The 69,161-nt window shown below is 53.9% G+C and overlaps 2 protein-coding genes across 5 annotated transcripts in view; both read left to right on the plus strand.

Annotated features, from left to right (window-relative positions):
• The first annotated feature begins 3,987 nt into the window (after positions 1-3,987).
• SH3BP2 (SH3 domain binding protein 2) lies at positions 3,988-38,797 on the plus strand. 2 transcript variants are annotated; one of them, XM_080797115.1, is made up of 15 exons: positions 4,024-4,104; positions 5,513-5,579; positions 18,347-18,397; positions 28,595-28,734; positions 29,588-29,690; positions 31,069-31,186; positions 31,523-31,593; positions 32,103-32,191; positions 32,405-32,473; positions 34,179-34,833; positions 36,075-36,186; positions 36,441-36,496; positions 36,815-36,896; positions 37,919-37,978; positions 38,175-38,797. In XM_080797115.1, the coding sequence occupies exons 4-15, from the start codon at positions 28,599-28,601 to the stop codon at positions 38,310-38,312; spliced, it is 1,689 nt and encodes a 562-aa protein (XP_080653241.1). In that variant the 5' UTR covers positions 4,024-4,104; positions 5,513-5,579; positions 18,347-18,397; positions 28,595-28,598; the 3' UTR covers positions 38,313-38,797. The 2 variants fall into 2 exon arrangements, with proteins under 2 accessions (XP_080653242.1, XP_080653241.1); XM_080797116.1 differs by lacking the exon at positions 5,513-5,579 and having other exon boundaries at positions 3,988-4,104.
• Positions 38,798-45,380: 6,583 nt separating this feature from the next.
• The window catches only part of ADD1 (adducin 1), an 88,838-nt gene continuing 65,057 nt past the window's right edge, over positions 45,381-69,161 (plus strand). For 2 of the 3 annotated variants that reach the window (XM_080796561.1, XM_080796562.1), the window contains exon 1: positions 45,858-46,031. The gene's annotated coding sequence lies outside the window, so the exon portion shown is untranslated. Of the gene's footprint in view, positions 45,609-45,857; positions 46,032-69,161 lie in introns of those variants that run through there. The other variant, XM_080796563.1, reaches the window with a different exon arrangement.

Here is a 69,161-nt window from a genome sequence, read left to right on the forward strand (position 1 = left end):
AGCCCGGCATCCGGCACCCCCCTCCTGGCATCACACCCTCTCCCTCGCCTGCTGGGCTGCATGGCCAGGGGCTCTGCCCTGGGTGGCTCCAAATGCCTCCCCCTGAGGGAGGAAGGCTAGGGGAATGGGGTGGGCACTTGTTGCCCACTGTTCCCAACTGAGTGGCAGGCTGCCAGAGGGTACCGGGGTGCAACCAGTGGCCTTGGCCCAGCCCAGGAGCAAGTCTCCCAAGATGTCCCAAGTCCCCTTTTCTCCCCACAGCCAGCCTGGTGAGGCAGTGCTTATTATGACCATAGGGCCGCCCCTGGGGCTGGGCTGGGTGAGGAAGATGATGCTTCCAGGGTCCTCTGTACACGGGCACCCCGGTGGCCAGTGCTGCCTACACCTGCCCCTTTCTGTTGCCCCTTGAGGCCTTTGTTCACACATCAACCACTTACTGAGCATCTACTCTGTGCCACGGAGGCACCACAGCCCTGGAGAAGCAGTGGTGAGTCAAATGAGCATGATCATGACCTTGTAAGATGACACTCCAGAGGGGGCCAACGACAATCAATGCAAATATACAGGGGTTTAGGGGAAGAGGAAGAAAAAGATACATATATATTTTTACACATAAGGGTTCAGAGGAAGACAGGAAGGAAGGGAGTATGAAGATGGTGGGCAGCTCTAAAAAGAGAGATGAGGAGAGAACTGTCTAAGAAAGTGAGAATAAGACAGAGACCAAGGGAAGTAAGGAGGTGAGCCACACAGAAATCTGGAGGAAGAATCATCTAGGAAAGAACAGCAAGTGCAAAGGCCCTGGGGTGGGAACGTGCCTGGTGTGTTGGAGGCTGAGGTTTCCACCCCAGCCTCCCTCCCCAGCATCAGGAAGACCAGTGTGGCCCCTGGCAGTGGGGGGAGGGGAGGCGGGCACTGGGGAGAGAGAAGCTCAGAGAGAAAAGAAGGGTTGTAGTGGCAGGGCCCAGGTGAGAACTCAGACCTTTGCTCTGGGAGGTTCCAGAGTGGAGAGGTAACATGAACTACCTGGCATGGTGACTGAATCCCTCTGCTGTGACACCGGATACTGTGAGGCAAGGACAGGGACAGGAGACCAGATGAGAGAGAGTGGTATGGTGAGGGTTCTAGACAGGATTCTAGGCAGACAGGTAAGCACAGAGTTAGAGGACGAGAGGCAAGAAGAACAAGGCCATCGGAAATGATCCAGCTGATGGGGCCTCTCTGCCATCTGTCACCCGGGAATGTGGCCTCTGAAACCAGCCCCTACCCCGACGTGCCCTGTTGTCATGCTCTGGCGGGTGGCATGGATGACAGGCTTTTGCTCTGGCGGGTGGCATGGATGACAGGCTTTTCTCCACTCTGTTCCCAATCTATCCCCGGGCGGAGGTCACTCACAGTTGACATGAGGGAGTCTGCTCCTTCCTGCAACCTGCAAGGGTGGGGCTTTCCCTGTGTCACTCTGGGGTTGCCTGGACCCAGCAGAAGACTGGCACTTGGTCTGCAGAACCATCAGAAAGCTCATGGGTCTGGCCATGAGGCGGTGAGCCCCCCTGTCAGGAGCTCCAGCCCGGCTGGGCCTGCGCTGAGCCTCCTTCACAGGGAGCCCTGTTCCAAGAGCAGGGTGACCATGTGGGGTGCTGATGGTAGCTGATCCAGCACTTTCCACAGCACTTCTGTGGGCTGGGAGGGGAAGAATTCCAGAATCTCTGGGGTCTAGGTGGAGCCCTGAGAGCCAGACTTAACTGTGGGTGGGTGGAGCCCTAGATGAGGGGCGGGGGTGAGGGGAGGCGCTGGGCAGGCAGGGAGAGTCTCTATCAGCCCTGGGGGCTGAAGGGCTGGGCTGCCCGGCTCCTTGCTTACTCCTATCCTCTGTCGAACTTCTGCCAACCCTCCAGCAGATGGCCCCCACCCTCATTTCACAGATAGAGAAACTGGGGCCCTGCTGGCTAATGGCTTTCCCTCCTCTGGCCACCCTTTCCCTAACCTGGCCCCTTCCTCTCCAGTGGTTCTGTCTTTGTCCTGGTCTCCTCCTGGTGGATACAGGCCTCTCCCTCATGTCTGGGTTCAGGGCCTGGCCACTTGGTTTTCTGGCCTCTCACACTCCTCCTGCACTCCTGGGTAACTTTGCTAACCCCGAGTGTGTCTCACCAGTGGGCATGTGAGCTGTTGCTGCGAGGTCTCCCCTTTCTGGGGCCCGGGACCCGTTGCCAGGCAGCTCTGTCTGGGACAGGAGGACAGTGATCTGCCTGAGCTCTGTCCGGCTATAGCTGGGCACCCCCTTTGCCTGGCTATGTCTCCTTAAGGCCTCAGGGACCTCGGCCTCAGCATGACCTAAACCCACGCCCTGGATGTCCCCATCCCTGCCTCCTTCAGAGCAGCCAGTCCATCCATTTCCGCCTGCTGGACTCTGGCCCCTCTTGCCCAGCCCAACATAGAGGGGCAGACCTTAGCCTCCCACCTGGGTGAGGCCCAGCTTCTGTGGGGCTGGCCTTCTGCTCTCCCTGTTGTGGTTTTGGAACATAGGTGAGGTTTGGTGGGGTGAGGTCTGGAGCCCATGACCAAGAGAGAATTCTTGAGGCGTCTTTGGTGCAAAATGGCGGTTTTATTAAAGCACAAGACAGGACCCATGAGCAGAAAGAGCTGCTGTCCCCGTGTCTTGAGGAGCAATGAAGGAGTTGGGGGAAAAGGGACGTTTCAAGAGAACTTCCATTGGCTAAAGCAGACTGACCTATAAAATACTTACAAGATACCGAAGGCTTTGCCCTCCTCGAGTTAAGGTTGTTTTCCCCTCTAGCAAGGAATTAACATTAAGATAGATGGGAGATCCTTGGAAGACTGTCACACATGTCCCACCCAGGAGTGGGGATGGGGAGAGGTTGCAGGGGTCAACTTCTGCATTGTCCTCAGCCAAACTTCTGCTTCCACATCATTCCCACCAGGTTCTTCCGGCCCCCAGCTAGATCCTGTCCTTCCTCTGCTCACAGCTTCCTAGGCTCTGGGGCCAGGATCCAGCCCCCATTCCTCACAGGGATGAACATTGCCTCCTGCTCCTCACGCCCTAAGCGGTGGGCCCCTTCCCCAGAAGCCTCCACTCACCTACAAGCTTGTAGGCCTTGCTCCCTCTCCCTAGAGCATCTCCACTCTATTTCCACAGCTCACCTTACCTATTTGGCCCTTATGGTTCCCGGGGTGAGGGGGTAGCTATTTCCTCTCTGAAAGGACCTTCCCCTATGACACCTGCCAAGACCCCTTCCTCCACTAAGCCCCTGCCCCTTAAACAGGATCATCTGGGTCTAAAACTGGACTGTAATACTCCCTTCCTTCCTCAGGTATGGGGAGGGGCCTTGTTGGTTGGGAGCTTCCCGGGAGGTAAAGTGAAAGGACCCTGTTTCCTGGGCCTCAGAGTGTTGCAGCCAGACCCCTGGGCCATGGGACTCTAGATCTGCTCAGAGGGCTGTGTCTCAGTTTGGAAGCAGCTGAAGGGCGAGGTTCCAGGGGTTCGGTTCCCAGCAAGCCCTCCTCTTCCAGGAAGGGTTCATTCCGTGCCCCTGTCTCTCACCTCGCGATCAGAATCAGACACATGAGTCAGGGGTGGGGTCAAGGGAAGGGAAGCACCTCTTCCTTCCTGCAGGATCAAGATCTCGGTGCTGGGGGCGGGCAGCATCAGCGGCAGTAGGGCCACCGGTATAGCGGGAGGGTCGGGCCCAAGAACAGAAACTCTACTCATTCGTTCACTCGCTTCACTCGCCTGCATTTACTGAGCACCTACTGTGTGCTGTGCACGGACGGTGTGACCACGCCCGAAGCGACCGCCTACATTCTCCACCCCGGGACCGGGATGCGGAAAGAAGGGGGGTCCTCCCACCGCAAGGTCCCAAGCCCCGCCCCGCCGCGACCCCCAGCGGCGGAGCCAGCAGATGAGAGCGTGGCCTGGAGCCTGGGGAGGCGGGGCCAGGTGGGCGGGGCGGGGCGGGGCCAGGCCGACGGGGCGGACTCGGGCTGCCGGAGCAGCCTGGCTGCGGGCCCCGCGGGCGGGAGCGCCTGGCGGCGGAACCGCGAGCCGCCGCGGGGACGGAGGGCTCGCGGGCCGGGAGCAGAGCCTCGCGGGTAAGGCCCGGGCGGGGTGCGATGGCGTCTTCCGGACTGGCTGGGGTCCCCGGGGCCAGCGTCCTCGGCGCCGCTGCTCGGGGAAGCGTGCGGGTTCCGGGAGCGCTCGGTGTACCCCGCAGGCCTAGGGGTGGAGGGCGGTTGCGTCGGGTCTGTCCCGCGTCCCTCTCGTCTTTCGGCTCCCACCCTCCACCCCCACTTCCCTAGGCTCCTGGGGCTCGCGGGCTGAAAGCCTCCCACCTCCGTGCGACCCACAGGACGGGGTCTCTGAGGGCTCAGAGGGGGGCGTTTCCCCCCACCTCCTCCTGGTAATCCAAACTTTCCTTCCCTCAGCCGCTCAACAAAGGTAGGAGGACAGCTACCTGCCTGTAGGAGCTGATTCACACTGAAGTGTGAGTGACTCATAGCCCCGCGGCCCTGGGGGAGTCTGCGAGTGTTATTTGGGGGAGCAGTGAGTGTAAAAGAGTCAGAGGGAAAGGCAGAGTGGATGGGAGAGTTTGGGATTGGGGACAGCCTACGGCATATGGGCTGGGTCCCTCCCAGCAGCCCAGCTCTTTCCTGCTGCCCTGGGCCTTGCTTCCCCTGGTGAGTGGTACTGACAGTGTATTTCCTCTGAGAGTGCTGAGGGACAGAGTCCTGCTACCGTGTGTCAGCCTGGAGCTTGCCCTCTCTGCCACCCTCTGACCATGAGTGCCTCACCTCCTCTCTGCCTTCATTTGTTCATCTGCTGAGGCTGGTGATGTCTGTGCCTGTGGCCAGATGGCCACACTGAGGAAAATGTCCCCGAAGTGGCCCTGGCCCTGGCCTGGGCTCTCTGTGGGACCGTTTGGGTGCCCGAGGGTGTGACACACATGTGACCTTGCTTAGGAAGCATGTAGCCAGTCCTTGGCACAAAGGGGGCTCCGGGGATGTTCCTTGAAGTGATGGCGATGATGATGAAATGGGTAGGACTTTTTCTCAATGCTCAGAGGTCCAAGGGGACATGGCAAATCCTGGAGTGGGAGCAGGATTCCTGGTTTGTGTCCAGCTCAGCACCAACTCTGTGTGACCCTGGATCAGTCCCCTGTCCTCTCTGGACCAGGGTCTCCAAAAGCAGAGGAGGGGGCTGGGATCCATCTCCTAGAATCCCTTGCAGCTGTGTCCTCTACCCAGGACACCCACGCAGGGGGCCCCTGGGAGCCAGGGCTCCACTCCGGGTGGGCCAGGGGGCCAGGATGATGGCTCTGGGAGGGTAAAGACTCTGCCGAATTCCCCTTCCCTACCCCACTGCCCTGTAACTTGGCTCTGGGTCCCATACTGGAGTACACCCAGGGCAGAGGGAGCAGGAGGAAGGGTGGAGAGATGGTATAGGCCAGTCCCTGTCAGCTGTCTGGGAAGAGGAGTGATGATGGGGTCCTGGCCGTTTCAGGGAGCCCCTCAGGCCTGCAGAGTCAGGGAAGAGCCCACCAAGGAGGCTGGCCTGGGACAGACAGAAGGTGAGTGGGGATGCAAACCTGCTTTGGCCCTTCTTGCTCACATGGACAGAGGGAAGTGAGGTGCTGAGTTAGGCCTTGCTATCTGTCTGCTGATATGGATGTAGGCAGGCATGCAGCCCTACAGGGTGGGGGACTGAGGAAACAGAGAGGTGCTATGGCCCAGCTTGGTCACAGAGGGGCTGGGTCCTGCGTTTGAAGTTGGCCGCCCCCACTCACCAGCTGTATGATCTTGGCTAGGACATCTCTCACTGCTAAGTCTTGGTTTCCTTATCTGTAACCTGTGGTAGTGAGCATCCACCCTTTGGGGGGGGGGTGAGGAATATCAAAGGGCCTGGTGACAGCTGGGCCACCTCCACTCGGGAGTTGGGGGGGGGCGGGTTGGCACAGAGTCCTGCGGCGAAGGGCCAGCTCTTAGTCCCTGCCCGCTAGGGTCTTGTGGCAAAGGCCTGAGTCTGTCCGGAGTGGTCAGGGTTGGGAACCGCTTGGGTGCTCCTGGCTTCTGTTCTTAAAACTCTGTGGTGAGATGTCCAGGCTCGGGGACCTAAGTTAGTTCCAGGCATAGGTGGTCCTTAAATAACCCCAGGTAGTGGGGCCTGCCTGGGCAGCCTGGCTGGGGGAGGTGGGCTGCGGGTGTCCTGGCAAAGCAGGGTTTGCAGTCAGGAGGAAGGCTGCTCTCTGAGCCACAGTGACCGCCACGGAGGCAGGGACAGACTGCGCCAGAGGCCAGCAGCGAGGAGGGTGGCAGACCAGTCTAACCAGAGTGGCCTGGTGTGTGTCGGGTAAGGTGAGGACATGGGTGGGGCAATGGGGGCAGTGGGTGAAAGGGCAGAGGGGCCAGTGAGGCAGGGGGAGGGGCTCTCAGAATGCCCAAGTCCTCCCCCAGGGTTGGTGGCCTCTGTCCAGAAGGCCTCTGGTATCTCCAGTGGCCCTGCCCGGGTATTCACTGGCTGTAGGCCCCCTACGTCCCAGGGGTGGTGGGGAAAACAGTCTGGGCTCTGTGTAGCCTTGGGAGGGCAGGCCTGGCTTTGCTGCCCCAACTCCTCCTCCGCACCCCCCGCAGGCCCATGCATGGGAGGACAGACAGGGGGTTGCCAGACAGACGGATGGAGTTGCCCTTCAGCCTCCTTCAGGAATCATCCTTCCTTCCTGATCCTCAGGTGGTGGGAGCCGCTGGCTCGGGGTCACACTGATGGCTTTGGCCTTGGGCGCCAGGCTCCACCAGCTGCCCCTGAACTCTAGGAGCCATACAAGTGCAAGGCCAGGCTCGGCTGTGCTTGAGGTGACAAAGGTCTCCCCCTTCCATCTCCCCAGGCACCAGAGATTCTGAGGTTCCTGCCCTGAGGCCTCCTGAATGGTCAGCCCATTCTGGAACCTGCTGGCGGGACTGGTGTTTCCTTCACCCCTGGTCCAGGGTCCAGTGCGGACTGACCCTTGGCCCACGTGGGCTGGGCCTGCTGGGTTCCAGTACTCTTTGCTGGCTGGTCTCCTAGAACGATGCAAGCTTGCTTGGTCGCCGGGCGCAGTGTCCTGGGGAGGTCAGTGGGGCCCGGGGAGCTGGCATGGCACCATTGTGGTATCCACACCCCTGTCCCCTGCAGCCACACTCCAATTCTGAAAAGTGCCCTCTGTTTCCTTGTGATCAGATGTTTATTGTGCGCTTACCGAGCCCAGGGTGGGGATGGCCTGCTGCCAAGCAGGCCTGTTCCAGGCCACTGGGTGGGGTGTGGGTGCCTGCCTGCTGGAGCCTGCAGAGGGAGTGAGGTCCTGCCCCAGGGTCAGTGGGTGATGCCTGACAGCCCCGGGCGGAGGTGTGTGTGTGCAGTGATGGTGTGAGCTCCCCCCGGGTGGGGGGCTGAGCTGCCTGGCAGGCTTCCGGGAGGAGGAGGGTGCTTCTCAGGGCTGGCAGAGATCAGGAAGCAGAGGGGAGCCTCCTTCCCTGTACAGAAGCAGCCTCTGATTATCTCTAGCCTTTAGTTCCCTCCTTGTGAAACCAGTGCTAACTGCTGGCATCCTTGGGAAAAGCACAGGAGATGCTGGCCAGGAGCCCTCCCTGTGGGGCCCCATGGAGGCTGTGCCCCCAAGCCCAGGGGGCCCTGTGCCAATTGGATCCTGCAGCTCCATTTTGAGGATATCCTTCCTTCGGTCTTGGCTGAAACGATGTTGTAATCCAGCATCCCTGCTCGTAGGCTCAGAGGGCCATGTGTCTTCACACCCCAGCTGCCCTTGGGGCCCCACCCACTGCCCTGAGCTCTGGGAAGAGCCAGTTAAGCCCCTAGCCCTCACGGCTAGCTGTTCCCAGCAAAGCAGGGAAAGGTCAGAGGTTGACCTTGGGGCCCCAAACGCTAGGATGAGGCCTTGCTTTGGCCCCACACTCCACTTGGGGCTCTGGCCAGGGGCCTGGACCTTTGCCACCCTTTGCTAGCTCCTGCCTCTGGAGCAGAGCTGGACGCCTTTCAGAATGGATTGCCTCCCAGCCCTCTGCCAGGTGCTCTGGGTACCAGGCCGGGGCTCAGTGTGGGCCCCTGGATTAGACAGACCCATAGGTTGGAGGGCAAGACTCACAGGCAGACAGACGCCACAGGGAGCAGCTCAGCCCTTGGCCCACCCTGCCCGCCCCCACCACGCAGTCTATTCTCTGGTCAGCATGTTTATCTCTCTGCCCCCACCATGCAGCTGGGAACTCTCGAAGGACAGGGCCACTTCTGAATGCCAGGGCCCACATAGACCAGGCCCAGAGGAGGGTGAGGGTGCACTTGGGCCCTCCCAGTGGGAAGTCCTACTTCGGAACATCCAGGAACTCCCAAAGGCCTGAAACACCGCAGGCAGGTGGCACCGGGCAGGGCCGGGCCCTTTTCGAACTTGGCTTGTTAAGACCTGCCCACATTTAACTGTCTGCTCAGTGTCTGAGACAAATGCACTCCGTCATCTTGGAAGGCCTCGACCACCCAGCATGGCGGAGTCGCTGATCAGATAATCATGCTTGTTGTGCCACAGCCTTGCTGAAAGGTTCCCGTTATAATCCCGCAGCCCAGCTAGCCAGCCTGCCCCCGCCGTTGTCCCGATGCTCCTAGTGGCCCCAGCATGGGACAGATGGGAGACTCGGGTGGAGTGTCCTTGGGGCTCCATTGGAAATGTGGCTTACCTTCCTAGAGGCATATGTTAGGGCCAAGATTGGAGCCATCCTGGGCTCCCCAGACCTGCAGGCCATTGTGGGAACCTGGTCTTTGGGCCCAGGGAGCCAGTCCCTGAGGTGGGGCCCGACAGGGTTGGATGGCTGTCCATAGGAGGGTGGTGAGGAAGGACCGGAATCCCCGAGCAGACAAGTGTGAGGAGGACAGCCATGTGTCAGAGCGGGAGGGAGGTGTGGCAGGAAACTCGGCGCCTACCTTGCCTCCTGAAGAACGTCCCTTCCTCACCCAGCTCCTTCCTTTCCTTCTAGTTGGGGCCAGAAAGGGATGAGCAGTTGGTGCTGACTCCCTGGGTTTCTGGATGGCTGGGCAGACACAGCACTGGAAGCCAGGCTCTGGTGGGCAGGTCAGCGGTCAGCTAGGTGGACAGAGGGGCTGCGTCTCCTACCCCTCAGCCTAGGATGGGACATGGCTTCCTGCTGCCATCATGGTCAGGCCTAAACCCTCCAGGAATGCAGGGTGGCCTCTTGGTGCTGGGCAGGGCACTTGGTAGTGACCTGGCTGGGAGGGGGCCTCAGGGCCCCCACCGGCAGTGTCAGACCACCAAGGCTTCCTGCTGAGCCACCCAGCTCTTCTCAGAGCTGACGATGCTGGGCCCTAGAGGCACAAGCTACAGCTGTCAGTACCCTGCCAGAAACCCTGTCCCAGGACCTTATCTGTGTCGGGGGTCCACACAGCCCTCTTCCCCTTTGCCTCCTGTCTTCTCCCAAGTCCTGCTCAGGGAGGAAATGCTCCTCTGGGAGGCCTTACTGCGACACTGCTGCCTGGTGTGGGCCAGGGCTGGGGTCCCCAGTGCCGGCTCCTTGCCACACCGAGCTAAGGAGGGTCATGCCTGGGCCTTCTGGCAGGGGTCTGTCTTTGGTCTGGTGATGGGGCGCAGGGAGAGTCCCAGGCTGGGAGCAGGCCCCCGGTGCTGCCCACTGGGGCCTCAGCTCCAGGGGTCCACAATGGAGCAAGGAATGGAGTCTGCCATCTCTGAGACCTGACCCATTCAGGGGTCCTGGGCGCCTGGTCTCAGAAGCTTTGCCCCCTGGGGCAGGGACTCTCTGAGACCAGTCTTCCCATTTTCCTGAGACTGTGACCAGAGGGTACAAAGCTGTGGTCAGTGGGAGCTTTGCCCACCGCGGGGCAGGAAGCTGCTGGGGAAGGAAGAGTGTTGAGAAAGAGACGCCCCTCCCGTGCCAAGCTTCCCCACAGCTGGGCACTGTGGGGCCGCTCTTTGGGGGCTGGGTCTTGGGAAGCCCAAGCCGCGGCCTCCAAGTTGAGCCGTGCACCCCTCAGAGACCTGCACGGAGCCCTCCGGGGTGCCTGGCCCCCTGGTCCTGGCCCTGCTGGTGGGCAACACCCACGATTGGCACGGGAGGTGCCGTGGGGGGCACCCATGGTGGGGCCTCCGTGAGGTGGGAGAGCAGGAAGGGAACAGGAGGGGTCAGGCCAAGGGGACAGGAGGGGCCAGGCCGAAGGTCCCATGCAGTATCAGTGTGCAAGCTCTAAAGGAGAGGCCTGGAGAAGGCAGAGGGAATGCAGAGGTCAGGCCCTGGGGCTTGGGAGGGTTGAGAGCAGGGCTTGGGGTCTGGAGACCCTCCCACAGACCCCCGGCCCCCTGCAGCCATGGCTATGAGGAAGCGTGGCGGGGGGGGGGTTAGACCTGCAGGAGGGCTAGGTGCACAGTAGGGATAGGGGTCCGCTGACCCCCTGCTGAGGGACCCCTGGGGCTGCGGGTGAGGCCACCCTGGTAAGCCTGGGGTAGCCCTGGGGCCTGGGGTACTGACCGCACCCCACCCCCACCCCAGTCGTCTTTGCCGGCCTTTCTGGCCCACAGTGTTGTGAGTCCATGGCTGTCTCCCTAGGGAAAGGGAGGGTGTTCCTGTAGCACTTGGCCCCCCCTGCTGTACCCCCTTCCCCCTCAGTGCAGGCTGCCCCAGCCTCGTGGCAGCTTTTCTGCCAGGAGGAGGCCTTGGGTGCTGGCACGCAACAGCCTGGTTCCTGGCTCTGTTGACGAGTGGAAGCCTCCGTGCCTGAGTGCTAGAGCAGAGTGTCCGCTCTGTCCATGACAGCGCGAGGGGCAGGGCGAGGCACGCACTTAGCCTGTGGGGATCTGGTGAAGCTTTCCAAGGCTCTTGGGCAGGAGCTAGGATGCAGAGGAGGCAGGCAGCCTGGGAGAGCTCTGGCTGTGGGCTCATACGGGTCTGGGTGCCTGGCTGGAGCCTTCCACGCCTCAGGAAGGACCTGGCCCTGGGCAGCAGCGGAGTGGGCTCCCACCAGAGGCCCTCTTTTCTAGCCCTGCTGGCTCTGAGAACCCCCAGCCTGACTGTGGGGCATCAGGGAGTGCCTTGGGGTTATCTGAGCTGGGGCTGAAGACCAGGCAGGAGTTTGTCAGGTAGAGATAGTGAGAGGAGGTCAGGGAAGGCTGCATGAGGTGTGTAGTGTGGTGGAGCACCAGCTGGGTAAGGACCTTGAACTTGACCCTGACTATAGTCACCTTTGAGAACCTGCCCTCTGCTGTGGCTGGGACAGGGACTCAGAGCCAGAAGGGGAAAGGGAGGGTGGGCCTGGGGTGCAGGATCTCACAGGACAACCGGCCTTGGAAAGGGGACAGTGTGGAGGACAGCAGGATGGCTGGGTGGAGATCCCCCTGATGGAGGCCTAGATCGCACTGGGCGGGGGAGACTGGGGACGGACCCCTTTTCCCGCCAACCTGGGGCCCCCGCCAGAACTTTTTTCTCCCTGGGCCTTTGAACAATGGGGCAGTGTGAGGACGCCTGGGAACAGTCCGGTTCCCCTGTGGGCCTGCGCTGAGGGGCGCGGACAGGAGCCAGCAGCCGTGAGTCATCTTGTCCAGCGCCCAGGCCCCGGGGTTCCCAAGGCGGAGGAGGAACATGCTGCTCTCAGTTCCTCTGCTGGGGGGTGGGGGGGGTAAGGAGGGGGCTGGCCTGATCCTCCTTCCCTCTTTTGCCCCTCTCTCTCGCCTCTTCCTGTGTCCTCTCTCCAGCTCCCTCCCTTCTGGGCCTGTCCCTGTCTCCCTGTCTCTGTCCAGGGGCCCAGGCCTGGGAGTGGCTGCAGCCTGTCTCCGCCCCCGGCCCTGTCCACGGCAGCCTGGGCCAGGGGGCTGGCCTGTCACCATGGTGCCCCCCTCTCTGGGCCTGTGCACAACCCCAGGAGATAGCCCGTGAGTGGGCAAGACCGCCCAGGTGGGACACCTCCCGAGGCCACTGAGTAAAATGTGACCAAAAGCAGAAGACAGTGCAGTAAGATAAAAAACTCAGTCAAAACTAATCAATAGTGTCAAAGACAAAAGTGATCTGAAAACAGCTTAAAAACATTAGCATTCAGGATAAAAGGGTAACAGGACGTGAATTAAAACAGAAGATCTCGCTGGGAAAGGCTGCAAAGAGCAGGAGGAGGGGACTCTCATGTGGACCCCTGAGGCTGGGTTCTGGCCTGGGGCAGGGGGAGCGAGAGGCCAGAACCCCATTGGACAGATGGTGAACTGGGGTTCCTGGTGAGGGAGGGCTCCAGGGACCCACAGTGGTCAGACCCCCAGTCAGAGGATCCAGATTGGAGGCTACACCTCCTGCCTCCCTGGGCCCTGGTGTTCTTTGCCCTGACCCCCGCTGAAGGGTAAAGGGCTGAAGAGTGCCGTGGTTTCCTCCTGTGTGGCAGGAAAGATACTAACGAGATGGGTAGTGGGACAGATGGCAGAGAAGCCGAGGCTGCTGACTGCTGCAGGGTCCCAGCTGTGTCCCTGATGGCCTAGCCCTAGATGCCTTGGCAAGTGGCTGCCATTGTGGAGGGCTGGTGCAGCTGCCTTGGCCTGGGCCGGGCACACAGCAGGGGTCTGTAGGGTGTGCCCATCATGGCTGACCTCTGGCTCATGCGAGGAGCAGTGGGGCTAGATCTCTCTGGCCACCTCCTCTACCCCCTTCCAACCCTAGCATAAGCTTCATGGCCTCCATATCCCCAGTGTTCCCTTGTCTTCTTGCCCTGGTGCTGAGATCTGGGCTAAGGTGAGACCCAATGCTGGGCCTAGTGCCTATGTTAGTGTCCCTGGAAGCCGTCTTCTTTGGTCCTCAGGGTGCCATTAGTGGCCAGCCCATTTGGGGAACGAGGTAGTGAGGCTTAAGGTGTGAAGTGACTTATACCAAGTCCTCAGTGCAGATAAATAAAGCCGGGACTGGAGCCTAGGCCTGAATGGGACCCTGGCCTGGAAGGTCTCCCCGGGGGCACATCTGAGACCTCATCCACACACAGCTGAGCTGGTGGCCCTGATAAACAGCTCTGCAGTGAGCCTGCTTTTGTTCCTTCTGTGTGAAGGTGCATGCCTCCTCCTACCTCAACCCCAGGCCCTTTGCACAAGTTGCTTCCTGTCCGTGACACCCTCCATGTGATGTCCTTGCTTGGCTCCTTCATGTGGAAGATTGCTCCCGGGATGCTCGGGCTGATGTGTCACTGTGTCTGGGTGGAATGCTTGTCACAGGAACGTGAGTCACAAGTGGCTGCCTCCCCAGCAGTTGGGAGCCCCGGATGGAGGGTGAGTCCAGCTTGGACTCTGGGGTGAAGGGTGCAGTGTTTACTGGCAGGGGTACCCTGACTGTTTCCTTCTGCCCCAGTACCAGAAGAGCTTGGGGGCTGGGGTAATGCTACGTAGAGGAGGGACCAGACCCTGTGACTGCCACCCAGCCCAGCCCAGCCCAGCCCAGTGATGGACAACAAGGGCAATCCTCTGGTCCTTCCTGCTGTGTTTTCTTAGCTCTCCAGTGGGGTTCCTTCATGGCTCTGTAGGAGACCTTTCTAACGGAGATTCTATTCCCAGAATACCTAACTGCTTTCATTGGAACCTCTGCTGGAGTGTGGACCTGTCTGTCCACACAGCCCTAGCACGGAGTGCCTGGCCTCAGCCCTGCTTGCACTTCTTAGCCCAACAGCTCTTGGGACAGCCCCATTCCCCATGGAGACTCTGAGGCCTCGGGCTCTTCTTCTTACCAGACCTCGTTCTGAGGTGAGCTCCAGACCCCTCCCGCTGTGGGAACTGGCAGTGGTGAGCAGGGCTGAGGGTGGGAGCTTGTGGCTGAGTGTCTCCTGGCTGGGCTCCCCTGGGCCTTGGACGTGAGTTGAAAACAAGCAGACTTGGAGCCCTCAAGGACAGGTCCCACAAGGACCTGCACCCCACATCTGTCCCAGCCTGTGTCCTGCAGTCTCCTGCCCAGAGCCCCGATGCTGCCTAGAGCCCCAGCTCTTTCCAGTTGCCCTCTGGGCTGGTGCATTTTCTGCCCAGGTGGGACCTATTGTCCTTCCTGAGAGGAGGCTCTGGGGCTCCTGGTCCTCTGTCCCCTTAGAGCTAGCTTGGGCAGGAAGTGCCAGGCTGTGTGGTGTGGCTCCCATGGACAGCACCAGCTGGGTGGCCACAATGAGTCTGGCTTAGCCTCTACTTCCTCACGAGGGAGAGCAGGGCACTGTTTACCCTTGAGCAGCTGGGGACCAAGAGGGCCACGGAGCTGACACATTGGTGCTGGGTGGACATTCCAGGCCCCTGTCCTGGCCCATTGGCTTGGCCTTCTGTAACAAGAGGGGACTACAGGAAGGAAAGCATCCCAGCCTTAATGACCCCCTGCCTTAGCCTCAGCAAGTGGGGTGTCTGTCCCCACGGGATGTGCGTGTGGGAGAGGTGTCCCCAGGAGGCTCGGTTCCTAAGGAGGCCAGCCTGGGGCTGGGAGCAGGAGCCAGGCCCTGTTTGGCTAGGGAGGCAGGCTAGCTTCCAGCACCAGGACCATCTTCTGGAGCCTTCTCCGCCCCGCAGCAGGGCTTCTCACTTAGTGTAGAGAGTCAGTGTGGCATGACCTGAGCACTGTGGCCCAGGAAGGCCAGAGGTAGAGCAGGCTAGGTTTGGGGAAGTCTTACTCTCTGTTCGTTCCTCATCTGGCCAGAGGTTAGCTTGTGTCTGACCTCAGAGGAGATGATCTCTCTGTTTCCGTGTCTCCTGACAGAGGTGCTCTGCAGGTCTCCTGGCCGACCACATCCCCTTGACCCCTGGGAGGGCAGCGGTGGCACTGGGCAGCCTTAACTGCCCAGCGGGTTCTCGGGGTGTGAGGGGGCATGGTCTGGCCCCATGTCTGCCTTGTCAGGGATGGGCACCAGGTTGGGAGAAGTCCCTCTGGGAGGGGTCCAGGCCCTGTTTGGTGGGCGCTGAAACCCCCATACTGGGCATCTGTCATGTAGCCAGAGGCCCCCCGGCGTGCTTGAGACAAGACGAAGGGTTTAATTCAGCAGATGAGCCCTTGAACTAGGTGCCATGGAGACTCAGGGGCCCCTAGCCAGTCAGGGTGGGTTTGCAGGTGTTCATACAGAGAGACTGCCCCCCCGCCCCGCCCTGCCTGCTTTGTGCCAGGCACCTCGAAGGAGATGAACACAGGGAGGGGCTGTCCTTGCCAGCTGCTGGAGAGAGAGTTGAAGGGAGGGGCAGTCTCCCCTGGGCGCTGGGCAGGGGTCCCAGTGTAGCCAGAGGCCTGAGAGAGAGAGAGAGTGTGTGTGTGTGTGTGTGTGTGCGCGCGTGTGTGTGTGCTCCCACCACTACAGGAGTGCGGCTGGGAATGGGGCTGGAGGTGGGCAAGGAGTCTGGATGCTCAAGGATCCAGACCCGTGGGGCGGGGTGGGGAGGTGTCACCCAACTCTGAGCAGGATGGGTGGACAGAATGCTCCCCTTTCCAGCATGACCATGCTGACGGAGTTGCCAGCAAAAGGCCAGCGACCAGAGGCGCCTGGAGTGTCCGTCCTCACCAGCCATGCCAGGTGGTCCTCGGGACAACACCGCACCAGAGCCGTCAGCCCCACTCCTCAGAGGAGGAAGCGGAGGCTCAGAGTGGGCCACAAGTTTCGGAGTCCCTTGGGACACCTGTATGGTCTCTGCCGTGGTCTCCTGCCTCCCCGGGGTTGCTGGGCAGCCCAGGAGCCCCTGGCGTAGGCAGGACTGAGGGCCTGTCTTGGGGGTAGCACTCCTGGGACAAGGCTGATGAGAGGCAGGCAGCCTCTGTGGGCAGCAGGCCGGGAACTTGGCGGGGGCGGAGGGACGGGGCCCACACATCAGCGCACTGGAGAATTTTTTCTCAAGTGATTAAAAGGTGCAAACTCGTCTGTGTTTTGATGAACTGAAGTGTGAATCCTGACCCGCCTCTGCTGGCTCTCAGTCTGAGGCAGGAGTGTGGCTTTGGCCAGAGACAATGCCGGTTAGCACTTCCCCCAGACCCAGCCTGCCTCTCACTGCACCCACCGTGCTCGCTGCCCAGCTTGGGAATGTTGGCAGGAGGCAGACACGCCTGGCCTGGGAGAGAAGGACTCCGGGGTGCTGCGGGGTCTTCTGTGGGGACACAGCTTGGGTGCCAAGTGACCCAGAGCAGAAACCCCAGCCCTGCCCCTAGCTTGGCCCAGAATCCCAGCGCCCATGTGGGCAGGCAGGCACGGGGCCTCTTTCTGTCCTTCCCTTCATTTCCTTTACCCTTGGACACAAGAGTGGCTGGGCTGCTTCCTGCCTCTACCTTGGGTAGCCCTGAGAAACTCCTGGGGCCTTCTAGACCCGAGCATACCACTGTCTTTCTGGGGACACTGGCAGGCTCCGATTGGTGACTTGCTCTGGGTTTCACAGTCGTTGGTCTTGAACACTGGCTGCTTGCCAGCCGGCGGTCATCTCCCCAAGGAGAGGTCCTGGGCACGGGTGGGCCTCGGCTGTAGCCTACTCTGGACATCGGTTCTTGTCGAGGGTCCAATTAGCTCTGGGTCACAGTTCTTCACTCTGGCTCTGAGGGACAGTCTAGGCATGTGCTAGTTAGACCATGTCAGGGTGATGGTCCTGTGGGTAGACGTGACTTTGAACCTATCGGTCCATCCATCTGTTTTTTGGGCCTGCCGTGGGCCAGGCACCAACCTGGCTCTGGGGATGCGGTGGGAGCCAGGCTGATGGGGAGGGCTGGGGACATCCGTGGGAGGACATAAGCCTATGCCACTGACGTGGAGATTTCAAAGGGTGTGCTGTTCTAGGTGGTTCTGTTTTCAAAGGATGAGGGAGCATTAGTCTGCGGGTGGAAGAGATTGCACATACTGGGAATGGGGCATGAAGGTCCAAAGGCCCGGGGCAGGAAGCAGGGCTGGACCCCAAGTACTTGGACTTGTGCCAAGGAAGGGCTGGGCAGGGGTGTGGGCCAGAGGCTGAGGCAGGAGTGGGCTTAGCAAATCTCGTGGGTGGGAGCTGGAGGTGGCATCCAATCCTGTGCTTGGGAAGGGTGGGGTTGGGGTGGGGGAGTCCGGCCTGGAGGAGGGCAACCAGCTGGAAGCCCAAGGCGAGGTGGGGGGGCAGGGGATGGGGCTCTCCCTAGACTGAGTCTCTCCCTGCAGGACACACCCAGGACTTGAGATGAAGTTGGTCCTGGAAAGGACTTCTGGGGAGGGGGTCCTGATATGTAATAGTTTCCTAGGGCTGCCCTAACAAAGTCCCACACCTGGGGGCTTCAAACAACAGACATTTACTCTCCCAGAGTCGTGGAGTCCCAAAGTCTCAGATCCAGGTGTAACCAGGACCACGCTGTCTCCCCAGGCTCTGGAGAAGAGCCCTTCCTTCCTTGCCGTTTCCATCTCCTGGTAGCTGCGGACGTCTGCATCTACATCTGTGGCGTCTCTGTCTTATGCCCCCCTCACCTCAGTCTGCCCCTCCAGCTTCATATGATCTTCTCTATCTGCTCTTCTCAGAAGGACACATGCCATTGGATTGAGGGCACTTCTGGCTAATCCAGGATGAGATCCTTAATGACATATGCAAAGGTCCCTTTTCCAAATAAGGCCACATTCATAGTTTCTGGGGGCTAAGACTTCGACACGGTTCTTCGGGGACCCCCACGTAGCCCATTACACCAGGTGACCCCAGCAGGGCCCTGCCCTCCACACCACCCACTCCCTCCACCTGGTACACCATCGTGGCTGCCTTCTCTGGAAGGCAGCTTTCAGCCCCAGGTATGGAGAGAAGGCAGAGGCCAGAGAGAGGAGTGGGTATGTGGCTGGGGGTCCTAGGGTTGGCTCTGGGCAGACTCAGGCCCTGCAGGGGGAGCTGATAGGAAGCATCTTATTTTGAGATCTTGAGGTTTTCCCCAGTATGGTCGCCAGCCACCGTTCCCTGAGCCCAGCAGGTCCTCCTTGACACCTTCAGTGCCTGAACTGCCCCTGCAGGTGGCAGGCGGGCCCCGGGGCGGGCACAGGGGCCCAGGGTGCCTACAGGAGAGCCGGGGTTAGGGTTCCCGGGGACGTGGTCCCATTCCTCGCACCTCCGTTGTCTGGGGTCAGCCTGGCCGGTGCCATCCTCCCGAACGGCCATGTCCTCGTGAACAGCGCAGGTCTGGCCCCGTCCTCCTGAACAGTCATGTCCTCGTGAGCAGTGTGGGTGCAGCGAGGACCAGCCTCGTGGCCGTGAGCACAGCACTGAGGCCGACTCCATGCCCGGCTGCGGAGGGGCTGTGGTGTTGGTCGTTGGCCTTGCCCCTGAGCAGACTGAGGACCCCAGGAACCCAGACTGAAAGCTCTCCCTCTCTCTTTCTTTTTCAGGCTGACCCTTGGCCCCTGCCTGGCCCTGTTGGCTGGCTCTCACCCACCGTGGTAAGTCCTAAGTCTGGGGAGGTGGAGGGGTCCCCAAGACAGCACTTTGAGGGGCTTGCCCTTGGGAGGGGAGGAGCTGGAATTTAGGGAGGGCGGGGTAGAAGACAGAGCCATCTGATGCGGGGACCCCAGCCCTGCCCCCGCCCCACTCGTGTTGCTGCTTGGATGCTGGTGTGGGATCAGTTCCATGGCTGTTTCTACACCCTGTAAAAGGTCATGGCGCTGCCATTAGTGGAGAGCGCTCTGTTTTCAGGAATAGAGATGATAGCGTGATTTGTTGCAAGGTCAAGTGCTGCCTCAGGAGGTAGGAGGGCAGGCGGGGAAACTGAGGCCCAGGGAAGAGGTGGAGCAGCCCAGAACTCTGACCTCAGGCTCCCATAGGGAAACTAAGGCTGGAGAAGGGGCCAACATGGGTCTGACCCCCATGGGGACGCCAGCTGCTGCCTTGACCTCAGGCCTTCTCATCCATCCCTCCTTCTGTCCAGTGAGGGCCAGTACATCCCAGGGAGAGCTGGCTGGCTCCCAGTTCTTGTCCTGGCCAGTTCTCACCCCCACGCCTGTCCCCCAGCCTCCCTGGGCCTCAGCCACCTTGTTGACCACCCTGGATGTTGCTCTGAGCCCTTGTCCTGTCTTTGACTTCCTCCCCCCAGTCCCTCCCAGCAAACTTCACCTCCTCTGTCAGAACTGCCTGCCCCCCGGAGTCATCCCCTGATCTACCTGCTGGGCCTGCCACCGTCCCTCCACCCCATAGCCCCTAGAGGCCCCCACCCCAGCCCAGAACTGCCTCCCTGCCTTGTCCTGGCTGGATCATGACCCAGGGGCTTCTCACCTGCTACTTTATCTCACCCTTCAGCACCCATTGCACAGACGGAGAAACTGAGGCTCAGAGGGGCTAAGTAGGTTGAGGCCACACGGCTGGCACAGGATAGAGGTAGCTGAGTATCCAGCCTGTCTTGCTCTGAGGTCCTCTCTCCTCCCTGGGCAGACTGCAAAGGGGAACAAGGGGAAGAAGCCCACCTCTAAGCCTCTGTCTGTCATGGCCACCAGTGGGCACTGAGGCTGACTCAGGTGTGGGAAGGCTAGGGTGGCTGTGCCCAGCCACAAAGCCTAAGTTCCCTACCCTCCAAGAGATAGCAGGCAGTCTGTGATCCCAGACTGGGCCCTGGGGGCATGACGGCCATGGCAGGGGTCTGGGTCTGTGGACAGAGTGGGAGCAGAGGCCCCCCAGCCTGGGAGCTGCCCTCCACCGGAGCCCCAGTGACAACTATGTGGGGGATGGCCAGGTGCCAACATGGTCGATCGTGCGGAGCACACCCCAGGAAACTTACTGGATGAGACAGTTAGCGACTCCCTGGGGACCCCGTGGTCTGGCCTCTCTAACCCTCAGATCCTGCTGTGGGTTTCTTCGCAGAGTGCCCCTTCCTTTGGCCTCCTGTCCTTTGTGGGATCCCAGCTCGGGAGAGGAGAGGCAGGGGATGTGGGGGCTCAGCACCAAACAGCCCAGCCTTGCCCCCCTGCTCCCTTTCTTGGCTGTGGGTCTGGGCAGTGGAGGAAGCCCGCCTTGGTGGGGCAGCGTTGGCCTGGGACAGGCCCAAGTGGGTCCTGGGGCAGGTCCTGACACTGGCTGAGCCACAGAGAGGGGTGATCACTAGAGGCATGTGAGCTCAGCTCTGCACAGAGGCTGTGCCAGGCAGGAGAGTGGAATTGGCCTGTGGAAGAGGAAGGAGGGAGGGTGAAGGGAGATGCCTGTGCCTATGCTGGGAACCTAGTTCCTCAGTCCGATGTGGGTGTCAAAGGGCAGGGAGGTGGGGGGAGTGAGCTCCCTGCATGGGGTGTGAGCACCGGCTTCTTGGTGGGGGAAAGGGCTTCTGGGGCCAAGGAGACAGAGTCTGACCCCTCTGGCTGTAAAGGGGCTTTGGGGGTTTGCTGGAGAGAAGCCGAGGTGGCCATGGGAGTGTGTATGCTGGAGGACCAGCAGGGAGCTTCCTCCCAGGGCACCCTGGGACCTGGGGCACTGGGTCTCTGACCCCATATGGGATGGGAGAAGGGTCGGCTAAACCCCAGCAGGCCAAGGTGCAGCCCTGGGTCTCAGCTGGGCCTCGGGACCTTAGAGGGTAGAAGGCAGGAAGTGCTGGCTAGCCGGGGCTGTCGGGAGGACCCGGCAACAGGAAGTGTTGCATGGGGAGGAAGCCCGGGCAGCCGCAGACCCCAGAGGTAGCCGGCGGCTGTCAGCAGGAGGGAGCTGTGGACCCGGGCAGTGCTCAGGGACATGTCCGGGCATCAGGCCTCCCCTGCCTGGGGGAGGCAGGCTACCAATCTGCCCTGTGACCTCTGAGTCCCATGGCCTCCTGGGGCCTCAGGACAACTGCCCCTAGCCCGTCCACCGACAGGAGCAGAGCCATGTGCCGGCTCACTGACTTCAGGTTAGTGGGGCGGCCCACGGACTGGGGGCTTGGGAGGTGGCCCTGGCCCCGTGTTTCCAGTACGGCCTGGGAGGCTGAGCTCTGGACTCCAGAGCTGACAGGCTCTGAGGAGAACCCTGAGAGCCGGGTGGGGCACAGTGGGAGCCCCACTGTGCCCCACCATGGGCTGCTCAGCCTGCAGCTGGCAGGGAACCGGGGGCCCGGGTTGGGGTACACCTTCCCATTGTATATGCTGGCGGGCTGGCCTAGCCTGTGGGTCCTGTGTGCGTACACATTGAGTGAGTGTGTGTGCCCGGTGGGGGTGTGTGTGTGAGTGTGTATGTGTGCGCATATGCTTGGGGGTCTGGCAGGGAGATGAAGGGCTGGGGAGGCTCTCCTCATGAGGCCCAGTTCATGCCCCTTCCCTCCGGCATGGCTGGTCACCAGCTTCCGGCCTCTGTAGGAGATTTTTGGTTTTGATTCTCTTATAGAGAAAGATTCTGGGAAGACGAAGGCAGGGAACTGAGAGGGGAGAATGGATGGGCGATGTGTATGGTGCTGTGAGCCCACCGGCCCCTAGGGCCTGCCGGGTGCCAGGCTGGGGGAGTGCCTATCCCTGGCAAGCCCCCCCCCACCTTCCAGTGTTTACTGACGGTGTAACTTTGGGTGAGTTACTCAGTCTTGCAGGCCCTCGATGTCTTCATCAGTGGTGTGGGGGTGATGCTGACGCACACATCAGGGGGTGTTGGGATGATGACATGGGCTGATCTGTGAGGAGCACCGAGCCTAGCCTACAGTGAGTGCCCGGTGCACTTCTTCCAGCCCTGCTGTTCTAGTCTATAAAGTAGGACTAAAGCACCAGGCCTGTGGGACTTAAGGACCTGGCAGGTGGGACTTGGCCCCGGCCCATGCAGGGCTGGGTGGCAGCAGTGATGTTTCTGACCTGTACTGGGGCTGCCAGCCCAGGGCTGGGGGACACCCAGCAAGGGTCTCATTAGCCTCTGGAGGCCAGGTGTGTGCGTCTGCTTATGAGGGAGTGAATGAGTGTGTACCAGTGGGAGTCCATAGATATGTGTGTGAGTACATAGTGTGCTTGAGTGTGTGTGTGGATGAGTGTATGTCTAAGAACAAGTGTGCGTGAGCACGTGTCCAAGTGTGCGTATATGTGCCTGTGTGTGTGTACATGTGTATATATGTATGTGTGTGTATACGTCTGCATGAGTGTGTGTATGTGTGTGCATATGTCTCCTTGTATGTGTGTCTGTGTATGTGTGCATGTACAGGTCTGCATTTGAGTGTGTACATGTGCGTGCATGTGTGTCTGAGTGGGTACGTGTGCACGTATCGGTCTGCGTGTGAGTGTGTACGTGTGCGTGTGTGTCTGTGTGTCTGCGTGTGTGTCTGTGTGTGCGTGCATGTGGCTGCATGCATTCGGGGACCCCCAGCCCCACTGTGCCCTGCAGTTCGGGACCGGTCTGGTCACCACTGACAGGAACCCTGACTGTGGTCACACGAAGCGCCAGCTCCCTCACCGCAGCCAGGGCTGTGTCTGCAGGTGTGAAGGAGGAGAGCCATGGGAGCTCGGCCTCCAGGTCCCCTGCTCAGCTCTCGTGCACAGGCTCATACCCGTGCACACTCACGCACACGCTGGTGCACACACTATACCCTGCATGTGGGCCGTGTGGGTCCCACGCACAGCCGTCTGAGCATACTGCCTGCAACTCTGACAGGGTGTGGAGCCTCAGGGCGCATGCGGGCCAGGTGGGGGGTGACCACACGCTCTGGGGCTTACAGTCACAATGGGGGGGGTGTGATCCACCAAGTGACAATTGGAACTTGACGAGGGCTGTCTCTGTGGGCCAGTGCAGTGTCACCCACCTGCTTGTCCCCCTCCCTGCGCCTCAGGCCTCTGAGCACCCAGACCAACCTCAGCTTGAAGAGAAGGTCCCAGGTGAGCGAGGAGCAGGGACCAGAGAGTGCCCGAGGGTCTGCAGTCCCTAGTACACACCCTGCGCACAAAGACCTTGTGCCTTCTGGAAGGTCCCACGGAGCCCAACAGCCACCACCATGCTGGCCACCTTACCGCTGACCTTCATGTCATCGGAATCCTGCCCCACAAGGCTCCTGTGAGCTGCAGGGAACAGAGCCACTCCCAGCGGCCAGCTCACTGGGCGGCCTTGGTCCCCTCCTCCATAGAGACAGATGCCCTGAGGGGTGTTGGGCCACTGTGAGGACAGGGCTCTCTGTGCCCACTGTAAATGAGAGGAAGCAGAGGCTTGCTGGAGGACAGGCCTGGTGGGATTTCAACCCAGGCCTGGAGCACTCTCCTGACAGGTCCCACCCAGGGGGGCTCATCAGACACTGCCCCCTCCCCCGGAAGCACTCTAAGGGCCCTCCACTGCTGTGTCTGTCCCTGCGGAAGAAGGGACTGACGCTTCCTGCTGATGAGCCCAGGGTATGAATGAGTGGACTTTGACCATCAGGGTGCTGGGGGACACCACGAGCCTAGAGGGAGGTGGCCAGGGAGACCAGGCTGGCCAGGAGTGTGGGTGTTTCTTGGGGACTCCCCTCAATTTTCCCAGGCACCAGTGGAGCTTCAGTCTTTGAGCTGGACTGAAAGTCCCCAAAGCTGTGTGGTCACCTTGGCCAACATGGCCCGTCATCACCCCTACCCTCAGCCACCATTTCCTTCCCTTTTCTGTTCCAGCCCAGCCTGGCACTTGGCTCTTGGTCAGGTGCCAGACCAGCTCATGCACTGGTGCAGGGCAGAGCTGGGTGGGGCGGGAGGCTTTAGGGACATCAGGATGGGTTTTCCCACAGATGGTCTGTCCTCTGGAGAGGAGCTGAGCATATTGGCATCTGTCCCTGAAATGAGGACATTCCTAGGGGAGGTGAAGTTGAGCACAACCTAATTCTGTCTCCACCCACCCTCCCCACCCAACGTCCGGCTGGCCGCCCAAGAGCCCTCATCCTGCCCACAGAGAGACTGCGGTCAGGCAAGAGTGGGGCTCTCATGGGCCTATACTTGCCTGGACCCTGAGCTAAGCAAGAGTGGGGCTCTAAATTTCCATAGCTCCTCCCCCTCCAATTTCTCCCAGGTGCAGTGCAAGGAGGAGTGGGTTCCATCCATTCACACTGCAGCTGCTGCTGCCCCAATAGACACACCAGGTCTCCTTACAGATTGGGGAGGATTCAGTATGGGGGGAGAGGGCTATATTTTGGCTTTCTGTGCCTTCCCGGCAAGTGCAGTCCCTACCACCCACTAGAGTCAACATTCTGTGCCTCCTTTGGGGTTCCCTGGGTGCCCCTCTGTGCTGGGCCTGAGCTGGTGAGGATGGGGGACAGTGACAAGCTAGTGTGGTCAGTGTTACCTGGGGTGAAGGCTGTGTTAGCCCCATGGAGGGACATAGGAACCCCTAGAGGTCAGGGAAAACCACTTGAAAGAGGGGACACTTGAGCTAACCCTCATTTCATTTTTGGATTGTTCACTGCTAGTATTGTAGAAGTATGAGTGGTTTTTGTGTATTGATCTTCCTGCTAGCTTGTTTATTAGTTCTAATCACTTTTTAGTAGGTTCCCTGGTATTTTTTCTATATGTAATCATCTAAGTTGTGAGTAGTCTTACTTCTTCCTTTCCAACCTGGAGACCTTTTATTTCTTTTACTTGCCCAATTGCCTTGGCCAGCAGCTCTGGTACAAGTTGGATAGAAGCAGCAAGAGCAGAGTTTTCCTTGTCCCTGCTCTTAGGGGAAAGATTTCAGTCTTTAACCATGAAGATGATGTTGACTGTGGGCTTTTCATAAACACCCTTTTACCATGTTGGGGAAGTTTTCTCCTATTCCTAGTTTGTTGAGTGTTGTTCCTAGCAGGAGAGATTGTCAGATTTTGTCAAATGCCTTTTCTCTGTCTGTTGAAATAATCGTATGTTTTGTCTTTTTTTTTTCCTTTTTGGTATGATGTATTATAATCATTGAATTTTAAGTGTTAACCTTGTGTTCCTGGGATAGCGTGGTGTAGAATCCTTTTTACAAGGTGCTGAATTCAATTTGCTAGTATTTTGGTGAACATATTTTTAGAGGGGGGAGGGAAAGAAGGAGAAGGGGCAGAGAGAGAGAGAGAACGCTAAGCAGGGTCCGTGTCCAGCGCAGAGCCTGACATGTGGCTCAATCTCACAACCATGAGATCATGACCTGAGCTGAAATCAAGAGTCTGACACTTAACTGACTGAGCTTCCAGGAGGCCCTTGGAGAGGATTTTGGTGTCTACAATCATAAGAGTTATTGGTCTATCGTTTTCTTGTGTTGTCTTTGGTTTTGGTATCAAGGTAATGCTGGCCTTATAGAATGAGTTCCTTCCTCTTCTGTTTTTGGAGGAGTTAACTATGAGTTGGTGTTCATTTGGACCAATTTTTGGAGGCTAAGTTAGTTTGGTTGCCCCCTAAAGGCACTGGAAGGCACTGCAGGCAGTGGAAACAGCTGTAGCCTGGAGGTGGTGCTTGGTGGTTCTGGGTCTTGGATTCAGGAGCCATGGGGTCTGGATGGCACTGGTCCATGGGAAGTGGAGGGCAGGAGGAGAGCCCGCTGGGAAAGCTCCATGGGGGCTGGATCTGGAAAGGCCAGTACACATGATGAAGCCCTGGAGATCTGGAACAGAGGTGATGGGAATGGCATGTGTGGGTTGGGGAGAACATGCTGAGTGGAGGTGATGGGGGAAAGAATGGAAGCCGGGGGGGAAACTGAGACAAGGGGTGGTGGGTTACTGCCCAGAGGTGGTGGGGAGGAGGACAAGCAGGGGGGCTGGGAGGAGCAGGAGGAGACAGTGGCCCTGAGTATGCTGCCAGGGGAGGGATTGGCAAGGGTACTGGGAGCAGAGGCACACAGGTGGGACAGAGCCTCTCCCTGCAGTGGCAGGCGGCACCCAGAGCCAGCCTGAAGTGGAGGCGGGGAAACCCGGAACAAGTGCTGCGCACAGCTGCACAGCTCCGTGGGAGCACAGAGCCCCTGCCCAAGCTGGCCCAGCTGACCCTCAGCCTGTATGCAGGAGGGAGATAGAAGAGGCAGAATGCTTGGGGGGCCGGCAAGGCCATCACCTACCTTTGGCCAGCCTGGGGGTCTCCTCGGAGAGGAGCCCACATCTACAGAACAGGTGGGAACTGCCAAGGACTGTACGTCTGTCTGGCTCCTGCAGGGAACCCCGGGGGGTGGAGACCGGTGGCGGCAGATGGGTGAAGCAACCTGCCTGAGAGGGGACGGGAGGACCCACAGACCCAGCTGGAGCTCCAGTGGCCGCCAGCCGAACCAGCTTCACCCCGGCCACAACCCGGGGAGGCCGGGCCGCTCTCGCCCCCGTTTGCGGAGGCGCAGATGGAGGCCCAGGGAAGACGAGCCCCTCTCCTGAAGGGGCTGGCCAGCCGGGGAGCCTGGCGGGCTCTGGGCCGCATCGCTCCCGGGAGCCGCTGGGGAAACAGGCGCGAGGGGAGGGAGCCGTCCGCGGTGGGGCGCGGAGCGCCGGGTCTCCACCTGCCGCACCCGCCCCGCCCGCGAGGGGAGGAGCCGGCGGCCGTGGGGCGGGGGGCGCGGGGGCTGCGGCGGCGGGGCGCGCGCCATGGCGGGCGCGGGGCGCGGGCGGCCGGGCTGGGGCGGGCGGGGGGCGGGCGCGGGGGGGACCGGCCCGGGGCAGTGTCGCTGCGCGCAGGGGCGGCGGGCCGCCGCGTGGACGCCGTGAGTACCGAGCCCGGAGCGCGAGCCCCGCTTCCTGGGGGAACAAAGGCGGGCGTGGGCCGGGCGGGGCGCTGGGGTTTCGTCCCGGGCAGCAGGCTCCGGGGGTGCCCGGGCCGAGCCTTTGTTCCGAGCCTCGGCTGTGGGCGGGGGCCGGGCTCGGGGCTGGTTGGTGCGCGCCGAGCCGGAGGGGGCAGCCCGGGCCCTGGAGAAGGTGAGCCTTTGGTGGAGGATGCTGGCTCGCCCGCTGCCCGGTGGCTTTCTTTGTGTGTGTGTGTGTTTTGGGGAATGGGGTCTGTAGTTAGTGGCAGGAGCCCCAGGGGACAGGGCCTCTGGATCTGACCCTGGCTGCAACACTGGTGGCTCAGTGGGACACGGACCACACGCCCGGTTGACACTCCGAGTCCACTGGGCCCCAGGAAGAACCAGGCACCAGCGTTAGTGGGGGCAGGCATAGGAGAAATAGTGCCTCTGGGCAGGGTTGGGGGGGTAGTCTTGAATATGAGTAGGCATTTAGATGCCTCACAGAAGAGGGGACTGTGTGGGATTGAGTCCCACATCGGGCTCCTTGTCCAGCGGGGAGCTTGGTTCTCTCTCTGCCTCGCACTCTGCCTGCTTGTGCTCGCTCTGACAAATAAATAAATAAAATCTTTAAAAGGAGGAGGAGGAGGAGGAGGAACAGTGAACCTGGGTCTTGAAGGATGAATAGGAGTTCTTCATGTGAGAAGGGGGAGTGGTCAGGCATGCCAGGCAGAGGCCAAGGTGGGAAAGAGCCTGGCATGTTTCAGGGAGAACGGCTAGGATGAGCAGGAGGCTGGATGGGGAGCAGGGGAAACAGGGAACAGGGTGGATACCAGTCAACCCACCAGAAGGTCATCATGGCCACTGCCAACAAGCATGTGCTGTATGCCAGGCTGTGTCCACTCTGTGTCCCTATTTTACAGCTCCAACAATTACGGCCTGGGGATCCCCCAGAGAGCTGAGCCAGGGTGGGAACTAGAGACTCAGGGCTACCTGCTTTCCTGCTTCCTGGTCTTAGGGCCTTAAGAAAGGGATGGACAGAAGCTGGCTAAAGGCAGGAGCAGTGCCTGGGTGGCTCAGTGGGTTAAAGCCTCTGCCTTCGGCTCAGGTCATGATCTCAGGGTCCTGTGATTGGGCCCCGCATCAGGCTCTCTGGTCAGCAGAGAGCCAGCTTCCCCTCCTTCTCTTTTTGCTTGCCTCTTTGACTGCTTGTGGTCTCTGTCAAATAAATAAATAAATAATCTTAAAAAAAAAAGGCAGGCAGGAGTGGAGAGTAGGGCATTTGGGGCCATGTCACTCATCCCTTCTCTGCTAAGGGGCAGAGATGATGGAGAGGATGCCCATGGCCTGCCCTGGCCCCTGTACCTTTTTAAAGCCATTATAGTCACCTCCCCCTGGAAGCCCCCTCCCTGGCAGGCTCCATCATAGGCTGACCTGGCACACAGACTTGGGATGGTTATGGCATTAGGCCAATGATTTCTTTTTTTTTTTTAAATTTATTTATTTACTTATTTATTTGACAGAGAGAGAGAGATCACAAGTAGGCAGAGAGTCAGGCAGAGAGAGGGGGAAGCAGGCTCCCCGCCGAGCAGAGAGCCCGAGGAGGAGGGGAGAGCCTGACGCAGGGCTTGATCCCAGGACCCTGAGATCATGACCTGAGCTGAAGGCAGAGGCTTAACCCACTGAGCCACCCAGGCGCCCTGGGCCAGTGGTTTCTTGAATTTATTCACTGCTATCCCCTAGCCTCCCTGTGGGGCTGTTAGTTCGGCAGGTGTGTGTGTGCTGAGTGAACCAACGATAGTGAAGGAACACGCCCCATTCTCAGTGTCTCGGGCTCAGGTGTGTGGCCAGATAGACCAGGTGCTGACCCAGTGGATCAGGTGGCTCTTTCTTTCCCTGGGGTCCCACCTGGAAGCTGGGGGCTTTCCGCAGGTTCCCTACCCCTTGCTGCCTCGACCCTTAAGGCTGTCTCCAGGATCTCGGTGGTGTATCCCCCCAGCCAAGCCATCTAATGTCCCCCAGTCCTGGCTGAGACATGTCTCCTCCTTTTTTTGCAGCTTCATGGCGGCCGAGGAGATGCATTGGCCCGTCCCCATGAAGGCCATTGGTGCCCAGAACTTGCTAACCATGCCTGGGGGCGTGGCTAAGGCCGGCTACCTGCACAAGAAGGGTGGGACCCAGCTGCAGTTGCTCAAATGTGAGTCCTCTGGGTGGCAGGGAGCATGATGGGAGGGTATGGGAATGGGCCTGAGCCTCAGCCCTGTGGCCCCACTGCCCTGTTGGACCTCTGTGGGCAAGCAACCTCTCTCTCTGAGCCTCTGCCCAGACATGGTAGGCCCTCCATTGTTTTCCTTCCCTGCATGGTGGCCAGTACCCCCTGGGGGACCTGAGTCAGCCTCCTTGTTCCCCAGGACTGTGGGATGACTTGGGGTGCTACTGCAAAATGGAGATAGGGTGGGCATTTAGTACATAGTGCTTCATCTGCACCAGGGGCTGGAGGCCTTTGGTGGCCTGGTGGGTATGGCCTTGTACCATCCCATGGGTGTTCAGTGAGTTGGTTGGTCACTTGGTCCAGCTGCATGAGGCCAAGGCTCTGGTCCCTAGGATAGCAGGTTGGCAGAGAGTGGGGGCCCCCAGGTCTGGGAGATGCCCAGTTGTCAGGACATTGAAGGTCAAAGAGCATCAGGGCTTTGCCTGTCACTCTGACCATGCATGAGCTCCCCATGCTATGACTTCTGGCCCTAGCTTTGTGCTTCGGTGGGCCAGCCTAGGTGGTCAGGGTCTCCCCCTGCCATGGGTGTGGCTAGGCCTGCCTTGGAGGGTGGTGTTCTGGGGCCTGTCATCCTGCCTGTGGTTTGCTTACACTGGGCCTCACAATGGGCTCCCTGCAAGGAGGCAGCAGGCTAGCCCAGCTCCTTCCCCTTCCCTTTAGTGGGGTTCAAAGGCAGGAGGACTGCCCTGAGCCACCCAGGGCCTCTGGGATAGCTGCCCTGTGGGGTCGGCCAACAGCCCCCCCAGGGTCCCCTCTGCCCTCACCATGCCACCCTCAGGGCCTCTGCGCTTTGTCATCATTCACAAGCGGTGCATCTACTACTTCAAGAGCAGCACGTCTGCCTCCCCGCAGGGCGCCTTCTCTCTGAGCGGCTACAACCGGTAAGTGCCCCGTAAGTGCCTGCTGCCTGCCATGCCCACCAGGCCCTGGCCAGGCCTGTCCCTCGGTCCTGCCAACCCCTACGGAGAATCCAGGCTGTCTTGAGACGGCTCCCACCCCACCCTTTGGATCCTGTCCAGCCTCTCCCACTTGCTCTCAGCCTCCAGGGGGCCTTCGTAGAGGACCTGGGGCCAGGCCGGTGGGGGGGCTTCCTTCGCTCTTCTCAGCAGAGCCTCCTGGGTCCCCATTCGGCTTCCACTCCCCCTCCCTGCTCACCCAGCGCCTCTTCTACCCTAGCCTCCTTCCAAGGCGCCAGGAACGTACTTCACCCTGAGCCCTGCCTCAGGCCTCCCTGGCTTCAGGGCCTCTCAGGCTAGACCCAGCTCCTTGCTTTACATGAATGGGCCGGGGGCTGGGTCCATCCCACAAGTGCCTCTGTGCGAATGGGCAGGTGGGCACTGGGCCAGAGCCTTTTAGATAGGATGAGGAATGCTGGCAAGGGAGACCTTATTAGCCCCACTTGGGCCCACCCCACAGCATCAGGGGCCTGAAGTGTGATTCCTGGGCTCTGGGTCTTAGTGTCACAGCATGGGCCCGGCTCCCTGGGGCATGAGGTCAGTGCCTCCCAGCTCCCTAGGAGGGCCCAGCCCCTCCTGTCTCTGAGCATCTAAAGGTCCCATGTCAGTCGCAGGACAGAGTGACTCAAGGTTGTGGCCACAGGCTCAGTGGGGAGGACTTGCCCAGGCGTCCAGCCCCATGCCAGGCCTCCAGGCCAGCTGGGGCACCACTAAGGAGGGGACGAGCCTAGAGCTTGTGGCTGCCAGTGGGCATCCATGGCTCAGAGCTCTGGGGTCCCCCCTGTTGCCCTTGCCCTCAGCCTGGTGGAGGGGCACACCTGCCCCAGGTGCCTAGCCCGGTGGGGCTCCCCCACGGTAGACTTTGTGATCTCGATATATCCTGGCAGGGGGAGCAGCCACAGTAAGTCACATCCCCTCTGTGTTCTCCAGGATGCCCCTGCGGGGGCAGCAGGAGTGAGAACAGGGGCTGACATGCTTGGGCCCCCAACAGGCAGGCCCGCCGAGGCAGGCAGGTGGCCTCCAAGTAGAGGGACATTGGTGGGTGGCGAAGGCGACATGTCATCGTTCTGTAGCCATGTGGGCTACTGCTTCCAGGACAAGCTCCCAGACCCCAGAGCCCTGTCCGCTCGGTGCCCGGTCCTCGCCTATGTGCTTCCCTCTGCCTGAAGCTTTTAGAACTTTGACCTGGAGGATCTGCAAGATGGGCCGTCCAGACACGGCTGCGTCCTTGAGGGCATGATGGGTGCAGGGTGCCAGGACCGTCAGGCCGACTGGGGGGTGACCGCTGGCCCTGTGCCCTCAGGGTGATGCGGGCAGCTGAAGAGACAACGTCCAACAACGTCTTCCCCTTCAAGATTGTCCACATCAGCAAGAAGCACCGCACCTGGTTCTTCTCGGCCTCCTCTGAGGACGAGCGCAAGGTGAGCCTGTCTTCGGGGGTCGGGGGCTAACAGGGCTATCGTCCAGGCGCTGAGGGGATGTGGTGGGGATGCGTTGCCCCTTCTTAAGCCCGTGGCCTGGTACCAGCACCCCACGCTCAGGAGGCATCTCGGAAAGAGCTCTGAATGAGCTACAGCGGGGCCAGAGCCCCCAGAAGGCCATGGGGGTCGTCTTGCTGACCTTTGTGCAGGCCATACTAGGGAGGGGGTGGGTGGAGCCCTGCCCTGGGCCACAGGCATCCACGGTCCGCACGTACCCACCACACCCCCACTGCCCCACGGTCCACACGTACCCACCACACCCCCACTGCCCCACAGAGCTGGATGGCTTTGCTGCGCAAGGAGATCGGCCACTTTCACGAGAAGAAGGAGTTGCCCCTGGACACCAGGTGGACCTGGGCAGGGGAGGAAGGCCTGGGCTTGACATGTGTGCCTGCCTGCCACCTCTGGGGGCTTGGCCCAGGGCATGTGTCTGTGTGTGTGCATGTGCGTGTGTATGTGCGTGTGCCCATGTGTGTGCATGTGCGTGTATGTGCACGTGCGTACCCACTGGCAGTCTCTACAGGGTAGAGGGGACGTGGGGCTAGCCCTGAGGCCTGGCCCTGTGTGGTCGGGCAAGGGAGTGAGGGGGGCACCACAGTCTCTGGTCCCTGGGTCTGTGTTTCTCACCTGTGAGGAGCTTCTCCGACTGTGTGTTTTTTTCTTGTGTTTATCTGTGGGTCTAGCTCTGTACATGTCCACGTGTCTGTGTGTGGTGTCTGTACGTATGTCTGCGGCTGTGTGTGTGTCTGTGCATCAGTCACATGTCCGAGGGCATGCGTGTACGTCCATATGTGTGAATGCAAAGGAGCTCCCCTGCCCGGTGCTCACTGTGCCCCATCCCTGCCCCCCACCTCAGTGACTCCAGCTCGGACACAGACAGCTTCTATGGTGCAGTCGAGCGGCCTGTGGACATCAGCCTATCCCCGTACCCCACAGACAACGAAGGTGAGGCCTGCCTCTGCACACCTGTCCCACCTCCTCCACACCTGGCCACCCCCATCATGGGAGGCATGGCTGGCTGTCTTCCCCATGCAGCCCAGGTCCGGGGTTCATGCCCCGGCTGGGGCCTCCCTGACCCTCGGCTCCCAGTGTCCTGAGGGCCTCTGGGTGCAGCTGGGCCTGGTCCACCCTGTGTCTGACCCTCCATGTGCCTTACAGATTACGAGCATGAGGATGAAGATGACTCGTACATGGAGCCTGACTCCCCCGAGCCCATGGAACCTGAGGGTAGGTGGGCAACCTCTGAGCCTGGGGGGCTCCTGGGGCTGGAACCCGGAGCAGAGCCCCTCCCAGACTGGGAGTACTGGCCTGAGTCCTGCTCCACGGGGCCTCGGTTTCCCTGTTGTGGCCCAGGTATCAGGAGGACTAATCTGGCCGGCTCCTCCCACGTCCAGGTAGCCTGGGGTGGAGCAGACAGCTGATTTGCAAATAAGTGAGGTGGAGGGGCTCACACGTGTGATGCTGAGCCCAGGGTGGCCCTGGGGTGGAGAGTGGGGAAGGAGGGACATTGAAGAGTGGGTGGCTCAGCTCCCTGGAGCACCTCTGGGCTAGCCTGTCACTTACCCACCTGCTCCCCCCGCCCTGACCTCCCGAAGCATGTGGCCTGGCATGGGAGCGCGGCGTGTACCAAGCGTCACATACATGTGTCACAGCGAAGCTTAGGGCCCGATGGGGGGTGCTGTGCCTCTGTCCTGCCATCTGTCCCTTCCCACTATCCCTTCCACTGTCCTGGGAACTTGGGACAATCCCTCCACACCTGGCCTCCCTGTTCCTTTGCCTGCTCTCCTTCAGTGACCTTGTTCTCTGCCCTCCTCAGCCCCTGTCATTCAAGTGCGGCAGGGGCAGGTCCAGCCCCCTTTCCTGCTCCCGGTGCCCTCCCTCTGGGGCAACCACCAGGAGCTGCGGGCCATGAGCCTCGACCCCCCCCCCCCCCCGCCCGGGCACAGAGCCTGTGGCTCCAGCCCATGTCCATCTGCCCTGCCCCCGAACTGCAGCCATGCGTGGCTAGAGATGAGCACGTAGGGGCCTCAGTTTGATCCCCGCTGCATGCCCACAGACCTGCCCACACACTTGCTCTGCACCCTTCTGAGTCCCCACTCCAAGCAGGCTTTCCTCTCTCTCTCCCAAACATGTCTTACTCCGGTTCCAGTGACCTCCCCATTCCCAGACGCAGCACTAAGCACCTGTGAATCTAGCTGTACTTGACTCAGCTGCCTCGTTCAGTGCTGGGCGCCTTGGGCTCCAGGTCCTCTCCCACCTCACTCAGCCCTACACCAGCTCCTTAATGCCATCCACAGGAGATAGGCCATCCAGGACTCAGGCCTGGCCCACAGCTCTGGGACAGCCAGGGTCATGGAGAACCTGTCCACTGGCCTTTGCAGCCAGTGCCCCTCCTGGAACTCCAGACCTGTGCCCCGATGGCCCCCCACACACCCTCGCCTCTCCTCGAACCCCAGACCTGCACCCCGACAGCCTGCCCCACACCCTCGTCTCTCCTGGAACTTCAGACCCAGGCCCTGACAGCCCACCCCGCACCCTCACTTCTCCTCGAGCCACAGACCTGCGGCCTGACAGCCCGATCCATACCCTCACCTCTCTCTTGAACCCCAGACCTGCGCCCCGACGGCCTGCCCCACACTCTCTGTGTTCTTACAGCCAAGCAAGTACAGCCCTCATCTTCCTCCCAAGCTGCTCCTGTCCATCCTGCTCACCTCTCTTAGTGAGAATAGCTTCCCCTCACTGAGGTGAAGTCCTCAGAGTCCCCCTTGCCTCTTCTCTCTCACCTCCACTTCTGGGAAGCTGATGGTCCAGAAGCTTGTGGGGACCCCACATGGAGGAGGAATGAGGAAGGCCGGGGCATGGAGGTTGGTGGTGTTGGCCCAGCCTCCAGCAGGTAGCACATGCTCACTGACTGGGTTCCTTTGCTCTGCAGACACGCTGACCCACCCGCCGGCCTACCCGCCGCCTCCTGTGCCCACACCCAGGAAGCCAGTCTTCTCTGACATGCCCCGTGCTCACTCCTTTGCCTCCAAGGGCCCAAGCCCCCTGCTGCCACCCCCACCCCCTAAACGTGGCCTCCCTGATGCCAGCCCAGCTCCTGAGGACTCCAAGAGGGACCCACTGGGCCTGAGGCGGCCTGACCCTGGCCCTAGGGGGTCCCTGGCCCCCCGGAGGATGAGTGACCCCCCGCTTGGCCCCCCACCAACCACGCCCAGCCTCCGGAAACCCCCTTGCTTCCGTGAGAGTGCCAGCCCCAGCCCAGAACCCCGGGTCCCCAGCCACGGGCCTGGCTCTGCCTGCAGCTCTGCTGGCATGGCCGCTGCCTCCTCCAGGAACTGTGACAAACTCAAGTCCTTCCATCTGTCTCCCCGGGGGCCACCCACGCCTGAGCCTCCACCCGTGCCGGCCAACAAGCCCAAGTTCTTAAAGATGGTGGAAGAGGCCCCCGCGGGGGAGGCAGCCAGGCCCAGACTCTTTGTGCCCCCTGTGGCCCCCAGGCCCCCCGCACTGAAGCTGTCCACACCTGAGGCCACAGCCAGGCCAGTGGTCCTGCCGAGGACGGAGAAGGCACCCCTCCCCCACCTGCAGTGAGTAGACTTGGTGCTGGTGCCCCCGGGACCCCCTCCCCAATGGCTGGGTTCTTGTGTGGGGGCCCTGGCCTCCTTGCTCTGGCACAGTGCCTGCGATGGGTGCCAGGTAGCTGTAGTGTGAGAGCTGGATGGCTGCCTGATGGCCCCGGCCTGCTGCGGCCTGGCAGCCTCCCCTGCAACTGACCCACCCCACCCCAGAGGAAGGTCCAGCCTCATGGGTAGTGGGCCTGGGGCCCATTGCTGTCTGGGGAGCGGTGGGCAAGGGGATCTTTGGGGAAACAGGCTTCCCAGGGCCCGTGCAGTGTCAGGGAAGGGGGCTTCAAGGGTGAGCACCTGCTCTGGGATAGATGGTGGGGAGTGGAGGAGCTTGGGCTGGGAGCTGCTAGGAGCTGGCAGGCCTCTGCAGGCCCTCCTGAGCCGGCACTGTCCTTCCCTGCCTGGGGCTCTGGAGCCACCAGGGCTGCCTCTGTGCCCTTCCTGACTGGGAACTCACCAGAATGCAGAGTATGTTGGTGACTTATCCTCGAGGTCTGCTCAAAACACTTTGTTCTTTATTGCTGGGCACTGTTGGGGGACTGATGTGTCCCCTGCTGGCACAGTGTCACTCATACCAACAACCTGTGGTCAGCGATGTCTGGGGCCCCAAACCACAAAGGTTCTGGGAGCCACAGGGGGAGTCCTGAGTGGGCATGTTAGCCCAGTACTCCCTGAAGGCCTATGACCCTGGCATCCTTCTCCCTAGGACTCTCAGCTCTGCTGCCCGAGGGAGGGTGCCCCATGATGGTTCCTGTTTCACAAGGGGCCACAGGGGTGCAGACTGGGTCGGTTTGCCATGAGCTATGGCCCAGCCCTGGCCATAGCCCAGTGTGGGCTCTGTCTGTTTGTATCACCTGTTCTCTGTGGCTTGGGGAGGGGTGTGACTAGGCCAAGGTCACAAAGCTGGTTAGCTGCAGAGCTGGGGCCCGGCCCCCCAGCCTGGGGCCTTCTGCAGCGTCTGGGGCACTTGCCTGTGCTATGACGACAGAGGAGTTCAGGCCCCCAGCACCCCTCTTGCCAGCGGCATTGGCAGCCGTGAGCCCGGAGCAGGCAATTCCTATCGTCCCAGGGCGGTCGGCACCGGCCTATCTCAGAGCTCTCTGGTCTGGGCCTCTGACAACCATCGGGGTGAACAGGGGTGGTGGGTGGAGGGTGGAGGGCTGTGACAGTGATGTGCCCTCCTCTCCTTGCTCCCCTCCCAGGAGGTCACCCCCTGATGGGCAGAGTTTCAGGAACTTCTCCTTTGAAAAACCCCGACGGCCCTCGAAGGCCGACAGCACTGGTGGGGAGGACTCTGATGAGGACTATGAGAAGGTGGGGCCAAGGGGAGAGCCCAGCTTGCAGCAGTGGGTGGGAGGCTGGGGGAGAGCTGCCGGCCAGGGCAGCTTCTCACTGGGCATCTTGAGGGAGGAGCTGCCCAGGATGCCGGAGTTGTCGAGGGGTGGGGGGTGCGGGAGCATGGTGCAAAGCCCCAGATCTGGGCACAGGCTGGCAGCCTGTGGTGGGGGAGGGGCACTGGCTACAGGCATCACTCGGACCCTGACCCTGACCACCACTGGTGTCTCCAGGTGCCACTGCCCAGCTCTGTGTTTATCAACACCACGGAATCCTGCGAAGTAGAAAGGTTAGCACCCAGCCCTTCTTTCTCCAAATCCTTGTTTTTCGCAGACATGTGGTCCCCCGCTTTTCTGTCCCCCTCACTTGCCTTAGTGCTGGGCAGTTGCTAGCACAGGGACATGGCGCCGAGGGCAACAGAGGCCATGGACTCAGTCCCGGGGCTGGTGGTCACCCTGGGCATAGCCCTCACACAGCCTGTTGCTCTTGGGACCTGTGCTGCCGAAGAGCGTGAAGACAGAAAGCCACACTGAGGACCAGGGCTGGAGGGTCCTTGTGAGCGAGGTCTGAGGACAGTTTGCCTGCTGACACAGCTGTTGTATTTTAGGCTATTCAAAACCACAAGCCCCCAGGGAGAGCCCCAGGATGGACTCTATTGCATCCGGAACTCCTCCACCAAGTCGGGGAAGGTAGGCGCCCCAAGCGTCACCCTGCTAGGCTGAGGTCCCTGGGGACGCGGCTATGTGGTGGCTCCTCTCCGCTCACACCCAGGCAGACGGCCAGCGCGGTGCTTTTTAGTGTACACGCCCCTTCCCTGGGCGGCTCTGATCGGGCATCTCGGCTGGCTCTGTTCTGGGGGTCTCTGCTTGGCAGCCACTGCCCTGTCTGTTGTCAACTGAACACCATTTGCAAACTCGGGGAGATGCTGGCCAGTCCCCCAGCATAGGTGGGAGCTGGGCAGGAAGCACTGGGTGTCCCAGACTCAGGTGGGGCTGGGGGTTTTCAGGCACCTTGCAGGGGAGGCTGCCTGGGGCCGAGGGAATAGCAGTCAGCTGCCAGTACCTCTGCCTCTACGAGGGTGGCTTGCAGTGAGCCTCACTTTTCTGCTTCTTTTCCTTTGTTATTTATTTACTTATTTATTCAAGTGAGTTCCATGCTCAACAGTGAGGCTTGTGCACATGACTCCAAGATCCAAGATCAAGAGTCGCACAGTCTACGGATGGAGCTAGCCTCACTCTGTTCTGTGTGTGTCAGAAATGGTCCTAGGGGGGTGCCTGGGTGGCTCAGTGGGTTAAGCCTCTGCCTTCGGCTCAGGTCATGATCTCAGGGTCCTGGGATCAAGCCCCGCATCAGGCTCCCTGCTCGGCAGGGAGCCTGCTTCCTCCCTCTCTCTCTGCCTGCCTCTCTGCCTGCTTCTGATCTCTGTCTGTCAATAATAAATAAAATCTTAAAAAAAAAAAGAAAAAAGAAATGGTCCTAGGGCGAGCCACTCACCTGGTACTGCTTCTCGAGTCTCCCCAGAGGCTGTCAGGACAGGAGCCCTGAGGCTGGGGTCTGCCTGTTTGGACCCTGCTGGCTGTGTCCCTCCCTAGGTCACCGGAAAGGCCCCGGGACCCAGCTGTGTGCTTCTGCCTGCCCTTTGGTCCTTGTGGCCCTCCCCTAAGCTTGGGGCTGCTCTCCACTGACCCATCTGCTGCTGCTCTCCCTGCAGGTTCTGGTCGTGTGGGATGAGAGCTCCAACAAAGTGAGGAACTACCGCATCTTCGAGAAGGTGGGCAGGCTGGCTGCGCCCCAGGGCCCTGGCTGGAAGGGCACCCCTCCCTGGGCCTTCAGTGGGACAGGTCGGGGGTGGCAGACACAGAGCCGACACAGGGCGGCTGGGAACTGGCCTGGCTGTCGTCCTCACTGCTGACCACCCCCTGTCACGGGAAAGTCCCCCAGACCCTGCTGCTCTTTCCCCTGCCCAGGACTCGAAGTTCTACCTGGAGAGCGAGGTGCTGTTCGTGAGTGTGGGCGGCCTCGTGGAGCACTACCACACGCACGTGCTACCTGGCCACCAGAGCCTGCTGCTGCAACGTCCTTACGGCTACACGAGGCCCAGGTGACGACGGCGACCCCTGCTGCTGTGCAGAGACCAGCCACAGGGGCCGTGACCCCAGACCACGCAGATGAGACGGGCCCACTGGGGTGATGAGCCAGATGTAGCACCGTGATCCTTCCCGGGGCCTCCCCAACAGATACCTTCCAGAATCTCACAGGCCAGGCTCCTCTCAGCAGGCTGGGTCCCTGGGGCTGGGCCGGGCTCTGCTCTCCAGAGGATGGGGGGCTGGGGGTGCTCTCCTGTGACACGTACCCCACCCTGCCCCAGGTCCCCAGAGCCTGGGGCCCCAGGACCAAGCCCTGTCTGGGCTTTGCAGACAAGAATTGTGGTCATCCCACACTAACCCTGCACTATGCTGGGAGTTGGGCAGGACTGGGCATTTGGGGCAGGGGCAGGGGCTGGTCCCAGGACTGCCACCCCCAGGTGGCAAAGACGCAGGCTCTAGGAGGGGCTGTTGATGTACAATAAAGCACAGATGACCTTTCCCACAGTGGCCACGGTTTCACTGGGAAGGAGGGGAGGACCAGCCTTACTGAGTACCCACACCCACATCCAAGGAGCGACTCTTGAAGCTCAACTCCCAGGAAACCTACGAAGTGTTTGTCTTCAGGGCACAGGCCAGTAAAGATCTTGCTCTGGGCACATAACTAGGTACAGAACAGGACCCAAACTCAGGCAGTCTGGACTCAGAGCCTATACTCTGAGGTGCCATGGGTCAGGTACATGGCAGTGGGACTGCAGAGCAGAAAGGCCCTCTATCTACGGTGGGGTCATTTGCTGGATTAACAAATGGTTCCCTGGGGCACAGCTGGGCCCCGGGCCAGTGGAGTGTGCCTGGCTGGGAGCTCCAGGAAGACTTCTTAGAGGAAGAAATGGCTATAGTGGGGTGGGGATGGTGGTCCCCAGATGCCCGAGTCCTCTGGACAACACCCAGCTGAAGTCCGGCCCTGATCGCCCCTTCCTGCCTGCCGTGGAATTCCAGGAACCACTGTCCCTGGCATGGCCATCCAGGCTGGACTGCTGTGTTTGTGTGGAAACAGACTCCGCTTAGGGTCAGGGCTGGCTGGGACCCAGGGGGTATCAGATCCTCTCTGCACCTTGTTTTGGACAAGAAGTTCACCCTGTGAGATTCAAACCCAGGACAGTGGTGTGCCCAGCAGCCAGGGATTCATCCTCTGGAGAGGGCCCTTTGTTTGTACTTCCTTCTACCTGCCCCAGGGCATGTTTGGGGGTTGGGGCAGCTGGCTGGGGGAGGGGGAGGGATGAGGCCACTGTGGATGGGAGAGGTCCTGGGGTGGGGGATGATAGCCATCTGCTTCCAGGAACCAAGTGTCCAGTACTGTCCTGCAGATGTTTCCTCTAAATCCTGCTGGGGGGCGGGGGAGGGTCAGCACGGGCACTGTCCAGTTGGGAGCAAGGGAAGGTTTAGGCATTCCACACTAGCTCGGGGAACCAGCAATCCATTCTCCCTGTCCTGAACTAGTGCAGGGAGCCCATGGAGGCACGCTGTTCCTTACTGTGGCTGCGGCTTGCCTTTGCCTTAAGTTATAAGTGGGGGTTGGGACCAGGAAACAGTTTCTAGTCAGTGCCTGGGGTGGGGTGGGGGGTCTGCTTGCGAGTGAGACACTGCGTGACAGGGTACCCTGTCACTTCTAGCTGACTTGTGGCCAGCTCAGCAGCGAAAATGTATTTGAGGACTGCTGAGCTGGAAAGTGCGTGGGGTTCTGGGGTGCAGAGCCAGATGACAGGACTTCTGGTCACTTGGACAGATGAGGCCTGTGGCTGCCCAGGGCCCACTCTGGGGCCTGAACTGGCTTTATCTCTCCTCCCAGGCCCAAGGCCTGCTCAGGACAGACTCCGACCTGTTTGGGAACTGACCCAGGACCCAGGGCCTCAGCTGTAAGGGTGTGTGCTGGGGGTGGCCGATGGGGCCCCAAGCATGGTCTCCAGCACAACGGGGGCCTCCTGAGACCTGCCGTCAACGTTCTAATCCTCATACATTACTGGAGGCTGGTTACTGCTCACCAAGGGCTTCCTGGGCTCCAGGATCTGAGCTCCATGGGTACTAGACAGTTTGCTTGGAGAAGAAACTGCCATGTGCCTATTTCACAGGCGAGAAAATGGAGGGTCAGAGAGGCCTGCATTCAAGTTCCAGCTGGCTTCTTACTGCCATGTGACCTGTTCTTTGTGGCTCTGAGCCCAGCCCCCAGCCCCTGCCTACCTCCCCATCTCCCCTCAGGGCTCTGATAGTCATGGGGAGTGTATACACAGTTTTGGGTGTGCCCTGACTGACCCCAGGGGGTCACAGCCCTGGGAGGAACACAACTGGCCTGCCTCCCTCTGCTTTGCCCTCTGGGCTGAGTCTAGGGGTAATTATAGGAGGCCTAGGACCTGCGCCAGGGGCTAGCCTGCTTCCTCATCTTACAGTTGGAGAAACTGAGGCTCAGAGAGGCTTCATGCCTTGTCCAGCATCGTAGGGAGTTCAGAGACAGATCCCACTCCTGGGCTGAGAAAGGCCCAGACCCTTTGGGAAGCATCTCCAAGCCTATGACCGAAAATGGTTTTATTCTTCTCACAGTTGATCAGAAAGAGTGAGCTTCTTTACCTTCTGTTAATAGAGATTTTTATTGTAAACAGAAACGCTTAGAACCAGAAGAGACCTCACGAAACAAATCTGGAGGGGCTCCCTTCAGCTGAGGTCATGATCCCAGCATCCTGGGATCCAGCCCGGTCCTGCTCCCTGCTCAGCGGGGAGCCTGCTTCTCACTCTCCTACCGTCCCTTCCCCCTGCTTGTGTTCTCAGTCTCTCTCAAATAAATACATAAAATCTCTAAAATTAATTTTAAAAAAACCTTAGACAAAAACAAAAACAACTCCTGAGTTGTTCCACATCCTGCCCCAGCTCTGGGGCACGCTGTGGGGACGCCCCCTGCTGTCCAAGGAGGCTCTCCCTGCACCCTAGGCAGGACAGGTGGCGCTGACAGGGCATCAGGGCAGAAGAGGCAGCAGCTTGGGGCCAAGTGGCTTCCTGCCCAGTGCCCACCGGGACTGGCCTCTGGAAGGGAGGCCTGAAGGACACAAAGAACACACAGGGAATATGGAGCAGAGCTGACGCTCATGCCAAATCCGCGTGTCTCTAGAGGAGGGCAGTGAGGGGAGAAGCGCCTCTGTCTCTGGCTGTGACCCAGTGCCTCCAATCCCCCCACTGGGCAACTTGCCACATCCAGTTCTCTGTCTCTGCCTGCATGCCCTATCCCCCCCCTGGGAAAGACTGCCTGATGGGGTCGCCTCAGGGAAGACTCCAGTCCTGGGGGAACAGTGACCCTTGAAGAAGGTTTGAAGTGTCTCCCATTCAGCTACCTTCCAGCACACTCCCACCAGGGGGAGAGTCTTGAGACACAGAGCAGACCCCAAACACATCCACTTCCTCAGGCCTTCTTTGGGTCCTCATGAATCCTTAGCGACTGCCTAAGAGCTGCCCCTGCGTCACCCTCCAGCTTCACCTCTGGCCACACTCCAAGCTACTCAGAGCTAAACCACACTCCTTTTTCCTTTGATTTCTGGTAGAGCAAGACACACATTCAGAGAAATGAGCAAAACACAAATGTGCAGCCTAGAAATTTGCTATGAGGTGAGCATACTTACGATCCCATCAGGAGGTAACCTCTCCAGCACCCATGTACCCTCCCCATCGCAGCTCCGCCCCTCCGGGTCTCACCAGCCCTGCCCCTGGCTTTGGGGAGGCTCTGTCCTTGTTCGGCCACTAAGCCTTCATCACTCAGTTATATGTCCATCACGGCGATGTCTTGTTTTTGTTATTTTATGTGAGTGGAATCCTACAGATAAAAGCTTTGACATCTGGCTCCTTTGGCTCATCATGTCTTTGAGATGCGGCTGCATTGCTGGGCTTAGCTGTAGTTTGTTCAAGTTCGTTGCTGAAAACCGTTCCATTATATCATAGTTCACGGGTTTTATTTCATTGTAGTTAGACATTTGGTTTGTTTCCAGGTGGGGGAAGTCCAGACAATGCTGCTAGCAACGTCTTATTTGTGTTTCCGATGCACGCCTGCACGAGTTTCTCTAGAGTATGAACCCAGGAGTCTGACCCCTGGGTTCCAGGGCATCGGGAACCTTCTCTGTCTTCCAGGAATTTTATTGTTCCAGTTTACACTCCCACCAGCTATAAAAGAGAGTTCCACATTTGGTTCCACATTTTTGCCAACACTTGGTATCATCAGATTCTTTTGCTCATTTTTGTCAACCTGGAGGGTGTATGGCTTTAATGCGCTTTTAGCTAATCACTAAGGAGCTTGAGCATATTTTCATGTGTTTATGAACCATTTCTCATTTGTCTCCTGTGAAGCATATATTCAAATATTTTGCATATTTTTCTGTGTTCTTTTTTCTTGTTAATCTACACGAATTCTTTATGTAGCCTTGATATTGTCAGTAATGTGTGTTGCACATATCTTCTCCAACTCTATAATTGTTATTTTGCATATGGCGAGAGGTAAGGTTTGCTTTCATTTTTCCCCCCATAGGTTTACCCACTTGTTCCTGCACCGTTTCTTTTTTTTTTTTTTTAAGATTTTATTTATTTATTTGACAGAGAGAGAGAGATCACAAGTAGGCAAAGAGGCAGACAAAGAGAGAGGGGGAAGCAGGCTCCCTGCTGAGCAGAGATTCCCGATGTGGGGCTTGATCCCAGGACCCTGAGACCATGACCTGAGCTGAAGGCAGAAGCTTAACCCACTGAGCCACCCAGGCACCCTGCACCGTTTGTTTCTAATCTGTTCTCCAGCCCCCCTCTGTAATGCCACCTGTGCTATGTCCGTGTATATGGAGGTCTGCTGTTGGACTCTGTTCGGTTCCATTTGTCTGTCTCTTCGTATGCCAATAGCAGCTGTCTGAATTACTGTCCATGATGTCTTGATATCTGCTGAATAGATCCTCACTTTATTTTTCTTCTTGGAGAATGTCTTGTCTGTTTTGTTCTTTCTCTTTCCAGATGAGTTTTTCCCCCACTTAAAAAAAAAATTATTTTAGAGAGAGAGAGAAAACAGGGGTAGAGGGAGAGAGGGAATCTAACGAGCTCCACATGCTGCATGTGGAGCCTGACTCGGGGATCGATTTTATGACCCTGAGATTACGATGTGAGCCAAAATCAAGAGTTGGACGCTTAATGGACTGAGCCCCCCCAGGCGTCCCATCCCACTTTTTTTTTTTCCACATAAGTTTTAGCAATAATTGCGCCTGGGATAAACCTCATTAGCCACAATACTATCTCTGCTGCACAAAGCTATTTTCACACAATTTTTAAAGTCAGCTCATCAGTGTCACTAATAACTCAGTTGATCTTTTGACTGGGAATCATTATAGCTGTAAATCAGCTTGGGAAAAATTGACATCTTTACAACTCTGAGTCTTCTGACTCATCAACGTGGTCTACCTCCCTATTGATTTGAGTCTTCCTTAATGTTTGCCGATAGAATTTCATAACTTTGTCCATTATAGTCTTGCTCAGGTTTTCTTAGATTTGTTTCATAGGTACTTTATATTTCTTCTAATGTATAGTAAAGTGTGTATGTTTTTAATTTCATTTCTTTGTTTCTAGCATTTGGGACATACTTTTTCTTTTAAAACTGAAGCATTTTGTTAATTTGTATTTAATGTAATTAAATCTACCATCTTATTTTGTTTGGTATCGGCCCACCTGTGTTTGTGGGTTTTTTCCCTCCTTTCTCTCTCCTTCTCTCCTTTTGGATTGAGCAACTTTTTTTTTTTTTTTTAAAGTCATTCCCCGTCCCTGTTCTGGTTGGAAAGTTATATAGTCTTTTTCTATTTTTTTTCCTTTAAAGATTTTATTTATTTATTTGACCAACAGAGATCACAAGTAGGCAGAGACAGGCAGAGAGAGATGGGGGGAAGCAGGCTCCCCACTGAGCAGAGAGCCCGATGTGGGGCTCCATGCCAGGACCCTGGGATCATGACTTGAGCTGAAGGCAGAGGCTTTAACCCACTGAGCCACCCAGGTGCCCCTCAGCCATTATATCTTCAAATCGTATTTGTCTTCTTCCAAAACACCCCCCGATCCCCATTTTCAGGGACTCCAATTACAGATTTATTTGGCCTCTTGAAGTTGTTCCACAACGCACTAGTGCTCTGCTCGTTCTTCTCAGGCTCATTACTCTGTGTTTCATTTACTTTCTCCATGTCTTCCAGTTCACTTTAAAAAATTTTCTTTTTTTAAAGGTTTTATTTATTTATTTGTCAGAGACAGAGAAAGAGAGCACAAGTAGGCAGAGTGGAAGGCAGAGGCAGAGAGAGAAGCAGGCTTCCTGCTGAGCAAGATGCCTGATGGGGGACTCGATTCCAGAATCCTGGGATCATGACCTGTGCTGAAATCAAGACCCCTCACTTAAGTGACTGAGCCACCCACGTGCCCCTTTCACTGACAGCTCCAAGCACCAAGCCTTGTTCTTGGGTGCAAGGGAAACAAAACTAACTGATGTAGAATTGTGGAGTCTTGTCCAGAAGTGCCCTGAGATCAGAGGTCACAGATACTATCCCTGGACAGTATCACTGACCTTTCTGTGGGCAAAGCCTAAGAGGTCCCTGCTGGGAAGAAGGCCCGGGTTCTACACTGCTCTTCCCCTGCTGGCTTCAGTTTTCTCTGGTATAAAGGGAACAAGAAGCTCTGCTTCTCTGTGTCCAGGGCCTTTTGGGGACTCAGATGAGCCAAGAGGAGGGTGAGGATAGGGGAAGGTGCTGGCCTGGTCTCTAGGCTAGCCTCCTGGTCACTGAAAGGTGCCCTGGCCTGGACTCCTACGACTGGTTCTGCGGAGGTGACCGGCGCTTGTTCATCCAGCACCGGCAGGTCAGGCCCTGGGCAGCAGGCAGCTACCATGTCTGTGGAGCCTTATCGCCAAGCACAGACCCTGCTGTCCTGACTCCACCCTGGCCACCAGCCACAAACTCTGCCTGTGCCCCCGCGGCTCGGGGCCCAAGGCCGGCACACCGGCGCAGGGTCCAAGGGTCCGCCTGCTGGAGGAGCGCACGAGGTGGGCAGGGAGCGGCGGGGCCGCGGGCTCCGAGGGTCCCTCTGGCCTGGAACGGGGCCCTTTAGGACGCTGTGCAGCCCAACCCGGGCACCTGGCCCGCAGGGGCCTCCACGAGAGTCTGTCCAGGAACAAGCGAGCGCACGACTGGTTCTGGGAGAGCGGGCGCTGCCAGCAGAGCCGCCGTCGCGAAGCTGCCGCCCAGGGGCCAGCGGGGCCAGACCCTCCCTTGCGAGCGTTCGGTAGGCTAGACCTCACCCACCGGGTCCCTGTGGTCCCTAGCGGCCGCAGGCGGGGCCTCCGCCCTTACCCTCCCCGGCGCCGCTCGAGCCCCGCCCCTCCCGCCTCGCGGTCAGCCAATCGCATGGCGCGTTGCTTGGCGGCGCGGGGCCGGCTGGGCCTATAGAGTGGCGCGTTGTTGGGCTGCAGCGCCGCAGGCCGCACCCAGCTCCCGCGGCGGGGGCAGCGCCGGGGGCTGAGGGGGCGGAGAGGCCGGGCGGGCCGGGGCTGCGGGCTGGGGAGCGCGCGGTGGACAGGGGGCGGAGCCGGAGCCCGAGCCGGAGCTGGAGCCGGAGTCCGACCCCGAGCGGGAGCCCGAGCGGGAGCCAACGCGCCGTCCTCGGACCTGCGAACGCCCGTGCGCTGCTCGCGACTCGCCCCCAGCGGTGAGGCCCGCGCGCAGGGGCGGCCGCGGGGCCCGGGGCGCGGCGGAGCGGCCGAGGGGCTGCAGGCCGGGCCGCGGGGCCTGTGGCGGCTGCGGCGCCCGAGAGGCCGGGGGGAGGCGGGCGGGGGCCGCGCCGGGTGGGGCGCGGGCGGGTCTGGAGTCGGCCGCGGGGAGTCGCGGCCGCGCTGGGAGGGGTGGTCGCCGCCGGGCGGTGGCCGGGTGCGGAGGGGACGGCGCCCTGCACACCCTTGGCGGAGCGGGCTGCTCGGTGGGAGCGGCCGGGTGGCCGGCATGGAGGCTGGGTGGTGGGCGTCGGGGGTCGGGCGTCGGCGCGGTCGGCGGCCTGCAGCGCTCGCGGCTGGCGGCTGGCGGCTGCCTGTGGGCTCGGGAGCCAGTGCAAGTGGTGGGTTCCGGCAGCCAGACCCACCTGCCGACTGTCATGCGGGCGTCGGAGAACTGGGCGGCCGGGGCGCTTGTCGTCGTCTTCTCGCTTTTTTCTGTCTGGAACATCTCTTTGGGGTCGGTTGGGGGGAGGTGTCAGAGAGTTCTGCCCTGGGCAATCACTTTTGTGTGTATTCTCGTAATCCACGGCCTTGGACGTTTTGTGGGTGATTTGTGTTCTCTTCCTGCGTCCCCACCTTCCGATCACTGCTTCGGCTCACCGGGGACTGCTGGTGGTGGGATGTGTGATTTTATGCCTAAATGACCGGAAGCAACTGGTGTGATCCTCAGGACCAGAGCGCGTCCGGTGGCTGAGTGCGTTGCTGTTAAGTCGTTACGGGAAGAGCTCTGCGTACTTGCGGACGATGGGCTGAAATCCTAACGGGGGAGGAAATAGGCTTGCTGAAAGGGCGCTCTGTCTCCTTTGCGGGACGTCATTGGAGCCTCGGGGGAGAGCGAGTGGGAGTTCAGCAGCTCTGGGAGAGGGCACCTGTGGCCTAGCGGGTGACTTGGAGGGGGATTGTAAAGTTCAGCCTTCAGCTAATGCGCTGATGCGATGTAGAAATTGCATTGTAAAATCCGAACATTGTAAAATCTCAGCATAGCCCTCGATTCTGACTGTGGGGAAAACTGGAAGAGTAAAGATGTTTTTTAAGGAGGTGAATGGTTTCGGCAGTCAAAACTGCTTTTCAGAGTTTTGATGTGGTTTACAGCAGGACAGCTGGTATGGTTTATTTTAGGCTTGTCACTATGTTTAGAGTTTAGTCACAGAGGCTTACTGAATGCCATGAATCTAAATTCTACCCAGTTTCCATGAGGTGGGATTGTTTTCTTTCTAAAATATAATTTATACAGCTGACCATTTTCCCTTTTAAGTCTTTGACATTACCTGATACTGATAAGGTTTTGTTTGGTGTTCAACCTTGTGTTACTAATTTTACCCTAAAAGCTGTTTATTTAGATGGTTATTGGTTTCCAGTTAGTTCTTTCAAGTAGTCCTTGTATTGTCAGAAAAGTAAATAATTTGAAATACTTTAAAAGATAGTTTAAGGGGCATCTGGGCAGCTCAGTTGGTTAAGCATCTGCCTTCGATTCAGGTCATGATCCCAGGGTTCTGGGATCCATCCCATCGCAGCCCTGCTCAGCGGGGAGCCTGCTTCTCCCTCTCCCTCTGCCTGCTGCTCCCTATGCTTCTGTGCTTGCTCTATCAAATGAAAAAATAAATATATTTTTAAAGATTTTATTTATTTATTTGACAGAGAGAGATTGAGAGAGAGAGAGACAGCGAGAGAGTGAACACAAGGAGGAGCAGAGGGGAGAGGGAGAAGGAGGCTCCCCGCTAAGCAGGGATCCCGACATGGGGCTCAATTCCAGCACCCTGGGGTCATAACCCCAGCTGAAGGCAGCTGCTTAATGACTGAGCCACCTAAGCACCCTGAAGAAATAAAATCTTAAAAAAGAAAAAAAAAGATACTTTAAAAGAGATTGTAAAAAAAAAATCACATATCCAACCAGTGTTAAAATTTACCTTGTCTTAAATTTTTTTTTTTTTTGAAGATTTTATTTATTTGACAGAGATCACAAGTAGGCAGAGAGGCAGGCAGAGAGAGAGAGAAAGGGAAGCAGGCTCCTTGCTGAGCAGAGAGCCGATGCGGGGCTCCATCCCAGGACCCTGAGATCATGACCCAAGCCCAAGGCAGAGGTCCCAACCCACTGAGCCACTCAGGTGCCCCTACCTTGTCTTAATTTTTAAGTTTGACAATAACAATGATATTTCTATTATGTGAAACTTAGACTACAAATTGATTTATTTTACATGTTAAATTGTTTTCAGGTACCTGTAGAGAGAATGGTGTAATAAGTCCCTGTTTACCCTCATCCAGCTTCAACAGTTGTTAACTCATAGCTGGTTTTCATCTGTATCCCCCAAACCCAGATTTCATGTCCTTTTTTTTTTTTTTTTAATTTTTATTTATTTATTTGACAGAGAGAGAGATCACAAGTAGGCAGAGAGAGAGGAGGAAGCAGGCTCCCTGCTGAGCAGAGAGCCCGATGCGGGGCTTGATCCCAGGACCCTGAGATCATGACCTGAGCCGAAGGCAGAGGCTTTAACCCACTGAGCCACCCAGGCGCCCCTCATGTCCTTTTAACTTGAATATTTCCGCATGTATATTTACATATATTTTTAAAAAAGATAAACACAAATACCACTATCACAAAAGTGAATAATTTCTCATTACCTTCAAATGTCCAACCAATGTTAACATTTTCTTGATTGTGTCACAGTTTTTTTTTTTTTTTAATAACCGTTGAATCAGGATCCACATGCTGTTTATGCATTGTGATTTGTTTTAATCTATAGGTCCCCCTCCATCTTTTGTCTTTCCTTGTAATTTATTTGTTGATGAAACTCCGTGATTTTTTCTGTGGAGTTACAGTCTGGATTTTATTCTGTATGGTGCTTAAACTACACAGAAATGACTGTGCACTGGTAGATAAATCTAAAGGTGTGATTAGATTCAGAGTTGATTTATTTTTAGCAAAAAGACTTCATAGGTTGGTGGGCAGATAATGATTAGTAGTCTTCTTATAAGCGACTCGATGTTCAATGCCTAAGCCCTTATTTATTTATTTAATATATAGAGAGCGCACAAGCAGGGAGGGGCAGAGGGAGAAGGAGAGAGCATCTCCAGCAGTCTCCACAGTCAGTGTGAAGCCCAGTGAGGGGCTTGATCCCATGATTTGGAGATCACGACCTGAGCTGAAATCGAGTTGATTTAGTTAACCATCTAAGCCACCCAGGTGCCTCAGAGTCATTATTTTATTAGGCTTTGGAAAGTGTTGATATTTTAATTCTGTAACTTCATTTGTTAGATGGAATGCTTCTATAAAAAATGTCTTGGGATGCCTGGGTGGCTCATTTGGCTGGGATGCTCTTGGTTTCCGCTTAGGTCATGCTGTTGGTGTCCTGGGATGGAGCCCTGAGTCAGACTCTGTGCTCAGTGGGGAGTCTGCTGGAGATTCTCTCAGTCTCCCACTGCCCCTCCCCCTGCTTTCTCTTTCTTTCTTTCTCTCTCTGAAAAAAAAAAGAAAAAAGAAAAAAAAACTTAAAAAAAGAGAGAGAGAGAGAGAGAGAAATGCCCCCTCCATAATTTGGTTATCCTGAATTTTAGGTTTTTTGGGAAAAGTAGGGTAACTGCTTAATTCCTCTCCAGTAGGTTGCTAATTCTCAAAATGAGTTGGGATCTTCTGAAAGTAGCCAGTGAGTTGTGTTATGTGTTTGTGTCAATGTGAACTCATGAATTTAAACACATTTGATATGGTTCAGTCCATTGTAGGTATTATCCTTATTGATGCTGAGATTGTCTGATCTTTGTCCAATAGGAGTCTGTTTAGTTTGCCTCCTAAATCCTTTAAACAAGATTCTAAAAGTCTTTGATTTTTCTGGTGTGACAAACCGCACCAGGTTCATCTTGTACATTTTCTGTCCCAAGCCCTGGAACCATCTATTTCTCCAAGGGGCCTTGATTTCTTTTAATGAAAAACAGTATTTAGTAATGACACTCTGTGTCCTGGGGTTGTTCACTGCTACTAGGTTGATCACTGTTTCTAGGTCTTTCCAGTGCACAGATCATAGGTTACTATATGGAGTTCTGCTTAACCTTCTTGATCTTACGCCTGTATCTTTTTTCTTCCAAGACAGACATCTTGATTCTAATTACTCATTTTTTTTTAAAGATTTTAGTTATTTATTTAAGAGAGTAAGCACAGAGGGAGAACGAGAGGGAGAAGCAGACAGGGCACCACTGCAGGACCCTGAGATCGTGACCCGAGCTGAAGGCAGATGCTTAACTGACTGAGCTACCCAGATGCCCCTAATTACTTCTTGTTTCATCCCACACTGTACACATCTCAGTTTTAGAAGAATATGAAGACCATCATCAACTAATAAAAATTGAATTTTTTGTATCCCCATTAAAGATATAAGGTCAAATTACTGTGTTCTATTTATTTTTTTTTAAAGATTTCTTTTTTATTTATTTATTTGACAGAGAGAGAGGGAGACAGAGAGAGTAAGAACACAAGCAGGGACAGTGGGAGAAGCAGGCTCCCCACCGAGCAGGGAGCCCCATGTGGGGCCTGATCCATGACCCTGGGATCACAACCCGAGGTGAAGGTGGACACTGAACGACTGAGCCACCCAGGTGGCCCCAATTACTGTGTTTTAAAGTCACGTAGAATAGTTACTCTGGTTTTGCTACTGGGTGCATAGGTTTTGTGCCTTTTTTTCTCTTAGTATTTAGGGATTACTTTTTAAAATCTTATAATTATGTAAAATATTAAAAGTCTTTCAAAATATATGAAACAAGGTATAGTCAAAGAAGTATTGCTTCTTTCCATCCCTTCATCTTCACCTATCCCTCTTCCCTATAGATAACCTTTTTACATTTTAGTTTTATGGTTATATTTGTATTTCTTCTTTATCAGATAGATGGTAATGTATTATACACATTTTGTCACCATGCTTTGAGAAGTTTTTATGATAATTGTGTTAAAATAAATACACAGTAAAACCTGCCATCTTAACCATTTGTAAAGGTATAGCCCGTTGGGGTTCTACACATTCACATTGTGCAGCTGTCACCACAGTCCATCCCAGGACACTCTTATCTTGTGAAACTGGATCTCTCTGCCGATCAAACACATTCTCCCCTGCCTCTAGCCCCGGTCTCTGTCCTTTCTGGCTCTAAGATTTTAACTACTCTAGATATCTCATATAATTGGAACCATGTGGTGTTTGTCCTTTTGTGGCTAGCTCATTTGCAGAATGTCCTCAAAGTTCATCCATGTTGTAGCAGGTGTCAGAATGTTCTTCCTTTTGAAGACTTAATAATACGCCATTACGTAGATACAGCACATAACTGCTTTTTAGTGAATGCTAGTGTAAAAATTTTATTCACTAATGGCATTTTTTCCTTATCCTATGAACTGATGAGAATTTTCTGGTACATTTTAAGTTATCAGACTGGAAGGAAATACATCATGTAGGTGTGATGTCATACTCAGAAATTCTATTGAGAAGATTCCAGCCTTCTATATTACAGAGTGGTTGACAGCTGCCAATATTAAAGACTTAAGTTTTGCATTTTTTTCTTTTTTTAAATAGCTGCCATTTCAGCCCCTTAACTACAGCAATACTGTTTTGGGTTGGTTTCAGCAGTATCATTTCTCAGAGAAAATTGTCTAACTCATTGACACAGAGAGTCCACTATTAATCAGTTTGTTAACATTACATTTTAGTAATCTGTTTTTTCTCGTGTTACCCATTGTTCTCTCACCTGTTATCTATGTACATGTTTACTGAACTCAAGATATTTAAGCTTTAAAGACTGAATTACTAGACCTATAGAGCCTAAGTGTGTGAACACCTGCCTGCGGTCATAGTTATTAATGCTGTTTTGCCAACATGAGTTTTGTCAGTTCTCTCTTCATAATACATCCTGAATCAGTCCTCCTATCCCATCTCCACTGTCACCACCTGGGACCCAGCAGCCATCACGTCTCCCTTGAACTGGCACAGCAGGCTCCAGCTGGTTTCCTTGTCCTTCCAACCCATTCTCTATCTTTCAGCTAGGGTGATTTACATAGAATATAAATTAGAATGTGTTCTGTCTTGCTTAAAACCCTTCAAAGACTGATAAAAGTGGTCGCCTCTAGGGATAGGGATCTATGTGGCTAGGGTATAAGGATGGGAGGGAGAATTCCTTTTCATTGTATAAGCTTATATATCTTTGGTATATATTTTAGTTCATGTAGTTGGGTTATGTACTCAGAATAAAATAAGTAATCTTACAAAAACCCAGTGACTTCCCATTATGTTTTTTTTTTTTTTTTAAGATTTTACTTATTTATTTGACAGAGATCACAAGCAGGCAGAGAGGCAGGCAGAGAGAGAGAGGGGGAAGCAGGTCCCTGCTGAGCAGAGAGCCCGATGTAGGGCTCGATCCCAGGACTCTGAGATCATGACTCGAGCCGAAGGCAGAGGCTTAACCCACTGAGCCATCGAGCTGCCCCTTCCCATTATGTTTAATGACAGAATCCGAATTTCTTATCCTGATCTCCAAGCTCACATTCTACCTTCTTCCACTTGCTCATATTTGATGCATTTACGGTGGTTTTCCTAGCACTTGAGATTTTGGAATCATGCATCGATCCCTTTGCCTAGAATGAACACTTGTATGCTGCTCTGCATGGCCAGCTCCTCTTTTAGGGCTCACTTAAATGTCCCTTAAAGAGGCTCCGTCTGCCCTCTTTCAAATAGGTTTCCCTGTTATCTACTAACTCAGACACTTCTGCTGTCCTTCAGTTTTAATGATTTATCTGTTTACTCTCTTTTTTTCCCCCCACAGTAATGATACTTCATGAAGGCAGAGAGCGTATTTGTCTACTGTTTAAGCTGGCCCTTTTATGTTTTTGCTAAAATGAGTTCTGAAGGGGCACCTGGGTGGCTCATTCGGTTAAGCTTCTGGCTTCAGCTCAGGTGATGATCCCAGGGTCCTGAGATCAAGCCCCACATTGGGCTCTTTGCTTAAAGGAGAGCCTGCTTTTCCCTCTCCCTCTGCCTGCCATCCCCCCTGCTTGTGCTCTCTCTCTCACTATCTCTGTCTCTTTTAAGTGAATAAGTAAAATCTTTAAAAAAATGAGTTTTTTTTATTTTAAGATTTTATTTATTCATTTGACAGATAGAGATCACAAGTAGGCAGAGAGGCAGGCAGAGAGAGAGAGGAGGAAGCAGGCTTCCCGCTGAGCAGAGAGCCCGATGTGGGGCTTGATCCCAGGATGCAGGGATCATGACCTGAGCTGAAGGCAGAGGCTTTAACCCACTGAGCCACCCAGGCGCCACAGAATGAGTTTTGAGTTACAGACTAGACCATGACACTTCCCTGCTTGGAGTTTTTCAGTGATTCTTCCTGGTCCATAAATCCTGAACTGGACCAGTCTTTCAAGGTTTGGCATCTTCCCATGTATATTTCCAGTTTTATCTCTTACAGCACCTTGGTTTTGCTTCCCACTGTGTTCTGAGCATGGTAAACTAGCACATAGTAGGTGCCCAGTAAATACTTGTGGAATGAATGATGGAAGGTTTGGGCTCTTTAAGTCTTTGGGAAACTAAGTCATATTCTAGGGAAAATGATAGCTAAAAAGATAAGGTCATAAAGCTTCATAAAGAAGATAGAGTTTAAACTTACCTTCAAAAGAATGGGTACAGGGGTGCCTGGGTGGCTCAGTTGGTTAAGTTTCTGCCTTCAGCTCAGGTCATGATCTTGGGGTCCTGGGATTGAGCCCTGTGTGGGGTCCTGGGATCTAGGCCTGCATCAGGCCCCCTGTTCAGGGAGGAGTCTGCTTCTCCCCGATGGTCCCCTCCTCCCTGCCACTTGTGTTCTCTCTTGAATAAAAAAAATAAAATCTTAAAAAAAAAATAAAGGTGGGTACTGTGCGTAAAGGGGAAAATACCATTCTGTGAAGGAGAAATGGAAGTTTTTAAAAAAATTTTTATTTATTTATTTGACAGAGAGAGATCACAAGTAGGCAGAGAGGCAGGCAGAGGGGGAGGGGGAAGCAGGCTCCCTGCTGAGCAGAGATTCCGATGCGGGGCTCATTCCCAGGACCCTGAGATCATGACCCAAGCCAAAGGCAGAGGCTTAACCCACTGAGCCTCCCAGGCGCCCCAGTTTTTTTTTTTTTAAGATTTTATTTATTTAGGGGCGCCTGGGTGGCTCAGTGGGTCAAAGCCTCTGCCTTCGGCTCAGGTCATGATCCCTGGGGCCTGGGATCGAGCCTCGCATTGGGCTCTCTGCTCAGCAGGGAGCCTGCCTCTGTTCCCCGCCCCCCCCCGCCCCCCGCCCCCCGCTTCTCTGCCTGCCTCTCTGCCTACTTGTGATGTCTCTCTGTCAAATAAATAAATCTTAAAAAAAAAAAGATTTTGTTTATTTAGAGAGACATCACGAGGGTGAGAGGCAGAGAGAGAGAGAGAGAGAGAATCTCAAGCAGACTCCATGCTGATTGCAGAGCCCAATGTGGGGCTTGGTTCCAGGACCCTGAGATCATGACCTGAGCAGAAATCAAGAGTTGGACACTTAACTGACTGAGCCACCTAGGTTCCCCGATTATCTTCTTTATCAGAGGAAAAAACGAAGGGAGTTGAAGTGATTGTCAGGGTCATACATTTAGGTGGTGGAGCTGGGAATCAGACCTAGGGTGTCTGACTCCATAGATGATTCGCTTAACCTCCAGGCTGCACTGCCTTCCTTCTGTATAGTTTCTCAGTTCTAACACTTGAGGTACTTGGTTGTAAGTAACCCTTGGACCTGGTCTTCCCCAGGAGGGCAGGAGCTGTGCCTCATTACTCTGTACTTCCTGAGTCTAGCATAGTGCCTGGCACAGAGCAGTTGCATGAGTGATCTTTAAGTTACTTTGTATAGGTTTTACTTATTTGAGAGAAAGAGAGTGATGGAAAGAACATGAGCCGGGCTTGGGGGGAGAGGCAGAGAAGCAGGCTTCTTGCTGAGCTGGGCCTGATGAAGGGCTCGATCCCAGGATTCCAGGATCACAACCCTAGCCTTACAACCCGACCTGAAGGCAAACCTTAACCAACTGAGCCACCCAGGCGCCTCGACTTTTTAAAAGCTTAGTTGTGAGGAATAATGTTCATGACAAATTGTTAAAGATGGTGTGCCCCAATCTGTTCCCTTAAAGCAGTGGTTAGCACACTATTTGTAAAAGGCCAGATAATAGATATTTCAGGCTTTCGGAGCTGTAGGGTCTCTGTTGCAACTTGTGAGCTCTGCTGCTGCCACAAGAAGCAGGCCCAGGCGATATGCAAATGAATGTGTGTGACTGTCCCAGTAGAACCTTCTTCATGGACCCTGGAATTTGAATTGATTTCCAGGTCTATCATCTATTATTTATGTTTAATATTGCTATTTTTTTTGAACTGTAAATGTCACTCTTAGCTTGTGGCCCTTATAAAAACATTTGGCTTGGCAGGGATCATCATTTGGTGATTTCTGCCCAAAGAGTAAATTTTATCATTAGATCAAAATAGAGCTCTGTCTCTGGAACTGAATTGTTTTATCTGCCAGTGGCCCTTTGTTTTGTTGTACAGTACTTTGGTTTTCTTAAAGGAGTGAGTAGAAGAGACAGTGTTCTGAAACACTGTGTCATATTGGTTGTAGGGCAGTTGTTGGGGGCCTCGTCCATTAGAATAAGTGGAAAAAGGACTGTTCTTTGTTTTCATTAAGAAATCTGCTTTACTGGGGCCTGGGTGGCTCAGTCGGTTAAGTCTCTGCCTTTGGCTTAGGTCATGATCTCAGGGTCCTGGGATAGAGCCCCACATCAGGCTCTCTGCTCAGCAGGCAGTCTCCTTCCTCCTCTCTCTGCCTGTTTCTCTGCCTACCTGTGATCTCTCTCTCTCTCTCTCTTTCTTTCTCTGTCAAATAAATAAATAAAATCTTAAAAAAAAAAGAAATCTGCTTTACCTTTTTTTTTTTTTTAAGATTTTATTTATTTGTCAGAGAAAGAGAGAGCAGAAGCACAGAGAGCTGCAGGCAGAATAGGTAGAGCAGGCAGAGGGTGAAGCAGGCTTCCTGCTGACCAAGGAGCCCAATGTGGGACTTGATCCCAGGACACTGGGATTATGACCCGAGCCGAAGGCAGGTGCTTAACCAACTGAGCCACCAGGCGTCCCCGCTTTACTTTTCTTTGAGTAGAATTCTCCACTTTCATTCTACTTCTATCCCGGAATGAACTTTGGTATTTTATGTTTTTCCTTTAGCTTAATACAATTTCAGTTGTCCGTTAATAGAAAGAGCTAAAGGGAGTGAGAAAGATTTGGTTATGCCTAGCTGTGTGATTCTCTATTCCAGATTGACTTTGTTTGCTGAATTCTAAAACAGGAGAAGTATTTCCTGCTTCACATGGCATATTTATGGGGATTAGATATAATGTAGGTGAACCTGGCCCAGAGGTTACAGTGGATTCCCTTATGTGCCCTGCCAACAGATACCTTATGGCTTTTGGGCATACAGATTGTAGTAAGGAAGCAGATGGACATACAGTGCATCTAATCTAACCAGATGAGATGATGTTGGAAGAAAATGAAATGTGTGCAATTCAAAGGTGCTGTTGCCACAGGAGTTTGCTACACAGAAGCATAGACGTAAGCCAGAAAGCTTGGAGCTCAAAACCTTTGGGCGAACTCTTAATTTTTACTTTTTCAGAAGGTGTTGCTTTACTGTCTTTTTGCTGTATCATTTCCTGCAAGAATCTGCTGTCATCCTAATTTTTGTTCCTTTACGTAACCTGTCCCTTTTCTCTGGCTGCTTTGAAGACTTCCCCCGTCACTGGTTTTGAGCAGTTTTATTTTGATGTGTCCGTGTGTGCATGTTTCTTGTGCTTGTGGGATTCATTGAGCTTTTTTCTTGGATCTGTGGGTTTATGTGTTCATCAGATTTGGGAAAATCTTGGGCATTATTTTTCACAGTTTTTCCTATTCCTTCTCCATGTGCTGTGCTTCGAGGGCTCCAATCCCATGCGTGTTAGACCACGAAAAGTTGCCCCACAATTCACTGATGCCCCTTTATTTGATTGTCTTTTCTGTGTAGTTTCGTTTGGATAGTTCATACTGTATCACATTCACTGATTTTTGTTCTGCAGTGTTTAATCTGCCTTTGATCTTGTGTAATTTTTCATTTTAGATGTCCTGGTTTTCATCTTTATAAGTTCTGTTTGTATCACTTTTTATACTTCCATTTCTCTACTTAAGATTTTGAAAATATGGAATGTAGTGTACCAACTGTTTTAATGATCTTGTCTGCTAATTTTAACTTCTCTTTCAGGGCTGGGTTAGCTTTGATTGATTTATCTCCTCTGGGTTATATATTTCCTGCTCTTTGCTTGTTTGGTAATTTTTTACTGGATAACAGACATTACAAATTTTATTTTACATTGTTGTGTTTTGAATAGTTATTTATTCCTCTAAATACTCTTGATGTTCTGTAGCATTAGCAACAGGACTTTAAGATTTTTCTTGGTGAAAAATTGGTGAATTGCAGTATTTTCTTTTTATATAAATTAAGTTCATAGCCTTCTTGAGAATCTAAAATCACTTTAAAAAGCCACTTCCCTGTGAATCTTATATATTGTTTTGTTTTTATTTTCCTCCAGGCTTTGGGAAATTATTTTGGCAAGTGGAAGAGGGATGTCCTTTTTTGAAATCCCTATTCTTTAAAGGTTTTCAAAACCAAATCCAAGATTTGGTTAGTAACAGAGTAAATATGCTAATACCCCCTTAGTTTGGTCAGTGCTTACTGGCTATCACATGTCTCCTTAAAATAGGAATTTTGGGATGCCTGGGTGGCTCAGTGGGTTAAGCTTCTGCCTTCGGCTCAGGTCATGATCTCAGGGTCCTGGAATTGAGCCCCACATCGGGCTCTGCTCAGCAGGGAGCCTACTTCCCCCTCTCTCTCTGCCTGCCTCTCTGCCTACTGATCTCTCTCTCTCTGTCAAATAAATAAAATCTTAAAAAAAAAAAGTTAGGAATCTTAACATAGTATAACATTAAACTTTAACAGAGCTGTTTAATTGTTAATGCTTATTCTGACCTACATGCAGGAAACTTGAGCTGGAGGGGATGAAGGGGGGAACAAGTTGAATTCATTTTGCTCTTTGAGCTTTATTTATTCCAGAAGTACCTTTTTAAGCAATTGTTATGGCCAGTGTACATTGTTTCTCATAGCTGTTAGTTTAAAAGTGTTCAGTGTATTTTGACAAGATGTGTTTTTTTTTAATGAGTTTATGCTACATAGGAAAAAAGCATCTTAAATAGAGTAGGACTTGAGTCTGTAGGACACTTACCTTTTAACAATTCCTTGAGAACCCTCTCTGCTGGGATAAAATAACAACAGTAATCTTTAAATAATGTTACTTTGCAAGCATATTTTCCATTCTATAACTTTATTAACTTGCATATCAGTGTACTTACTGAGCGCTGTTATATGTTGGGTATTGTTCTAGGCCCCGTGGACAGATACACATTCCCCTTCTTGGAAACTTCTATTCTAGAATGAGAGATAGAGAATAAATTCTATGTTAAGTAGTAGTAAGTGCTGTGAAGATGGGAGGCATGAGGAAATAGAGAATGATGGCAGCAGGATCTATTTTATTTTATTTTATTTTATTTTATTTTTAGCAGGATCTATTTTAGATGGAGAACTCGGTTTATGGAGGAGGAGACGTTTGATCAGAGATCAAATCTGTTTGCATTGGGAGCAGGTGTGTTTGGGCAGTGGAAGTGGAGATCCATCTTACTGTCCATGGTTTCTTGTTGCCCGTTGGTGGCAGATACTGAAGGGGCCACGCCACATGGGCTAGGTTTCTGGAAAAGAAGCCCTTGTGGGCTGTGAGCTAGAGGAGGAGACAGAGCTGCACACGGTGGGTGCTGTTGCCCTGTGTGCGCCTAGTGATGGACACTGAGCAGTGTAGTTATGAAACGCATTTTTTTTTGAGCCCATCTGATAACAGCAACAGTAAAATTTTTAATGTTATTATTATAATAGTATTAGGATTACGTAATTATTAAATTATAGCAGTGGCCACAGGTAATCTTTATTGCTCCCTGTGTGGGAAGTATTCTCTGAATTTGCTGCTGAGGAAGCTGTTGCATAACTGGCTGGAGAGTACAGTCAGAACGCTGGTTTGTACATACACCTCTTTTAAGAAATAATTACACAGAGGAGTGCCTGACAGCTCTTGGGGTTATGAGTTCAAGGCCCATGTTGGGCATAGAGCTCATTAAAAAAGAAAAAAAAAGCCACAAGAAACAAGTTGTAGAGAATTTAGTAACTGTATGAAAAAAGTTACAAATAATGATATTGATCTTACTTCCCCTTAATACATCTTGGAGAAAGCTCAGTATCAGTACCCAGAAACCTGTTTCGTTCTCCTCAACAGTCTCAGGTGTCCCGTTTTATGGGTGTACTATTATTTATTCAATTGCTCCTGTATTGGTGGCTTTTTTTTTTTAAGATTTTATTTATTTATTTGACATACAGAGAGAAATCACAAGTAGGCAGAAGCAGGCAAAGAGAGAGGGGGAAGTGGGCTCCCTGCTGAGCAGAGAGCCTGATGTGGGACTCGATTCCAGGACCCTGAGATCATGACCTGAGCCGATGGCAGAGGCTGAACCCACTGAGCCACCCAGGCACCCTCGATGGGTGTTTGTTTCTAGAATTTTACTGTTAGGGACTGTTTCAGTGAGTATTCTTCCATCCCAGTCTTGAGGCACTGTGATGTATACTTGTAGGTCTGTTCTGGGGAGTGAATTGCCTGGGTGGAAGGATGTTTGCACTTTAGTTTGCATAGCTGTTTCCAAATTACCCTTTTGAGGAGTTATACCAATTTATACTCCCATCAGCTGAGTTCCCGAAATAAGGAAGTGTTTGCATGTACTGTGGAAGTAAGAGTGGTGCCTGTCTTACACAGTTATTGTAAGGTACCTGATAAGCTGTCAGTAAACCACAGTTATTATATATTACTATTACAATTATGAACCTTTTTCTGAACTTTATTACGAAAAATATTGTAAGTCTAAGAACTGTTTCAGGAGGTTGGGAAAGAGAAATTACACAATTGGCCTAGCAATGTGTGCCCCCCAGATAACTGTCACCTGTGTTGGAACAAATTTGCTCTGCATCAAGCCCCAGAGCCCCTGAGCCTCTGGAGGCTGATGTCAGGGAATGGAGCTGTGGGCACATGCAGACTTGTGCTGGTCCCTGGCTGCTCACAGGGACGTTTGTTCCACATGTGCCTTCTCATACCTGGAGTGGCAGCTTTGCTGTTTGCATGGGGCCGGGAAGGCCATCCCTTGAGAGCGACCTTGAAGATGTCCTGTCCTGAGCACTTTGCTCTTCCCTTCTCTTATTTTGAAAGGCTTGATGTTGGTTTGCCTTATGAATTGACTTAGAATGACTTAAGGAGGTCTTTACCTAAAAAATAGGGGTTTTCTCATCTGCTTGCTCTTGCTTGAGATTCCTTGGCAGAGCAGACGAAGTGGCACTGCAGTGGTGTTAGGTATGAAGGAGGGAGTGGGTCTTCAGCTGAAGAGGCTGGTTTAGTGCTGGTTCACTGAGGGCCATAGAGCGGTAGGTGGTAAGGGGATAAAGTCACTTTACTGCCCCATGGCTCTGGTTTCTCCATCACAAGGTGAAGCAGTTTTAAGATACAAAGCAGAGAATGTTATGAAAGCACTTTGAAAATACAAATGCATTTATTTATTTATTTGAGAGAAAGAGAGACCCCACGAGCAGGAAGAGGGACCGAGGGAGGGAGAGCAGCAAAGGGAGAGGAAGAGGGAGCAGCAGATATCTGTTGAGCAGAGTCCTATGCGCAGCTTGATCCCAGGACTCAATCCCAGGACTCTGGGATCATGACCTGAGCCAAAGGCAGATGATGAACTGACTAAGCCACCCAGGTGCCCCAAATAAATCTTTAAAAAAAAAAAAAAAAGAAAATGCAAATGCCAGATAACAACATCTGTCCACACAGAAACTGGTGTGTGAATGTTCATGGCAGCATTCTTCTTAATAGCCTGAAAGTGGAAAGAACCTGCATGTCCATGAACTGATGAATGAGAGACGTGGTGTGTCCATGCAGTGGAGCCTTATTCGGCAACAGTAAGAATGAGGTGCTGATACCTGCTGCACATGCTCAGAAATCTTATGCTAACAAGGAAGCCAGGGAAAGGAGGAAGAGGGAAGAGTGGGAATGGGGAGTGCCTGCTAGTGTGCCTGGCGTTTCTTCTTCGGTGTTGAAAATGTTACAGAATTAGATCTTGACGCTGGTTGCACATCTCCATGAATAAGTGAAAAACCACTTAACTGTACACTTTAATTGGGTGAATTTTTATGGTACGTGAACATATCTCAGTACGACTGTAGACATGCTAGTGCTGCATTGGGGGCTTTAGTCTCCCTGAAGGGAGTCCATTGTCAGCTGTTGTATTAGTGCTGGGTGTTAGGAATATGGTGTCAGGATGCAAGTCCAATTTTGCCACAGAGTCTGTGGCCCTGGATCAAGTTAGTGAAATTCTCTGAACTCCTATACTCATCCATAGATGTAGGTGTAGTAACAGTAACAATCTTATCTAACCCAGAGCCTTGTGGAGCCAGTGAGACAACATTTGACCACTTGTGGCAAACAGGTGTGCTGTCCGTGTGCGTTTTCCCTTTCTTTCTCTTTTCCCAGTGTATGGACTGGTGAGAAGGGGACACTAACGGGGAAAGGCTCACAAGGGCAATGGAAAGCCCTGTGTACTAGCTCCTCCCACTATTTTTTTCAGTAAGTCAAAGCTCTGTGCAGAGAGATTTGTGTCGTGTACAGCTGCACATGTTTGCAGCTTAGCAAGAACTTTGTGATTAACCATGCTTTCCAAGATTTAAGAATATTGTAGTTAACGGCCAACCTCGCTCCCAGATGATACCATTAATCAAGCTGTTGCATAGAGCGTCAGGCAGGCAAGGGAGGGTTAGAAATGGGGCTCGAGGGGCGCCTGGGTGGCTCAGTGGATTAAAGCCTCTGCCTTCGGCTCAGGTCATGATCCCAGAGTCCTGGGATCGAGCCCCGCATCGGGCTCTCTGCTCAGTGGGGAGCCTGCTTCCTCCAATCTCTCTCTCTGCCTGCCTCTCTGCCTACTTGGGATCTCTGTCAAATAAATAAAATCTTTAAAAAAAAAAAATGGGGCTCGAGTCTTGTGGAATGTGCTCCCTTTAGGACTGTTTGTTTCAGGAGGAAGGGATGTGACATGCATCCCTCCATCTTTAGGGAACACCATCCAGATAATGCTGTCTCAGTTTGTTCTGAACATCGTCTCCAGGGACTGAAGCACAGTGTACTTTGACAGCATAAACCCCAGGAATGTTGCTGACCTAGGGTGTTTGGAACATTTAGTGTGCTCTGTTTACTGTCTCAGGTGTCTGACAGATGGATTGTTTTGGAAAGCAGGGGTTTTCTTCAGGGGAAGGAAGCATTTCTTTTCCAGCTTTTATGCAAGCGATGGAACTATGAATTTTCTTTGTCTCTGGTTTCTAAGTGATACTAGGATTTAGGAGACTTACTCATTGAACTTATATTTATTTATTTTTTTAAAAAGATTTTATTTATTTATTTGACAGACAGAGACCACAAGTAGGCAAAGACAGGTAGAGAGAGAGGAGGAAGCAGGCTCCCCACTGAGCAGAGAGCCTGATGTGGGGCTGGATCCCAGGATCCCAGAATCATGACCTGAGCCGAAGGCAGAGGCTTTAACCCACTGAGCCACCCAGGTGCCCCCTCACTGAACTTTCAAAAAAGCCTTCAGTGTAGCAGGATTTGTACTGAGCATTCAGGAATCAAAGATAACAAGAACAGAAGTCCCACTTCAAGGGCTCAGGGCTCTTCAGGTCAGACAGAGCGTAGGGTGAGCCCATGAGGCTGGCGGTCCAGTCTTTCCTGTTAGGGTCTTTGGGAGGGACTCGAGGTAGATGCCTGTTAGGGCTGTTCATGTCGTTGATTGAGGTGTTTCGTGTCACTCACCCACGGTTACTTTTTAAATTTTTTAAAATACTTATTTATTTTAGAGAGAGAGAGGGAACATGAGAAGGAGGTGCAGAGGGAGAGGGAGAATCCTAAGTAGACTCCTCACCCAGCACAGACCTGGGGCTCCTTGTGAGATCGACCTGAGCTGAAACCCCTTAACCCGTTGTGCTACCCAGGTGCCCCAACCACAGTTACTTTTATCATTCATATCTTAGAAAAAATCAACCTAGCATTTCTGTTTTAAAGTGTATTTTAGGAGTGCCTGGCTGACTCAGTTAGAAGAGCATGCAGCTCTTGATCTCAGGGTCATGAGTTCCAGCCCCATGTTGGGTGTAGAGATTACTCAGACAAATAAATAAATAAAGTATATTTTAATTTTTTCTGGTGGATAATTTCTGTTTTTGTTGCTTCATAATGTACTAGGATGAAGTAGAATTTTCATGAAAACTGCACATTTTCATGACTACAACTATGGAAGCCTGCTGGTACCTTTTTCATGAAACAAGTTATTAGTATGTTGTTTTGGCTTTTGAGGCCATTGACCCCAGATTTCAGTGTGCTGTGAAAAAAGCTATGACATCGTCTTTATTCTTAGTAAAAATCAAGGCTGCATGTCATTTGCTAGAGTAAATACATGAATTACAATTTGAGATTGATGCACATACTTTTTTTTTCCCCCCTGAAAGGACATACGGTTTGTGCTTCTAAACTCAGGTAGTTAGCACATTCTTAGCTGTACCTATAATCTGACTCTCAAGAGTTGATTTAAGGATTAGAAAATAAATGTGTATAAAGCCTAGTGAGGATTATGGATTGCTAAATAGTGTGAAATTTATTCTTTTTCTAACTTCCTAGAAGTTGGTCACTTTTTTTTTTTAAAGGTTTTTTTTTTAAGATTTTATTTATTTATTTGACAGAGAGACAGATAACAAGTAGGCAGAGAGGGAGGAGGGGAAGCAGGTTCCCCGCTGAGCAGAGAGCCCGACGCGGGACTAGATCCCAGGACCCTGGGATCATGACCCGAGCCGAAGGCAGAGGCTTTAACCCACTGAGCCACCCAGGCGCCCCAGGTTTTTTTTTTTTTTTTTAATTTATTTGACACAGAGAGAGAGATCAGGAGTAGGCAGAGAGGCAGGCAGAGAGAGAGGGGGAAGCAGGCTTCCCGCTGAGCAGAGAGCCCGATGTGGGACTCGATCCTAGGACCCTGAGATCATGACTGGAGCTGAAGGCAGAGGCTTAACCCACTGAGCCACCCAGGCACCCATTGGTCACTTTTCTTAAAGTGTTTTGAGTCTCTTTTTTTCCTCTAAAAGTAGCTCTTTAGTGAAGCCAGTGGTTTTCAACATACTATCTTTTCATTACGTAAGTGTGTTTAAAATTTCCTTATGATTTCTTCTTCGTTCTGTAAGGTATGCTTTTTTGGGCACCTGGGTGACTCAGTGGGTTGGATATCTGACTCTTGGTTTCAGCTCATGTCATGATCTTGGGGTCGTGGTATGAAGCCCCATGTTGGGCTCTGTGCTGGGTGTGGAGCCTGCTTGGGATTCCTTCCCTCTCTCTCTAAAAAAAGAAAATGTGCCTTTAAGTTTTTAAATATATATATGTATTTGTGTATAAATGTGTATGTATATATAATGTGTATATAAAATTTTAAATTTCAGTTATTAATATGTTTTAATTGCACTGTGACCAGAGAAATGGTTTGTATGCTACTGATTCTCTGGAATTTGTTGAGATTTTAAAAATTTCTACCCAGGGGGGCCTGGGTGGCTCAGTCAAGTTAAGCATCTGCCTTTGGCTTGGGTCATGATCCCACGGTCTTGAGATAGATTCCCACATCAGGCTCCCTGCTCCACGGGGAGTCTGCTTCTCCCTCTGCCCCTCTCCCAACTCATTCTCTCAATCTCTCTTGCTCTCATGCTCTCTCAAATAAGTAAATAAAATCTTAAAAAAAAAATTTTAAAAATTTTGGGACACCTGAGTGGCTCAGTCGATTAAGCATCTGCCCTCGGCTCAGATCATGATCCCAGGGTCTTGGAATCGAGTCCCGCATTGGGCTCCCTGCTCAGTGGGGATCCTGCTTTTCCCTCTCCCTCTGCATGCTACTCCCTCTGCTTGTGCTCTCTCTCCGTCAAATAAATAAATAAAAATCTTAAAAAAAATTTAAAAATTTCCACCCAGATATGAGGTTATTATTTATACATTTTTTTTGTATTCTAGAGAAGAGTATATATTCTTTGTTTTTAGAAAACAGGGAGTTGCAAGGTTCTGTATACTTATGAAGATGTAACTTGTTGATTGTTCTTATTTTGTTTACTGTTTACGAATCTTTGACTACTTTGCCTACTAGTAATTGAACAGTGCTTTAGTTTCTCTTTATGATAACCAATTTATCAGTTTCTGTCTGAGTTCCAGCAATTTTTGCTTCATTTGTCTTGAGACCATTTTATAAAACACACATATATTTTTAATCTTCCTGTTGTAGTGAGCTTTTTATCGTTAAGTAGTGGCTTTTCCATCCCATATAAATGCTCTTATTTTCCAAGGTCTTTTTGTTTTATATTAACATAGAAACTCCACCTTTCTTTTGGTTGGTATTTGCCTGGTATACCTATTTTCATCCATTTACTTGCGCACTTTTGCATTCTGTTCTTATGTTTTATTGATATATTAATTTTGGGGGGCGATGCTGTAATCAATTGCCTCAAACTTGGTGCCATAAAACAATAAAATATTCTCTTATAGTTCTGGAGGCCAGAAGTCCAAAATCTGTATGACTGAGCTGACATCATGGTGATGGCTCTGGAGGTTCTTAGAGGAGAATTTGCCCCTTGGCTCTTCTGCCTTCTTATAGCTGCCAGCATTGTTTGGCAGTGGCCACCTCTCTGCAGTCCCTATGTCCCTGGTCGTACTGCTCTCTGATGAATGTGTAGTCAGATTTCCCTCTTCCTTCTTATTGGCAATTGCATTTAGGTAATCCAGGTAGCCCAGGATAATCTCATCACCCTGAATCTTTAATTACATTAGCAAAGTCTTTGCCATGTAAAGTAACATGTACAGGCTCCTGGGGTTAGAACTAATATCTCTAATGACCATTATTCAGCGTACCATACTGATTATGATTTCTGTCTTTTAACTGGCATTATATTTATTGTGATTCTGATAAATTTATACCTTTTCTATCATTTTGCATTTTCTTTCCTTTTTTTCTTCTTAAGATTTTATTTGAGAGAGAATGAGTGGTGGGGAGGGACAAAAGGAGAGGGAGACAAGCAGACTCTGCACAGAGCAGGGAGCATTGGGATGCAGGGCTTGATCCCAGCACCCTGAGATCATGACCTATGCTGGAGGCAGATGCTTAACTGGCTGTGCCACCCAGTTGCCCCTATATTTTGTTTTCTATTTGTCTTCTCCCCCTTCATGCTTGCCTTTTTATTTATTTAATTAAAAAATTTATTTATTTTTTTAAAGATTTAATTTTTCATTTGAGACAGAGAGAGCACAAGCAGGGAGATAGGCAGAGGGAGAGTGAGAAGCAAACTCCCTGCTGAGCTGGGAGCTGGACATGAGGCTCCATCCCAGGACCTGGAGATCATGACCTGAGCCGAAGGCAGACACTTAACTGACTGAGCCACCCAGGTTCCCTTACCTTTTTATTTTTTTAAAGATTTTATTTGTTTATTAGAGAGAGCCAGAATGAGCAGGGGGAGGAACAGAGGGAGAGGGAAAAGAAGACTCCCTGCTGATGAGTGGATCCCATGACCTTGAGATCATGACCTGAGTGGAAATCAAGAATCAGATGCTCAACCCACTGAGCCACCCAGTTGCCCCCACGCTTGCCTTTTTAAACGACTAAGTTTTCTTTTTTCGTTTATGTTCTCCCCTCTTTTGGTTTGGAAATTACATACTGTTTTGTTCTATTTTAGTGGTTGCCCTTGAATTTTACCCTGCATATATGTGACAAAGTCCGAAATTAATACTGTCTTCTTCCACCAAACAAAACAAGAACATTGAAGCACTTCAATTCCAGTTAAACTCAACTATTAAAGTATGTGCTACTGTTGTTCAGTATTTTAGTCCAGCCTTTTTTTAAACTCATAAATTGGACGTCATTATCCATATAAAAAATACATTTTTAGATTTTTTCCCCCATTTAGCAGTTTCTTGACTCACAGTCCTTATGGCATTTCTAATTTTTCTTCCTAGGATCACTTTTCTTCTTTAGCAGTTCCTTTTCTGCAGGTATGTAGGTGGTACCTTTGTTTTTGTTCATCTGAAGTGACTTTATTTTGCACACATTCTCAAAAGATAGTTTTGGGGTAGAAATCCAGATTGCCAGTTATTTCCTTTTAGCATTTTGAAGAAACTCTATTCCTCTTTTGTTATTTCTGTTACAAGTTTGCCAGTGTCCAGTTGTTACGCTTTTGTAGATGCTCTTTTTTTATTCTTGCCTTTGCTATGCTATAGATTCATTACTGAGTCTATAAGATGTGTATTTCTCTTTATTTTGGTTGGTATTTGTGGATTCATGTCTTTCAGTTAGATAAAGTTGTTAGCCATTCTCTCCTTGCATATTATATTGACTCTGACTCTTGATTCTTTTTGTTGTTGTTGTGTAGTTTTTATTTCATAATCATAAACTTAACTCTACAATCCACCTGCTTGGAGGGGAGTAAGGAAAGCATAGAACCCATAGGACTGCTGTGAGAGCACAGAGATTATAGGGTATTTCAAGCAGATGGGGGTGAAGAGCTGTTCTCCTGAGCTTCAGGAGGAGTGGTCTGGTAATAAAGATAAGACACAAGTCAAATTTATTACGTTTGTCCACAGTCAGTAATGGTGGTCTTGCTGTTCCTGGACCCAAAGCACTCCATGGCCTCCACAATATTCCTGCTCTTTCTCACCTTGCCGAAGACTGCATGCTTCCCATCTGGCCACTTGGTCTTGGCAGTGCAGACAAAAAACTGGGAACCATTTGGGTTGGGGCCATTTGCCATGGACAAGATCCTAGGACTTGTGTGTTTCAGGATGAAATTCTCATCATCAAATTTCTTCCCCTAGTTGGACTGGCCGCCAGTGCCATTATGGCATGTGAAGTCACCACCCTGCCACAGAAATCCTGGAGTAATTCTGTGAAAGCAGGTACCTTTATAGCCACATCCTTTCTCCCCATTGCACAGAGCACTAAAGTTCTCCACTGTGTTTGGAACTTTGTCTGCAAATAGCTCCAGAGAGATGCAGCTGAAGTGCTTGCCTTTTGGTGAGATGTCAAAGACTATGGTGGGGTTGACAGTGGCTGGTGATGCAGGGAGGCTTTGGGGCAGTGGCGTCAGCAGACTCTTCATTGTTCTTTATTATTTTGGCCTGTAACTCCAGTAAACTTGTAGTGGACTTTCTTATTCTATCTCTTTTGGCATGGTTTGTACCTCCTTGTTTCCCTCTGCTGGTCTCTGGGGAATTTTTTCAAATCTGTCTTTTAATTTACTTATTCCTCTTCATCTGTGTCAAAGCTCCTATTAATTCATTAGTTGATTTGTATTTTTTAAAGTTTTTAAAAAAGATTTTATTTTATTTATTTTTAAAATTTTATTTATTTATTATTTATTTGAGGGAGAGAGGGCACACTCACCATGCAGGAGACAGCATAAGCAGGAGAGAGGGAGAGGCAGACTCCTCTCTGAGCAGGTAGCCCAAGGCTTGGATCTCTAGGATCATGACCCCAGCCACAGGCATATGCGTGTGACTGAGCCAACCAGGTGCCCCAAGATTTTATTTTTTTTTTTTCTTTTTTCTTTTTTTTATTTGACAGACGGATCACAAGTAGGCAGAGAGTCAGGCAGAGAGAGGGAAGCAGGCTCCCCGCTGAGCAGAGAGCCTGATTCGGGGCTGGATCCCAGGACCCTGGGATCATGACCTGAGCTGAAGGCAGAGGCTTTAACTGCTGAGCCACCCGGGTGCCCCAAGATTTTATTTTTCAAGTAATCTCTACACCCAAGGTGGGCCTTGAACTCACAATCCTGAGATCAGGAGTCACATGCTCCATCAACTGAGCCAGCCA

Source organism: Martes martes (assembly GCF_963455335.1).
Source record: "Martes martes genome assembly, chromosome: 2".
NCBI lineage: Eukaryota > Metazoa > Chordata > Mammalia > Carnivora > Mustelidae > Martes > Martes martes.

Coding starts and splice junctions, on each gene's coding strand:
- SH3BP2 (XM_080797116.1), top strand. CDS start 28,599: ATGGCGGCCGAGGAGATGCATTGGCCCGTCCCCATGAAGGCCATTGGT. Junction 32,192..32,404: donor GTACCCCACAGACAACGAAG/GTGAGGCCTGCC, acceptor TGTGCCTTACAG/ATTACGAGCATGAGGATGAA. Junction 34,834..36,074: donor GCACCCCTCCCCCACCTGCA/GTGAGTAGACTT, acceptor CTCCCCTCCCAG/GAGGTCACCCCCTGATGGGC.